Source organism: Cryptomeria japonica, chromosome 7, assembly GCF_030272615.1.
Source record: "Cryptomeria japonica chromosome 7, Sugi_1.0, whole genome shotgun sequence".
Lineage (NCBI taxonomy): Eukaryota > Viridiplantae > Streptophyta > Pinopsida > Cupressales > Cupressaceae > Cryptomeria > Cryptomeria japonica.
Window position 1 is genome coordinate 1,157,940 of NC_081411.1, and position 72,089 is coordinate 1,230,028.

A 72,089-nucleotide genomic window follows, 5' to 3' on the forward strand; every position below is an offset into this window, starting at 1 on the left:
TAGTAATGCTATGGCTTGTCCAAGGATATGGGGACACTATGGGTCTAGTGTGAACTAGGGCATTCCTTGTTTGTTATTGTCTGATCTCCATGTAAACAGGTACAATGACTTTCTAGGTCGAACACATATCTGGATTGTTATAACCTATTTGCCATAATAAAGCTCAATGATGATAATAGCACAAGAATTTATTTTAACTTCCATATCTTCTACCTACCATCCCCCTTTCCATGATTGACCTCCATTGTCCTTTCCTAAGTCCATGTAGCCCACAATCACATGATAGAGTATAATGACACAACAAAAAAATGTGTGTATTACATATAGCTTACACCAACATCAACACATGTTAGTACATCTCATCATATGCATACACATAGAAATCATAATAGCATCACATCATACACACATCACTTGTTAGTGTCCCATATATACATATGCATTCTCATATCATTTTTCATACATCCATTTTCATTTATTACATTAACATTTACATCATGCATAGCATATAAAAACATAAAAAGAACAAAAATATTGCATCTCATCATGTGCATATCAATAGAATCACAAATAGGTGCATACACAATAGAAGCATCATAGGAACATACAACATAAATTGCATCATCATATAGAAACATGCATCACATAAAATCATAACCACATAGTACACATGCATATAAATCACCGTAAGGATGGACCATCTCATATATATCAAGAAAATAATGTCATAATACAATGATGTCAAGATACATATGGCTACAAAATCACCCAAAGGTGTCTACATCATCATACAAAATTGATACAAAATTGGCATATAGGGATCCATCTAGAGCTATGATGAACTCCCTCCCTCAGAGACATCTAGCCTTGAAGGAATCTAAGCTTCAAAAGGTCCTGCTCCAGGATCATCTCTCCTATCCCCTGATGTAGAGTGGTTAAGCTCTCCTACTAGGTTTGCTTACTCTTGATGTCTCCTTAGGTTGTCACTGAAACCATCCAATTGTTCCACACTTGTCAACCTTCTAAAGGTTGTAGGGCCCACCCTTACTGACCTTCCTAAGGTCCTTAGACTAAGGTGACCACTTCTTGTTTTGTGAGTGTCCCACAATCCTTATTAGAGACCTTCCTACTCAACACCTTAACCAAGAGCCAACCCCCTCTACCATAGGATCTTCATTCACACATGACCAATATAGTTAGGGATGGTTTTCCTTAGTTATACAACCCTATCCCTTAATTTAGGACTTTGGTGTTTACTGGTTTCAAGCTTTAGGGTCGATCTTCTCTTTTAGGCCTACTAGGAGACCTAGTTCAATTAGCCCTACCTGCGAGGTATTTTGCAATTATTTGTCAGAAGTCCTGAACACCCCTATGAAATATTTGGATTTTTAGATACCCTTTTGAAATCTTCATACAATATCTCAAAATTGGATATGGTTTTTGTCTCTAACCATCCTAACCCTTTTTAGGCCTAATTCCTCCTTTTAAGCCTATAAAATAGGGATTTGCTTGAATGTCTTCACCAGTCCAATTGCTCAGGGATTTTGATGATTGTTTTGGGTCTTTATATCTATGAGGATGTCTAATAAAACCTTGCATCAATTACATCCATCCGATTTACCCATCTAGGGCCTGTTGTCCATAATCCCCAATGCTTGCCAACTCAATGTGCCAAGCCTAGGGTAAGGTGGCAAATCTAGAGTTTAGCCTCCCTTGTTTTAAAACCAAAATGAAAACATAATTTACAAGGCCTCATAACATTCCATAAGGTTTCAATATGGAGTTCCACCATGGAATGCTAGGAAAGGGCCATAGAGTCTTCAAAACCCTGGTTTTTAGGTCTTTAGGACCCGCCTACAACACAAATGACAAAAATTGCAAACTATAACACTTCAAAAACTCAGACTACCACAAAATGGAATATATGACTCTTCTCTAACAATTAATTCCTTTTTCTAGGCTTGGAAGTCCGTACAGACCGTACAAATCCAAATAAACTCCACTATACTCGCTGAAAACAAAATATTTGAAAGGCTAAACTTGCTCTTCTTGTTTTAATTCTTCAACCAACCATTCTCATAGATTTTCCCAAGCCTCATATCAACCTTGGGTTGGTTACAATTGCTCTTAACTAAAAATACAACCATCTAGCTGTTGGTGTTTGAAAGTGTAAATGTTGCAAAGTTGCTATGAGCAACTTTTGCAACTTTTTACAACTTTTTACAAAAGTGAGCAACTTTGCTCAAATCCAACCTTGGTCACTTCCTAATGATCCGAATGACCTTATACACCTCTAAACAACATCAAACCCACCTATTCTAATTCAATAGCAATTTATTCTACCAAGTTCTCTATCTGACACCCTTAAGAGCCCATATGCCAAAATAGGCCAATCAATAACTCATAGGGTCCTTACAAACATTTGAGCACTTATTCAAAGACCTATTGACCTTATTACAAACCAAAACAACATGATTCCAAACTCCTAGAATCAACACAACAAAATTGCCTTTGTGCCCCTGCACCATGTGTTGGTATTATGGATGTGTTGCATTGGTTTTGTCATTGATGTCAACACTTGTCAACACTTGTCAACCCTTGAGAACACTTGGAGATCTTTGGCTATGTTCACCAACATGTACAGTGACTTATGCATAGTCATCAGTATTTGGTTCACCAACACTGAGGATGATCTGTTATCATCTGGAGATTACTTGGTTATGTCGAAGACATTGTTTGGACACTTGATTTTGGTGACTTGGTCATTGATCAAATCAAGTTTGCATATTTGTTGTTGTAGACACCTAAAATTGTCATGTCTAATTAAATAAATATTTTATTGATTTAATTATCTAAGCCTAATTCTTCTATTAATTAAATAAATCTTTATTTATTTAATTAATTCATTTATCCTCTTCTAGCCTTATTTCTCATTTAAATAAATACATTTATTTATTTAAATTATCCCTTTTCTAAATTAAATAAATATCTTATTTATTTAATTATCCTACTTCTTCTATTAATTAAATAAATCTTTATTTATTTAATTAATTCATTATCTTTTTCTACACATGACACATGTCATTCATCTCTTATTTCCTACACTACCTACCTCTTTCATTATTTTGGTATTTCTTATACCTACCCTCTAATCCTAGCCGACCTATCTTTTTACACCTCTCAATCTTAACCCTTTATTTCTTATTGTGTCTTCTATTTAAAGAGATGCCTTCTTCGTTGTCAAACCCTAATGACATATCCTAATGGCTAATCACTCACCCTAATCAACAATTTTGGAGTACTTGGCTACACTACAATTCTACTTGCAACCACATTCCGTTCTTTGTTGAGCTCTTGTGCATACAAAAATCTGAGAGCAAATATATCAAGCAAGATCAATGGAGATAGGAAGAATGGAGATCAAAACCCTATTGGACATGTGATGGTATAATCTTTGTGATTTTGAGTTATTTGCATTGTCTTAGGTTATCTTCATATGTTATGGTGGATCTTTGTTCATTGTTAGGCTAGGGTTTAGTGGTTGAATCCATTTTAGTCTTTCAATATTATTGTTTATTGTTATCCATTTTCACCATATACATTTTGGCACGCCCGGTGGGACTCTTGTCCCTTTGCATTTAACATTTTTGTTGCAGATTTTGCATTTTTGAAGTTGCAGATCGGACGATTTCGACGACATTTTAGGTTTTTTCCGCGTCTGCGAGTGTTCGGATCGCGTTTTTGTATTTCAGAGGCGTCTGCGATATCTTGGATCGTGTCTGTGTTTCTGTCATTTTCTATTTTTGCATGTTTCCGAAAGACGCATCTGTGATTCCGAGTCGCGTCTGCGCATCATCTTATCACGTCTGTGGCAGAAAGAAGCGTCTGTGTTCTGTGGCCGCGTCTGTGAACTACAGAACCGCGTCTGTGTCGGACAGACGCGTCTGTGTCTGGTATAACAGCGTCTGTGCATTCTGTTTTGCAAATTTTTCAAGTTTTTCGATTCGGGTTTTCGGATTTTGTACTTAGGGTTTCAGATCTGGTTTATTTTTGGCTAACCTTTGCAGATCTAGCTAACCTGATTTGTGCAGCTTGCTTTGGAGACTAATACGTTTTTGTTGAAGGCCCCTTTTCACAAAGTCTTTTTGGGTTTTCTAAAAATTTACCTAACTTGTGTGCTTGCAGGAAGGGGTTATCATTTGAAACAACCCAAACTACTAACAATTTTGTTGCAGGGCCTTGGCTAGGGTTTTGTCATTTTTATTGTGTGCCTTGTTTTCATAGCTTAGCAAACACTTCAATTGGTGCACTAAAATTGAATCATTGTCTTTTGTGTCTTGAGCAATAGGCTCTTTTTGTTTACTCTTTAGAGGGCCTATCTTCCCGTGTGGTCATTAGGACTACTAGTGAGAAGAGAACAACCCAAGTGGTAGTGAGGAAAACCCACCTCATCCAAACCACTATAATCAAATGTATTCATGGTGAAAACTATGAATAACATGTGCTGATTAGTTCATACCGACACTATGTCTCCCCATAAACCCATTTGATCAAATTTATTTGATCAAATTTATTTGATCATTTGTAGGGCGTAACCCCTACCGGCTGGGAGCCTTCTGTATTTACAGAGCTGAAAGTGCCGCATGTATGGCCACACGAGCGGATGCCCTTACTAGCACCATTTTGTTTTAGAGGCCCAAATCCTTCTAGTTGTTGGGGTAGGAGGTCGGACCTCTGGTAGCGGCCCACACACATACGGTTCTTAGTAGAGATACAAAGTTCGCCATGGGGAGTTTTCATGGGGACTGATGCTTGGCTGACCCGAGAAGTGAGTGCCGAGGGTGGAGCCAGTGAGGTCAAGCATCTAAGTATCCGCTCTGAATAGTGTAGCCTCGGGGGTAAAACCCCATGTGGGATCAACAACTATTGTCTTGGCCAGCCATAAGAATTGTGCTTGACTTATGATAAACATTCAAACACTCAAAGACAAAACAACAAAACATTGTGTCTTTTGTGTCTTCAAGTGTATGCAAAAACTTTTTACATCAAACAACACACTTTCTTGGAGTCATTTTGGAGTCTAAACACTAGCAAACATTGAGTCATCAGCACTGTGTCCTCTTGTCATGAAAAACAGTCAAACAATTAGATTTGGTCACAACAAAACAATTTCACAGATAGGAAAGATTGCACGAAGGTTACAGAAACGCATCTGTGTCTGTTCAAACCACGTCTGTGTCAGATAAACGCGTCTGTGAAGTACAGAATAGCGTCTGTGTTTTTATCTACGTCTGTGTCGAACAGAGACACGTCTGTGTCTGGGAATCGCGTCTGTGAAGTATACAGGCGCGTCTGTGTCCACAATTGCAAAAAACTGTTACAGTCCCGGCAAACATCAACAGGAAAATCTCAAAATCACGTCTGCGTTAAACAAAGTAGCGTCTGTGTCTTAAAACCGCGTCTGTGAAGTATACAGAGGCGTCTGTGTCAGGATTTGAAAATTTTAACAGTCAAACAAACAAAAGAAATCAGTTTCGGCATACTTGAGCTTCCTAGGTTGTCTCTTCAGATTTCATCTAGCCTTCAACCTATCTTTGGGTCTCACATAGTCCATCATTGCTTCACATCTCATTTTGCATTCATACTTGTCTAAACTTGAGTCAAAAGGTCACTTGCTTGTCCTCATCATACTTTGTCAACACACTACATACAACAACACTTTGCTAAGTGGTCCCTCATCAAGGTTTCTTACCTTTGGGTCTCATTTGGTCTTACTTAGAGTCAAGGTCAGCTTACCTCATCAAGAGAAACTATCCTCTCTTTGGAAGTCACACCTACTCTACTACTTACATACTTGGTCTTATACTTTGGACATTGCAAGTACACCTCAAGATTCATTTACACTCCATACAACTCTTGGTCTTCCATACCTTGTCACATTTTCATCTAGTTTCTTACATATTGGTCAAACACCTAGTTCATGGTTGAAACCCGTCTTCAAAAATCTAGGAGAATAGTCAAAGAAGCTCAAGAATCTGTAAACATGAGTTCTTATGAGTATGACAATGATGTCTTCTACAATCCTGAGCACACTACATTACCAGACATGAATGTTTATAGACACAATCCAAATGTGGAAAGCGCAAACGCTATAAACAACAATACTACACACAATGACAATGTTGACAATTCTTCAATACTATCAGCAGACATACAAGAATCTATAATGGATCCTCAATTCAATAGATTGGTTGAAGAGATAATGAGGAGAGATCGTCAATATTTCCTAAACATGATGGCACAAAGTGGAGCTAAAATACCACATGATTTTGACTTATCTCAACTTATGGAAAGTAGACCTTCACAACAAACTCAACCTAATAGTGGAGGACCAAATAATATGATGCCGGAGTCACCATCAGTTCTGCTTCAAAAACCGGCAATCCCACATACACAAGCTCAAATGCATGATACTTACACTCAAAGACCATCATGGAGGCCTTATGCTCAAACACATGCTCAAGATATGGGTCAACCAAGACAAATGGATACTCAAGGACTTCCTCAAAATTTTGACACAAGGAGACCTCATGCCAAAATTGGGGGCAACACAATGGAAAATGAAAGGCCTATTGAATATGGTTTATATACACAAAATAGATATGGGGTCCCTCAACAAGAAGTTATGCCAAGTGCTCCATACATGTCGCAACAATATAGACCTCCATATGGACATGTTTATGATCAGTATCATCCATACATGCAACAAGCTCCTCCTCAAATGGGTGTTTCAAACATGGGGTATGCTACAAGAAATCAATCTCCTCCCAAAAATAATTTGGAGCAACAAATTAGAGATCTACAAAAGAAAGTGGAAGACATGGGCACATCAAAACCCACATATACTATGAGAGATATATGCCCTTATCCATTTGATAAGAGCATTCCAATGCCTCTGTTTCCTCCGCACTTTGTAACACCAAAATTCGACAAATATAGAGGGAGAGGAGACCCCAAGGCACACATAAGACAATTCTTCACAGCTTGCATTGAGGTAGCGGCAGAAGAAACATACTTGATGAGGTTGTTCCCACAGAGCTTAGGAGATCAAGCTATGGAATGGTTTTCTCAATTACCTCCTGGTATTAAGTCATGGGGCAACTTGGCAGAAGCATTCATTCAGCATTTTTCTTACAACATTGAAACAGATGTCTCAGTTACTACCTTGTGCAATACGAAACAAAAAGAAGGAGAATCTTTCGCGTCATTTTTACAAAGATGGAGAAACCTAGCTAGCAGATGCTCTTGTGAGATCCCGCAAAAACAAATGGTGGAGATGTTCACACAAAATGTTAACAAGGCTATTGGCTATGATCTCAGGAAAGCTTGTTTGTCCACATTCAAGGATGTCATTGAAAAGGGCCTAGCAACAGAAAAGGTCTTAATTGAACAAGGAGTTATCAAGCTATTCAAAGAAAACAAAAAGGACTTCAAAGGAAAGGACAAACCAAAATTTTGGAACAAGAACAAGAACACGGTTAATGATGGTGTTGTTGATGCCAACACAGTAAGACCAAAGTTCGTCTTTTCTGGATCAAGTTCTACCGACAATCAAGTGAACAATCAAACGGCTGCTAAACCACGAAGGAAGTACACTCCATTGGGAGAACCACTTGAATCAGTATTCAAAAAGCTTGTAGCAAACAAAGTGATCACAGTCCCAGATTTTCCTCCATATGAACCAAAGGTCAAACCAAATTGGTGGAATGATGATGAATTTTGCGAGTTTCATAAGAGCAAGGGTCACAAGACAAGTAATTGCCATCGATTGAAAAACATTGTACAAGATCTCATTGACAGAGGAGATATTGAGATTGAGGGACATTCATCTAATCAAGAGCATGAGGTGTTTAAGGAACCATTCCCAAAACATGACAAGGGAAAAGGCAAAGTCACAGATGATCAAGCCAATCACACCAGAACATCTTACAATTATGATTCCACTATTAATCACATCTCAATGGACAATCATATTTCTACCATTACTATCAAAAATAAAAATCCTGAGAATTCTTCTCCAAGGCCCAAAATTGTCCTAAAAGGTGTGGGATCTTCGTCCACATCTACCTCTGAATGTCATGTTACAACCCGTCGAGGTAAGATCACATTGCCAGGTACCTCTACTAAGAATACCAATCTTCCGTCAACTAAGCCTGAGTACGACCTTGTAGAGCAATTAGGGAAAACACCCGCACTCATCTCTATTCTTGAGCTCTTACGTATATCTCCTGCACATAAAGCTATCCTTGACAAAACCTTGAGAGATACTGCTGTCCCTACTGATCTAAACGTGGACCAGTTTCAAGCCATGGTGGGATATTTATCCGTTCCACACTCCCTCACATTCACAGAAGCCGATGACGCCTCCATAAGTCAGCCTCATAATGCACCTCTACATATTGAAGCCTTCATACATAAACACCGAATAAAGCGAGTCCTGATAGATGGAGGAGCAGGTCTTAATATTTGTACATTGAGCACCATCAAACAATTGGGATATTCTGACAAAGCTGTAAATTCTACAAACCAAATCACTATTAAGGCTTATGATGATGAAGAGCGTTCGTCCAAGGGCACGGTCATCTTACCACTAAGAATAGGGCCAGTCACAAAGGATGTGGTTTGTCAAGTCCTGGATCTAGACCTTACGTATAACATATTGCTAGGACGTCCGTGGATTCATGAAATGAGGGCAGTCCCATCAACATATCATCAGTGCATTAAGTTTCCTCATAATGGAGTCGAGGTAACGGTCAATGGTGATCCAAATCCATTCATATATTGCTATAACTTGAGATCACATACTGAGACTATCATTCCCAACAATCGTGAAGCTACTCCTTCTTCAGCATATATTGATCCTGAGTCATTAAAGCCCTCGACATCCAAACAAGGTGAACTTAGAGCCAAGTTTCAAGACAAAGGCATGGGAGAATATACTCTGAATCAAACAATGTTCTTACGACAAGTCATGACCTCTCCCAAGGAATATGGGAGGCCACATCCTAATAAGCAAATCTCCATCATGCTACTCAAATGGGATCCTACCGTCTTTCAAAAATGGGGCGAACTAGAGGAAGAAAATTTATATAAAATGCTATATAAGGACGCTAAAGAGGATACACATGATCAAATTATAATACCCTGTGAGAACTATGGCAAAGGTTTCAAAATTCTACAAAGATTTGGGTATGATGGAAAAAGCCCTCTCGGACTACGCAAAGAAGGTGTCATGGAGCCTTTACAACCTGAGCTAACTACAAGAAGGGAATGCTCCAAGGGGCTTGGTTTTCTAAATCCCAAGATTCACAATAAAAGAACAAAACAGATATGGCGAGTCAAAATGGCTGAAGTTCAACAAGAAGATCACTATTCTACAGATTCCAACGAATGGGAATGGGGTTCAGACAAATCCTCCAACGACTATGAGCTCAACGAGACATTTAGAGAGCCAGAGGAACCTACAGAGGAGGAGGAGTTTTACAAGAAATTCAGAGTTGGTCAAGAACCGACCCATAAGGATCCCGCACAAGCTTCGTTTCAAGGCCCTAGGTCAAGATCACATAGGATGAGGACACCTGTCCCTGAGGGTGCTACTAGTGATGATAATTTGGACTCACTCACGATCGAAACTGATGAGGAGAGTGCCATTGACGACCTCGATGACTATCTTGACATACCTGAATATAACCACATCTTCACTATTAGCCTTGTGAACTCTGAAAACACTAAAGACCTTCCCCTCATTCACCCCCAACTCATTGACTGGGATCAGGATGGACCAGCACAGCTTGATACATTTCAAAATGACGAAGCTATAGTCGATTATCTTGGCATTCGCGATGATCTTCCTCTTGGAGACCATAAAGCAGGATACGCCATAGAGCTTAATAACATGGCATACTTTGGTGAGGGTGTCGGGCCTTCTAGTCACAAAAATGTGAAAATAAAAACAAAACAAGGGTCTTATGGCGAAAACCACACTGTGGCGCTATCTGACTCTAAAAAAGTAAAAAGAAAGGACGTATCTGAGGGTGAAAACCTCTCTGAGGCGCCCGAAGATGGAAGGCTTGACATTCTCCCAGCATCATATGAGGAAAAATCATCCATGTTGGTGGAGGAGACTATAAAGACAAACATTGGTACAACAGAGGTTCCACATAACATATTTTTGGCTCAATCATTGACAGAGGCCGAGAAAGCAAGGTTCATAAGCTTCTTTAAGGAATGACAAGCCAACTTCGCATGGTCTTATGCTGATATGCCTGGACTAGACCCCGATTTAGTAATGCATCATTTAACAGTCAAACCGGGGGCAAAACCAGTAAAACAGAAATTGAGGAAAATGCATCCATAAGTGGCATTATTAGTCAAGGCAGAGCTGGAGAAATTACTGGATGTTGGATTCATACGCCCAATTGATTATCCCGAATGGATTTCCAACTTAGTACCTGTTAGCAAACCAGATCGCAGCATCCGAATATGTACAGACTTCAGGGATATCAATAAGGCTTGTCCGAAGGATGATTTCCCATTACCAAACATTGATTTAATTGTTGATCTCATAGCAGGCCATGAGATGTTATCTCTAATGGACGGATTCTCTGGATATAATCAGATCAGGATTACACCTGAAGATCAACATAAAACATCATTTACTTGTCCATGGGGAACCTTCTGCTGGAATGTCATGCCCTTTGGGCTGAAAAATGCAGGTACCACGTATCAACGAGCTATGACTACTATCTTCCATGATCTCATGCATGTAACGGTGGAAGATTATGTTGACGACCTTTTGGTTAAATCAATAGACAGAAATACACACTTGGAAATACTTTCAGTTGCTTTTGATAGGCTGAAAAAATACAAGGTAAGATTAAACCCAAAGAAATGTGTCTTTGGAGTAACCTCCGGGAAGCTCCTAGGATTCATTGTGTCTAAAAGAGGAATAGAAGCTGATCCAGCAAAAGTCAAGGCTATCTTGGACATGCTGCCACCCAAGAATATCAGTCAACTTCGGTCTTTACAAGGGAGACTCCAGTCCATACGAAGATTCATAGCACAACTTGCAGATAAGTGCAATCCTTTCCAGCACCTGCTACACAAAAACATCAAGTTCAAATGGGATGAGAACTGTCAACAGGCTTTTCAGGCACTCAAAGACTATCTTTTGAACCCGCCAGTTTTGATGCCACCAATTCTGGATCAACCATTGCTACTTTACATATCAGCTACTCCAACAGCACTGGGGGCACTCCTAGCACAACAAATACCTGACGGCAAGGAAAAAGCAGTCTACTATATCAGTCGCACGTTGGTGGGATATGAGCTGAACTACACACCTATTGAGCGTGCATGTCTCGCTGTGGTCTTTGCTTCGCAAAAATTACGACATTATATGCTCACTCACAAGACTAAGTTGATTGCCAGAATTGATCCACTAAAATATCTTCTCAACAAAGCTACACTTACTGGGCGACTGGCCAAGTGGGTAATGATTTTGAGTGAATTCGACATTGAATACGTGGACAGAAAAGCCATAAAAGGACAAGCCATCGCAGATCAACTGGCAGATGCTCCCATGATAGATGATGTTCCTCTACAGTCAGAATTTCCAGATGAGTCCATTCTAACAATATCACCTGCAAAGCCATGGCAACTATACTTTGATGGCTCATACACACAGCATGGGGCAGGAGCGGGTATACTCTTTATAACTCCCCAAGGCGATTCTATACCAAAGTCATACCGCTTATCATTTCCTTGCACCAACAATATAGCGGAATACGAGGCATTAACAACTGGGTTAAGAATTGGAGTTCAGTGGAAGATCCAAGAACTTCGTGTTTTTGGGGATTCTCAACTTGTCATCCGTCAAGCAACTGATGATTATCAAACAAAAGATGAAAAGTTAATGCCTTACAAACAACTGGTAGATGATCTGAAACAGCACTTTGCAAAGATAGAGTTTGAGCAAATACCAAGAGAACAGAATCGTGCTGCTGATGCCATGGCTACAATTGCTTCGCTCATTGATCTACCGCAAAATGAGACCTGCTATGAGTTCCTGGTTGACAACCTGCTGATTCCGTCATATGAGATCACTCCTACGGAAATGATATGTGTTGTTGGTCCTGAATCCCAGTTATATGGTTCCATATTCACATACCTTCGCGATAATATCTTACCTCCCGATCTATCGAACAACCAACGCCGCACTTTCATTCGCCGATCCTCCCGATATGTTATCCTAGCTGATATCCTATACCGACGAGGTCTAGATGGCACCCTTCTTAGATGTTTAGAGAGTGACGAAGCTCAGATTGCGTTACGAGAAGTGCATGAAGGGATATGTGGTCCGCATACTAGTGGTTTTACCTTGGCCAAGAAACTCATCAGGACTGGATACTACTGGCCTACTATGGAAAAAGATGCATATCAGTTTGTCAAGAAGTGTAAGCAGTGTCAAATTCATGGAGACCTTATACATGCACCAGCACAAGAACTACAGCCACTTGCATCTCCTTGGCCCTTTCGTCAGTGGGGACTCGATCTCATAGGCAAGATTCACCCTCCTTCTTCCAATGGACATAAATTCATTATCACAGCCACAGAGTATTTCACAAAGTGGATTGAAGCTGTGCCTCTCACACAAGTTACTGGGAAACAAATCGCTACTTTCATCCTGAACTACATCATTTGCCGATACGGGATTCCTACTTCCATTATCACCGATAATGGGCGTCCTTTCAAGAACCAGGATGTTCATGAACTCTGTGAGCGCTTCCATATCTCTCACCATTTCTCCACACCATACTACCCCCAAGGTAATGGCCAAGCTGAGGCGTCTAACAAAACAATTCTCAAAATACTTAAAAAGACAGTCGACGACGCTGGCCGTAACTGGCATGTCCAACTCAATCCCGCACTTTGGGCCTATCGTACCAATGTCCGCACACCTACAGGAGCTACACCCTACTCACTTGTCTACGGCACTGAAGCCATCTTGCCTATTGAGGTCGAGCTACCTTCTTTATGGGTCTCTTTGAGAAACATAATCAACGATGAAGACTACAGGGTCTCCCGCTTACAAGAACTAGAACTGCTGGAGGAACGACGACACACTGCTTTTAATCATCTCAAGGCTTACCAACAACGAATGAGTCGCAGTTACAATCACAAGGTCAAGCCTCGCACATTTGAGGTAGGTGACTTAGTCCTCAGAGAGAACCCCAAAAATCAGCAAGACAGAGATAAGAAGGGCAAGTTCGAACCAAATTGGCTTGGTCCTTACATCATCACAGCAGCATATGGATCTGGGGCATATCAGCTCTCTACTACAGAATGTGAACCTTTGGAGGATCCTATCAACAGCATGCACCTTCGCAGGTTCTACACATAGCTCTTCGGAATATCCTAATTTGAAAATACAAAAAAAATCAAAAATTTTCAAAAATACAAAAAAAACTATAAAACAAAAAAATCGTCACTTGGTGAAAACCTGGCAAACAGGCGCCTTGTGACAACAAAAAAATTGAAAAATCAAAAAAAGTAAAGAGAAATAATTTCGTCCAACGGTGAAAACCACTTCGGTGGCGCCCTGGGCAAGTACCATGGTGAAAACTGGGTCACCAGCGCCATGCGTAGGGACTTTGCTCCTCCCTCCTTCAGGATTCTCTTTCATCCTTTCACTTTGCACACACTCACAACCTATTCACTCACAATAAACTTACCCATTCCCATCATGGCTTGTTATTGATCTACCTAAGATTGGTTAGCCATCCATAACCCTCCCTTTTCACTCCCTTTTCCATCCATAATAAATCAGATCCTATCTGTGACTATGGCCAATTCCTACGTCTAGTAATGGGTGTGGAACTGAGAACATCACATGTTTCGAGGAGTACAGTTTCTTTCAGCTTTCTTCAGTCTGTCCGCGCACAATCCGCAATAAAGCAGCATTTTCATCGCCAGTCCGCAATAAAGTTTCATCTTCTCTGCAATAAGGTATCAGTTTCATGGATTCAGTCAGTTTCAAATGAGACACAGCAGCAACAATGGGCTTCAACAAAATCAAATCTTTCAACAGACTCAGACAACATATGGTTCAGTGCTATCTATCTTTTTTTTTGTGTGAAAGTGAACATTGTGACCACAATCGAATAAGACTTAAACAAGTGACAAGAGACACTAAACTTGAGGACTACAGTGGATGTTGGTGTCGAGTCTTGGTTTTCTTTTGATTTTATCTTTTGGTGACATGTCTTTTAGCTTTTCCGGGATGTCTTTGACTAGAGATTCTATCTCCAGGATGTCTTTGGCTAGAAAGGCGAGGATGGGGTATCGTCACCTATTTGCATTTGCTGTCTGTGGATTGTCTTTTAGTAATGCTATGACTTGTCCAAGGATATGAGGACACTGTGAGTCAAGTATGAACTGGGGCATTCCTTGTTTGTGATTGTCTTATCTCCATGCAAACAGGTACAATGACTTTCTGGGCCGAACAAATGCCTCGATTGTCATAACCTACCTGCCATAATAAGCTTAATGATGATAACGCACAAGAAGCTCTTTCACGTTCATATCTTCTGTCTTCCATCCCCCTTTCTTGATTGACTTCCATTGTCCTTCTCGAGTCCGCGTAGCCCGCTATCACATGACTGAGTATAATGACACACCAAAAACATTTGCATTTCATATAGCTACACCTACATCACCACATATAAGCATTTCACACATACATATAGATATCACAATTGCATCACATCCTGCATACAACACATGTTAGCACATCTCACATTTTCATTATGTAAATAATCATTTGCATTATCATGTTCATCTGCATTACATACATTCACATTTGCATCATGCATCACATATACAATATAAAAGAACAAAAATATATTGCATTGCATCATATAAGCATCTGTATCACATAAGAACATTTCATCACATAAGGTACACATGCATATAGCTGCCACAAAAAAATGGATCATCTCTCATATATACTCAAAATGTGTCATGATACAATGATGTCAAAAGAATCATATGGCTACAAAAGAATCACCCGCAGGTGTCTACAATACAACAATGGTACATCTACTGATATAATGGGAGCCCACTATAGCTATGAGGAACTCCCTCCCTCGGAGCCGCCTCGCCTCGACGGAGTCTGAGCTATAGATGGACCCGCCCCTGGATCCCCCTGTCTCTCTGGTGGTGGTGGAGGCCCCATGACCCCACCGCTGGATGCCTGTCTCCTGCGGCTCCCTCCCGTAGCCGTCGCTGTGCGCGACGATCTATGGAAGCTCCTAGCCCACTGATCTGCTGGCACGGCTGCATAGTATAGATCCCTCCAGTAGGCGATCTCCTCTCCGGCTCGCAAAACATATGCGTAGCCTGCCCCTGCATCCTTTGCTGCCCGCCTACCTACCCTCAGAGCTGTCTCGGCCTCTGTGTATCTCTGGATGGCCTGATCCCTCTCCTGCTCTGTGTCTCGGACCCTGATCCTGAGGTGGTTCCTCTCCCGCACCAAATCCTCAATCTCATCTGCCTGGCCCTGGCAGATCTCCCGCAGCCTCACCACCTCATCCTCCTTAGAGTCTCCGCTCTCCGCCTCCGCCTGTGGCTCCTCCCCTACAGGTGCCTGTCCCTCCACCTCTGCCTGCACCTGTCCCTGTGCCTATATAGGTACCTGTGGCTGTACCTGTCTCTGTCCCTCTGCCTGCACCTGTCTCGGTCCCTGTCTAGGACCCTGTGCTGCTGGCACCTGTAGGGGCAGTCCACCCTGTCCTCTCACCACCGGAGCTGCTCTCTCCTGTCCTCCCTCCCTCCGAGGTGCCACCCGCCTCTCTCCCACCACTCCCCTCCACCTCCACCGGCCCCTACCTCCATCTCCTCCTCCATCATCATCATCTCCTCCACCCTCTCCATCCAGTGGCTCTGCCAGATCTGTCAATCTGGGAAATGGATGCTCTGCCCAATACGCAGAGTACTCTGCGTCCATCCCTGCATCATCTACCTCTGGCCACATGTCCCATGGCATCAGTATCATCTCCGCTAGCTGCGTCACCGCCTGATCATATGATAGCAGTGGGCCAAACTGCACGTGATCTCTGACCGTACGGGCATACATGCCCGAGCCTCGTGGCATCCGCTGAATCCGCCCGAACTGCCTGCACACCCTATCAATAAGCTGCCTCTCTAGAATATAGGGCGTCCGCCCCATCAGATACCTGCTCCTAAACACATATGGTAGCTCCAAGGCATCATCCTCCCACTCCTCGCACCCCAGGTACGGCCTCCAAATCACCATGTCAATATCATCAATGACTCACCTCCAATGCTCCAATCTCCCAATCCGAGGCTGGGATGTGATCATGTCATACAGGTGCACAAAACTTTGTCCCTGTCCTCTGCCTCTGAAATGAATGGGCCATGTGATGGGAAGGTGCTCATAGGCCCACACCTGCAAGAGAGTCACGCCACAGCCCAAACCCACTGATCCGTGGTACACAAACTGATGCAGCTCATAATACAAATATGCCAGGACACATGGCCCCCATGCATACCTAGTGTGCTCTGCCATCAGCGTCTCCAATGCCCCTCCCCAGCCCACTACCAATCCTCATGTGGCCCTGTCTGGACACAAATACCCACTGATGACTCCCCCAACAACTGCAGGCAATGCTAAACCTGTGGTAGTCATGGTATCCCAGGCTACATGACCTGCTCGCATCTCCAAATCGGGATCCTGAAAAACCCGTCTCAATGCCTCCCTGTCACCGTCACGGTCGTAGGGAATCAACTCTCCATCAATAGGAACATGCAGAATCCTGTATACATCCTCTAATGTCACTGTCATCTCACCCATCGACAGGTGAAACGTGCATGTCTCTGAGTGCCATCTCTCGGCCAACGCAGTCAGCAACCCCATGTTTGCCCGAAACTCGGGCACATAGAGCATATGTGTGAGACCCATCTCCTCAATGGAAATCATGTCCTGGATCGACAACTCTGGTCGCAGTCTCTGAGTCGATGGGAATCTCTCCCGTGACTCTAACATCGACAAATACTCCTGCAGTCAAGCAACTCAATCATGTCAGTTATCGTGGCATTCACTGTTTATCACAAAATGCTACTTGCTACCTAAATGCATCTGGTTATCTATCCTAGTGACACTCACTGTTCATCACAAAGTGTTGCTATCTACCCTAAGTAGTGCTCCCTGTTCATCACAAAGTACTACGTGTATGACATTCCCTGTTCATCACAAAGTGTCACTCACATTCGCACTCCCTGTTCATCACAAAGTGCTGCCTATCTTGGTGCTCCCTATTTATCACAAAGTGCCTTGATCTATCCTAGTCTTCCTAGAGGACCTGCTTGAGTGTATCCTCTCAGCAGCTTATCCAATCGACAGCGTATGTTCATCACAGAACTGCCGATTTGACCTAAATGACTAAAACCATGCATTTAAACACACAAACGCACTTTTACAACACACGCGCTTTTAACTCATAAACGCGCTTATAGACTGCACAAACGCGCTTCTGAAACACAGACGCGTTTTATGAATACAAACGTGCCTATGCCAGACACAAACGCGACCAGGGAACACAGACGTCCCTACATGACATAAACGCTCCTATAAATCACAGACGCTGCTACATTTCACAAACGCGTCCGCATTCAACACAAACGCGGTTCCAGGCACAGACGCGCCTGGACCCGACACTGACGCGCCTGTTGGACACAGACGCGCCTGGCGCTGACACAGACGCGGTTGCGCGTTTTTGCACTTTTTAAATATCCTATTCCTAGCGCATTTATTGCTCCTAAACATGCATTTATGACAAAACTCGAAATGCGTGAAAGTACGAGGAGGTTTTTGGGTACTTACCGGCTCTCCTGCATCGGCTGGTCGCTGGAATCGGCGGACACGGTCGAATCTATGAATGAATGCCATCGCTGCTGACTACTGCTACTCTTTTCTCGCTCTGCACTGTGATCTTCTAAGGGTGTGGATGACAATGAGGATGTCTTTTGCCCGTGATCTATCTTATAGCCTACCCTAGCCCTGGCCTTCATTTCCCGAGTCAGTATTCTTCATCCTGTGACTTTGTCACTTTATCCAATCAGTCCATTCTATCTCATCTTTCTTATCGAGAGATTGTCTGCACTCTTTCCAGACTTTTTCATCCAATCTCTCGAGGGGGCATATAATTCCTTATTCTGGGGCAACTTTGTATCAGTTCATCTTATTTTCTTTGAAACAACGCGACAAGCCGCATTGTCTCAAAGAGGGGCAAAATGTAGACACCTAAAATTGTCATGTCTAATTAAATAAATATTTTATTGATTTAATTATCTAAGCCTAATTCTTCTATTAATTAAATAAATTTTTATTTATTTAATTAATTCATTTATCCTCTTCTAGCCTTATTTCTCATTTAAATAAATACATTTATTTATTTAAATTATCCCTTTTCTAAATTAAATAAATATCTTATTTATTTAATTATCCTACTTCTTCTATTAATTAAATAAATCTTTATTTATTTAATTAATTCATTATCTTTTTCTACACATGACACATGTCATTCATCTCTTATTTCCTACACTACCTACCTCTTTCATTATTTTGGTATTTCTTATACCTACCCTCTAATCCTAGCCGACCTCTCTTTTTACACCTCTCAATCTTAACCCTCCATTTCTTATTGTGTCTTCTATTTAAAGAGATGACTTCTTCATTGTCAAACCCTAATGACATATCCTAATGGCTAATCACTCACCCTAATCAACAATTTTGGAGTACTTGGCTACACTACAATTCTACTTGCAACCACATTCCATTCTTTGTTGAGCTCTTGTGCATACAAAAATCTGAGAGCAAATATATCAAGCAAGATCAATGGAGATAGGAAGAATGGAGATCAAAACCCTATTGGACATGTGATGGTATAATCTTTGTGATTTTGAGTTATTTGCATTGTCTTAGGTTATCTTCATATGTTATGGTGGATCTTTGTTCATTGTTAGGCTAGGGTTTAGTGGTTGAATCCATTTTAGTCTTTCAATATTATTGTTTATTGTTATCCATTTTCACCATATACAGTTGTTACCAACAAATAGGTCTAGGTTATGGATCGGCAAGCATTATCTATTCTAGATTAGCACGACACATTATGGAGATGATTTGTTATTGTTGCAAATGCATTGAGTTGACATCATGCATCACATATTGATTCATTTGTAATTGATGTTATTGTAATATCTTAGTAAGCCGACCTACACATTTGGTCTTAGGTTTTGGTATATATGTAAGATCTCATTTGTGAGATTAAGTAGTAGTAGAGTGACTGTGGAAAAAGGATTGTAATAAGGTATATGGGAATATTAGCAGAGCTATACATGTAGACATCATTTGAAGATTCAAGGAGGCTTTTTGAAGAAGTCAATCAGAGACTAACCGGTACTGAATCTAGCATATGAAGATGATATTTTGAGAAGTACATTATCATTGGATTTAACCATCCAATTGTAGTCAGTGTGACTCACATTTTGTGATTGAGTAGTGAGCTCTAGGTAGTTGGCCTTTCTGCATGTGCAGACCCCATTTGTACACACATACTATCTGTAGTAGTATCATCTGATTGTGGGTAAGGTTTCCCATCGTGGTTTTCCCCTTACAGGGTTTCCACGTACAAATAACTGTGTTATATGTTGTGTATGTTATTTGTCTTTTTGTTTCATGCATTAAACTTTACTGGTACTGTTATTATCTGCTAAACTGTCTATCAGCATTAAAGTTTGGTTTACCGGTATTATGCACTAAGTTTGGTGAAGTTAGTTTTGGTTTGAAATTAATAGATAATTGATTCACCCCCCCCTCTCAATTGCCTCCAGGACCTAACACCACGCTCTGAGGGTAAGAAGAACTCAAGTCTCTTGAGTGGATAAGGCTTGGACAATGGTACCATGTTGTAATATATCTCTTTATATCATCCATGTAGCCTCTGACTCTGGTAGCCCTATCCATTTGATCAGATAGTCTTTATAGACTCCTCTCCTAGTCTTTTTCACAACCTTAGAATCCAAAATGCATTCCAATGTGACCGGTTGGCTTGGAGGTAAATCTTGTAACCAGTCTACATCTTCAATAATAGTAGTCTCTTCTTAATTTGTAGCTATCTGAGACCTTTTGTATGGATACAAATCACATACATTGAAGATTGGGGATATGCCCAAGTTTGGAGGTAACTCTAACTCATAGGCATTGTTGCCAAACTTATGCATTACCCTAAGAGGTCCAATATTCTTCATGAATAGCTTAATATGTTGTCCCTTGGGTAGTCTCTCCTTCCTCAAGTAGGCTAACACTAGATCACCAACCTTATAGTGTACTTCTCTTCTCTTTTTATCTCTAGGGCCTTGTACTTCTCATTATGTTGTTGCAATATCTTCTTGACCTACTCATGTATCTCTTTTACATTCTTTGCAAATTTTTCCCCTTGTGCACTTCTATGGTCCATATAACTTAGATCTCTAAGCTCTAAGATGCCCCTAGGATGACATCCATATACTATCTCAAATGGACTTTGGCCTGTGCTTCTATTAACCAAGTCATTGTAGGCACACTCTGCTTGACCCAATACTAGATCCCAAGCTTGTCCATGTTGTTTGGTGAGACATCTCAACAAGTTGCCTAAGGATCTATTAACTAATTTAGTTTGGCTATCTGATTATGGATGGTATGTTGATGAAAATGAAATTTTTGTGCCTATTTTCTTCCATAAGGTTCACCAAAAGTGACTTACACACTTAGTGTCTCTGTCACTCACAATGCTAAGTGGTAATCCATGAATTATCATAACCTCTTTGAAGAATAACCCTGCTATGTAGGAGGCATCATTAGTGCATTTGCAAGGCGCAAAGTGTGCCATCTTGCTGAATTTATCCACTATGAAAAAAACACTGTCATACCCTCTTGGAGTCCTAGGCAAGCCAAGAACAAAGTCCATGCTCAAACATTCCCAAGGTCTGGTTGGTATGGCTGGTATAAACCTATATTGTTGGAGGTTCCTTTAGCTCTCTGACATATAGGGCATTGCTCCACAAACCTTCTAACATCTGACTAAAGTTTAGGCCAATGATAGAACCATCCAACCTGCTCTAAGGTCTTGTCAAGACCAAAATGTCCTCCTAAGCTACCTTGATGCTTCTCCTTGATGATCTTGTCTCTCATAGAGCATTGTGGTATGCAAAGTAAGTGTCCTTTAAACAAGGCCTTCCTACAATGTAAAATCAAAATATGCAACATGACCAACATTAGCAAACTTGGTGCAAACATCATATGCTTCACCAAAATCCTTGTCACCTTGGTATAGGTCTTTGAGATCACTTAACCCCACACTTTGGAGATACACTTCTTGGATGGTAAGAACTCTTCTACTTAAGGCATCTTCTACTTTATTCGTGCCTCCTTTCTTTTGTTTGATGGAAAAAATATAGGCGTGCAATTTCTCAACCCATTTGAGGTGTCTTTGGTGCAACTTGTCTTGTCCATTCAAGAAGCTAAGTGCATGGTTGTCAGTATAGACTATGAATTCCTTAGGGAGAAGATAATGCTGCTATTTCTTAAGTGCTTGTACCATGGCATACAACTCTATGTCATAGGTAGAATACTTTTGTTTTGCCTCATTGAGCTTCTCAGAGAAAAATGCTACTGGATGATCCTCTTGACTCAACACTTCTCCTATTTTCAACTTGCTAGCATCACACTCCACAGTAAAGAGTTGATTGAAATCAGAGAGCATAAGATAAGGTAGTTCTACTACTTTTTGTTTCAACAACTCAAACCCCTTGTCTGTTGCACTAGTCCATTTAAATTGACATTTCATTCCACCTTTGATGGTGTTCAATATAGGTACACATACATGGTTAAACCCTCTAATAAACTTCTTATAGAAAGAAGCTAATCCATGAAAACTTCTCACATCTCCTATTGACTTAGGAGTAGGCCAATTAACTATTGCATCTACCTTGTCTGGATCCATTTTCAAACAACCTTGAGAAACTACAAAACCAAGATATACTAGTTCAGTTTGGAAGAACTCACACTTGTCTAAGTTGATCATCAACTTTTCTTGATGTGGCTTCCTCAAGACCTGATCCAAATGTCTGATATGGTCCCCCCTTAACCTACTAAAAATTAGGATGTCATGAAAATAAACAATCACAAATTTACCAATAAACTCTGTAAGCACTTCATTCACGAGTCTCATGAAGGTGCTAGGTGCATTTGTGAGCCCAAAGGGAATCACCAACCATTTATAGAGCCCCTCATTGGTCTTAAAGGTTGTTTTCCAGCCATCTCCAGGTTTGATTCTTATTTGATGATAACCTAATTTCAAATCCATCTTTGTAAAGTAACAAGCTCCTCCTAGGTAGTCCATTAGGTCCTCAATTCTTGGCATTGGAAATCGATATTTGATTGTAATCTTGTTGATGGCTCTTGAGTCAGTGCACATTCTCCATTTGTCATCTTTCTTAGGTACCAAAATAGTAGGTACTGCACATGGGCTTAAGCTCTTCTTTATCAACCCCTTATCTAGCAACTCCTACACTTGTTTTGCTATTTCCTCATTTTGAGTAGGTGTCATTTTGTAAGAAGCATTGTTTGGCAAGGTAGCTCTGGGTATGAGGTCTATTTGATGGTTCACATCTCTATATGGGGGTAAATCATGTGGTATCTCATTTACAACAATGTCTTTGTACTGGTCCAACAGGGTCTTCACTTCTTGAGGTACCACCAGTTTGGGTTCAGTCTTTGCCTCTACTTTTTGTTTCACTATGATGGCACATCCTTGGTTCCCTTGATGCTTCAACTCCTTTAGGAACTATTTACCACTAAGAAACATAACACTTGATCCTACATGTCTTTCTTCTCCCTGAACAACCAAAGGATCCATTTGAAACTTCCTACCTTCCTTGGTGATAACATAATAATTCTTCTCCCCATCATGTATGGCTTTGACATCATATTGCCAAGGGTGTCCAAGTAACAAATGGCATGCATCCATGGGTAGTATATCACATAGTACTCTATCCTTATACTCTCCAATTTCAAAGTCTACCCAAGCTTTCTCATCAACTAACACATGATGTCCTTTACTCCACCATGATACCTTATAGGGATTGGTGTGTGGCAACCTTTTCAACTTCAGTTTGTCTACCATGTCAACTGCTACAATGTTCTCAGTAGACTCTGAATCCACTATGACCTTACAAATCTTACCATAGGATCTGCAAGTGGTTTTAAAAAGTGTCTTTCTTTGAGTAGGTTCTTTGGCCTGCGATACCTTCAACAAGATTCTTCTTAGCATTAGATTCTCTCCATCTAGGATTGGTTCAACTTTGCTGATTGGTGAGGTAACACTCTAACTATCTTCCTCCTAGACCAATTGAGTTCTCCTTTCACCCACATAAGAACTTGAAGTCTTTTTAGGACACCATTTCATTGTGTGGCCCACTTGATGACAATGAAAGCATTTACTGGTGAATATTATGGGTCATCTTCCTTGAGTGCCAAACCTGCCTCTAAAGTTATTTCTTCCTCTAGAGTTGCCTCTAAACTAACCACTCTTGCTAAAGTTATCGACACTATTTTTAGATTGATTGCCTTCTTCATTCTTGCAAGGGTTATGACCCCTTCCAAAGGTGCCTCTTCCTCTGAATCCTTTACCACATCTGCTTCTTTGATTGAACTCACTTTTCCTCTTGATCTTGTCCTCTTCTCTCAAAGACAACTAAAAACACTTATGGACTGTCTTAGGTGCCATCATGCTGATTTCATCCTAAATGTTTTGTCTAAGGCCATTTAGGTATCTTGCTACATTCTCCACTTCTTCCTCTTGCTTCCTTGCTCTTAGAGTTAGTTTGTTGAACTCCTCTGTGTAGGCACTCACATCCATTTCTCTTTTCTTCAAACTCATCAACTTTTTGTGTATCTGCACCTCATAATCTAGAGGTAGGAATTGAGTCTTGATTCTAATCTTTATTCTCTCCCAGGAGTTGATCTTCTTCCTTCTAGTTTGTTCCCTTTCTTTTGCATCATGTTCCATCACACTAGAGCTAATCCTTTCAACTTTGTCTTAGCCATATTGACCCTCTTTTCTTCTACAATCTCCTTGTATTCAAAATGATTTTTCAAGGCTTCTATCCAATCCAACAGCTCTTCTCCATTTAGGCTTCCACTATAGACTGGTAAACCATCTAGGCTATCTTTATTGAGTGATTTAAGAGCATCCAAGAATATTTTATGATCTTTCTCCAACTCTTTTTCTATCACCACTCCTATCACATGTGTATCTTCATCATTAGTTTCATCACCCCACTTTGTGATCTTACCCTTACCTTTCTTGGTGTCTTGCTCTCGAGCTTCACTAAGCATGTCTTGGACCAACTTCCTAATGGCCTCTTGACTCATTGGCTTAGGTGGCATGCTGCAGGCTTCTGACTCTACCTCTTGGTCTGACATACACCACTTTGTTCAATCAAGTGGCTCTAATACCAATCTGATGTAGAGTGGTTAAGCTCTCCTACTAGGTTTGCTTACTCTTGATGTCTCCTTAGGTTGTCAATGGAACCATCCAATGGTTCCACACTTTTCAACCTTCCAAAGGTTGTAGGGAAAACCCTTAATGATCTTCCTAAGGTCCTTATAATAAGGTGACCACTTCTTGTTTTGTGAGTGTCCCACACTCCTTATTAGAGACCTTCCTACTCAACACCTTAACCAAGAGCCAAACCCCTCTACCATAGGATCTTCATTCACACATGACCAACACACTTATGGATGGTTTTCCTTATTTATCCAACCCTATCCCTTTATTTATGACTTTGGTTTTTACCGGTTTCAAGCTTTAGGACCAATCTGCTCTTTTAGGCCTACTAGGAGACCTAGTTCAATTAGCCCTACCTGCAAGGTATTTTGCAATTATTTATCATAATTACTAAACACCCCTATGAAATATTTGGCTTTTTAGATACCCTTTTTTAAGATTCATACAATATCTCAAAATTGGATATGGGTTTTCTCTCTAACTATCCTAACCCTTTTTAGGCCTAATTCCTCTTTTTAAGCCTATAAAATAGGGATTTGCTTGAATGTCTTCACCAGTCCAATTGCTCAGGGATTATGATGGTTGTTTTAGATCTTTACATCCATTATGATGTCCAATACAACCTTGCATCAATTCCATCCATCAGATTTAACCTTCTAGGGCCTGCTGTCCATAATCCCCAATGCTTGCCAACTCAACGTGCCAGGCCTAGGGTATGGTGGAAAATCTTGAGTTTAGCCTCCCTTGTCTTAAAACCAAAATGAAAACATACTTTACAAGGCCTCCTAACATTCCATAAGATTTCAATATGGATTTTCACCATGGAATGCTAGGAAAGGGCCATAAAGTCTTCAAAACCTTGGTTTTTAGGTCTTTAGGACCCGCCTACAACAAAAATGACAAAAATTGCAAACTATAACACTTAAAAACCTTAGAATACCATAAAATGGAATATATTACTCTTATCTAACAATTCATGCCTTTTTCTGGGCTTGGAAGTCCGTACAAACCATACAAATCCAAATAAACTCCACTATACTCGCTAAAAACACAAAATTTGAAAGGCTAAACTTGCTCTTCTTGTTTCAATTCTTCAACAAGCCATTCTATCAATTTTACCAAGACTTATATTTGTCTTGGGTTGGTTACAATTAATCTTAACTGAAAAAGACAACCAACTAGCTATTGAAATGTGGCAACTGATCAGCAAAGTACTGTACACTTAGCATGTATCCTCGCCGGGGTCCAGGGCCAGGCCGGGCCCCTGGCAGGGGTTCGGGGGCGGCAGCCCATGAGAAATTTTTTTTTGCCATTTTTCGTTGATGAAAACCGACATTGTAATAAAACCCTAAAAAGGTCGACTTTGTTTGTTGCCCTAAAAACGCATGTTATAAGCGGCTGGGATGCTTAAGGCATTGTAAGGTTGATGTACTGTTTTTGCTGGATAATAAGAAAGATTGGACGGCTGTGTATGGTGGATGTAACCCATTCTGGGTGAACCACGTTAAATCTTTGTGTTATCTGTGTCTTGTTTTATTTCTTTATCTTTTGTATTTAAATCTGCATATAATTGTTAGTTCATATTTGCTTCGGATCTACTTGAAACCCTAACAATTGGTATCAGAGCGAGGTTTTTTGTAAATTGGTAGGACTTTTAGATTTGAGTGGGAGCAATGGAGGATTCGAAATTCAAGGTCGAAAAGTTTAATGGCCAGAATTATCAGTTATGGAAAATGCAGATGGAGGATTACTTGTATCAAAAGGATTTGTGGCAGCCATTGGAAGGAAAAGCAAAGAAACCGACCACAATATCAGATGAAGAGTGGGACATTTTAGATAGAAAGGCACTAGGATCCATTCAATTGTGCCTTGCGTCGTCTGTAGCATTCAATATAACAGAAGCAAAAATGACTATAGATTTGATGGCAACATTGGCTAAGTTGTATGAGAAACCCTCGGCTTCAAATAAGGTATTTCTTATGAAGCGTTTGTTTAATTTGAAAATGAGTGAGGGAGGATCTGTAGCGGAGCACTTAAATGAATTTAATACAATTACCAGTCAATTGTCTTTAGTAAAAATTACCTTTGCAAAAGAGGTTAGGGCTCTCTTGATTTTATGTTCTTTGCCAGAAAGCTGGAATAGCTTGGTTATGGCCGTAAGTAACTCTGTCTCTGGTAAAAATACATTGGTATTTGATGATATTGTTGGTGTTATCCTAAGCAAGGAAATGCGAAGGAAAAGCACAGGTGAGACTTCAACATCATCGGGTAGTGTTTTGAATGTGGAGAACAGAGGAAGATCAAAGGAAAGAGGAAAAGGCCCTGGGAATGAGAAGTCACGAGGGAAGTCAAAGAAAGGATGCTCTCAATCTAGAGGAAAGAAAGATTGCTGGTACTGCGGAAAGCCTGGTCATCTAAAGAAAGACTGTTGGTCTCGGAAAAACAAAGAAGGAGACAAAAATGAAAATGACAGTAAGGAAGCTAATATTGCAAGTAATACTTTACAAGATGCTTTAATCTTATGTTTGGATAATGTTAATGATTCCTGGGTAATAGATTCTGGGGCTTCATTTCATGCTACACCCCATAGAAAATATTTTCTAGATTATGTTCAAGGTGATTTTGGACAGGTATATTTGGGTGATGATGAGCCATGTCAAATTGTTGGAAAAGGAAAGATAAAGATCAAGTTGTAGAATGGTAATGACTGGTTTCTGCAGGAGGTAAGACATGTTCCTAATTTAAGAAGAAATTTAATTTCTGCAGGGCAACTAGGTAGTGAAGGTTGCATAGTTACCTTCTCAGACAGTATGTGGAAGGTCACTAAAGGATCATTAGTAGTAGCTAAAGGTGCAAAGATAGGCACATTATATCTGTGTACTGGTAACACTTACTCTACCTTAGCTGTTACAGATAAAGTTACTGTAGGGACAACAACAATAAATGTTGCAAGAACAGATTCGATAATGTGGCACCATAGGCTTGGGCACATGAGTGAGAAAGGGATGAAAATCCTTCACTCTAAAAATCTATTTCCAAGACTAAAGAAGATTGATTTAGAGTTCTGTGAAAACTGTGTTTACGGTAAACAGAAAAGAGTCAGATTTCTCAAGGTTGGGAAAGAGAAGAAGAGTGAGAAGTTAGAGCTTGTACATTCAGATGTATGGGGACTGGCTTAGGTATCATCTCTTGGTGGCTCTTGTTATTATGTTATTTTTATTAATGACTCAACCAGAAAAACATGGGTATATTTCCTAAAACAAAAATCAGATGTTTTTGAAACTTTTAAGAAATGGAAAACTTTGGTTGAGAATGAGACAGGAAAAAAGTTGAAGTGTCTCAGATCGGATAATGGAGGTGAGTATTGTAGCAAAGCATTTGAAGATTACTGTTCCTTAAATGGGATTCGAAAGCAGAAGACAGTTCCAGGAACTCCACAGGAAAATGGTGTGTTAGAGAGAATGAATAGGACCATCATGGAACATGCGAGGAGCATGAGATTGCATGCTGGATTGCCCTTACATTTTTGGGCAGATGCTGTACATACTGCTATCTATTTGATAAATAGAGGACCTTCAACCCCTTTGGATGGTGGTATTCCAGAGGAGGCATGGACTGGTAAAAAGGTAAATTATTCTTTTCTAAAAACTTTTGGTTGCGAAGCTTTTGTCCATGTTGCTAAAGAAAACAGAACCAAGCTTGATGCTAAATCTCAGAAATGTACCTTCATTGGATATGGGATAGATGAATATGGCTATCGGTTATGGGATTTTGAAAATAAGAAAATAATTAGAAGTAGAGATGTTATATTCAATGAGAAGTTTATGTATAAAGAACAGATGTAGGAAAACAAGCATGAACAGGAGAAACAAGAATATCTGGTGTTGGATGAGATTCCTGAAAATGAAATGCCACAGGTACCTGATGCTCAGCAACAACAGATTGTCCCACAAACTCCTGCAAGTGTTAGATGTTCTACGAGGACAAGTAGACCCCCTGAAAGATTTTCTCCTTCGTTGTATTCTATTTTATTAACGGATTCTGGTGAACCAGAAGAATATGAAGAAGCAATGCAGGTAGATGCCAAACAACAGTGGGAGCTAGGCATGAAAGAGGAGATGGACTCCTTGATGAAAAACAAGACTTGGGACTTAGTCCCTTTACCTGCAGAAAAAAGAGCCTTGCCTAACAAATGGGTTTATCGGCTGAAGGAGGAGGAAGGAGGTCAGAAAAGATATAAGGCCAGACTTGTAGTAAAAGGTTTTGCACAGAAAAAGGGTATAGATTATGATGAAATATTTTCTCCAGTTGTAAAAATGACTTCAATTAGAACTGTACTTGGTCTTATGGCTACAGATGATTTACATCTTGAACAATTAGATGTCAAAACAGCTTTTCTCCATGGAGATCTGGAGGAGGAAATTTACATGTTGCAACCACAAGGATATGAGGTCAAAGGTAAGGAGAACTTGGTGTGCAGGTTGAAGAAAAGTCTGTATGGCCTAAAGCAAGCACCCCGACAATGGTATTTAAAACTTGATAGTTTCATGGCTGAACACGGTTATCATAGATGTCATTCTGATCATTGTGTATATTTTAAGAGATTTGATAATGGCAGTTATATTATCCTGTTGCTTTATGTTGATGACATGCTTGTTGCTGGGTCTAACATGCAACATATAAATGATCTTAAACAGAAATTAGCCAAGTCATTTGCTATGAAGGATTTGGGTGCAGCTAAGAAAATTCTTGGTATGAGGATTACACAGGACAGGAAAAATAGAACCTTGAATTTGTCCCAATGTGAGTATATAAAGAAGGTGTTGAAAAGATTTAACATGCAGGATGCAAAAATAGTTAGTACACCTTTGGCTAGTCATTTCAAATTGACTAAGGAGATGTGCCCAAAGGCACAGGAAGAGGTTAATAAAATGTCTAACATCCCGTATTCATTAGCTATTAGTAGTCTGATGTATGCAATGGTATGCACAAGGCTAGATATTGCACATTCAGTGGGAGTTGTGAGCAGGTTTATGAGTAATCCGGGTATGGAACATTAGAATGTTGTGAAATGGATTCTTCGGTATTTGAAAGGAACTACTACGAAGGCATTATGTTTCAAAGGATCTAATGCTGCTCTAAGTGGATTTGTTGACTCTGATCTGGCTGGTGATATTGATTCACGGAGGAGTACTACAGGGTATGTTTTTACTATAGGGGGAACTGCAGTCAATTGGATTTCTAGGCTGCAAAAGGTTGTTGCACTTTCAACCACTGAAGCTGAGTATGTTGCTACTACAGAAGCCAGCAAAGAAATGATTTGGTTGCAATATTTTCTGAAGGAATTGGGTCAGACACAAGAGGATAGCCCATTATATACTGATAGCCAGAGTGTCATTCATCTTGCAAAGAACTCTGCTTTTCATTCAAGGACAAAGCACATTCAGCTCAGGTACCACTTCATCCGGACTATTTTGGAGGAGGGTCAGTTACGGCTTGAGAAGATTCACACAAGTGAGAATCTTGTCGATATGTTCACAAAGGCAGTTCCACAGGAGAAGTTGATTTCTTCATCAATTTTTGTTGGTCTTTTTGATTGATAATTGTGGAATTTATACCAGTCAAGTCCTAGTGTTTTATCCAGCGGATGTTGCATGTACAGTGGTGTCGTGTAGTATCAATCTCCAAGTGGGAGATTGTTTGGTGTGGAGCCTGATCAGTCTCCAAGTGGGAGATTGTTGAAATGTGGTGACTGATCAACAAAGTACTATACACTCAGCATGTATCCTCGCCGGGGTCCGGGGCTGGGCCGGGCCCGGGCAAGGGTTCGGGGGCAGCAGCCCCCGAGAAATTTTTTTTTGCCATTTTTCGTTGATGAAAACCGACATTGTAATAAAACCCTAAAAAGGTCAACTTTGTTTGTTGCCCTAAAAATGCATGTTATAAGCGGCTGGGATGCTTAAGGCATTGTAAGGTTGATGTACTATTTTTGCTGGATAATAAGAAAGATTGGACGACTGTGTATGGTGGACGTAACCCATTCTGGGTGAACCACGTTAAATCTTTGTGTTATCTATGTCTTGTTTTATTTCTTTATCTTTTGTATTTAAATCTGCATATAATTGTTAGTTCATATTTGCTTCGGATCTGCTTGAAACCCTAACACTAGCCCTTGGTGTGTGAAAGTGCAAATGTTGCAAAGTTGCTATGAGCAACTTTTGCAACTTTTTACAACTTTTTTTAAAAGTGAGCAACTTTGCTCAAATTCAACCTAGGTCACTTCCTAATGATCCAAACAATCTTATAAACCTCTAAAAAACATCAAACCCACCTATTATAATTCAATAGCAATTTATTCTACCAAGTGCTCTATCTGGCACCCTTAAGAGCCCATATGTCAGAATTGGCCAATCAGTAACTCCTATGGTCCTTACAAACATTTGAGCACTTATTCAAAGACCTATTCCTAAAAAAAAATGATTCCAATCTCTTGGAATCAACACAAAAAAAATTTCTTTGTGCCCCTGCACCATCTCCTCTGCCTAGTGGTGTGGGTGGACCTATGACCCCACCATTAGATGTCTATCATCTATCCCTACCTCTTGTCATAGTAGTCTGGGATGGTCTCCAGATGCTCCTATCTCTCTGGTCTAGAGTGACAACTCCATATTACAAGTCCCTCCAATATGAAATCTCCTCCCCAGCCCATAAGACATATGCATATCCTACCCCTGTGTCATCTGCTGACCTCCTTGCCACCCTCACAGCCTCCTCAACCTCAATATATCTCTAAATGGCTTGGTCCCTCTCCCACTCTGTCTCTATCAGCCTCCTCCTGAGCTGAGCCACCTCTCTCTCGAGGTCCTATATCTCATCATCTTGTCCCACAACTATCTCCCTCATAGAGATCAACTCATCCTCCTCATCCAACCCATGTCCTCCCTCCTTCCCACCCAGTACTTCTTGTTAACCCTATCCCATTCCTTGTCTTCTTGTTGGCACCTCTGCACCAAGCTATAATGGATACCCACCTCTACCCCTGGGATGCCTCACTAGTCTCTCCTCCTCAGCCTACTCCACCTCTCCTCCATCCCTCCCTCTATCATGCACAACTCTCCTACCTACTCCTCCTCTTTGTCTCCTCTATCTCCCTCTGCTTCCATCATCATCTCCACCATCTCCATCATCATCTCCCTCCAGTGGCTCAGTCGGATCCATCAACCTAGGAAATGGATGAGCTGCCCAATAAGCTGCATACTCAACATGCATCCTTGCATCTATCACATATGACATCAAATCCCACAACATAGGAACCATCTCCTGAAACTATGCTACTACCTAATCATATGATAATAGTGGCCCAAACTGTGGCTAATCCCACATTGTCTTGGCAATCTCACCTGATCTTCGTGGCATCCTCTGCTATCTGTCGAACTACCTACACACCCTATCCACCAAATTCTTGTCAATGATATATGGGGTTCATCCGATCAAATACCTACTCCTAAACACATAAGGAAGCTCAAAAAAATCCTCCTCCAACTCCTTACACTCTCTGTATGGTTGCCAAATCGCACTGCCAATATCATCAATAACATGCTGCCAGTATTCAACCTTCCTGATCCATGTCTAGGAAGTAATCATGTCATACAAATTTACAAATCTCCACCCATGTCCTCTACCTCTGAACTGGATAGGTCAAGTCACTACCATATGCTCATATGCCCATACCTACAATAGTGTAACCCTACATCCTAACCCGCAACTCTCATAGTACATGTTATCACAAAAGCTCACACCCTTGCTAAGCTATCAACTCAACAACCTTGTGAAACATGGAAAAAACCCCAAAGTGTGGGACCTTGTGCAAGGGTTGAATCTAAGGAGAAGGCCATCTTCCTTCCTCAAATAGGTGTAGGTGTTGAACCAACTCAACACTTTAAAACTAACTGCTAAGCCTATCCTAACAATTTGCAGAGGTAAAGGGAAAAGAGAATACTTGAAATGAAAGGAGGTGATGCACCAAGAAGAGATTTTTTCTCTCCCTACTAAAATGAAACAAGGAACCAAGTAAACAAAACCGAAGAGATGCAGAACTTCAATTGCATTAGTGACCCAAACACATGTATGGAGGTTAGAGTTTGCTAAGTGTCAAGAGGGGAGAAGGATTCCCATAAGTCACACTCAGAAAACAAGTTAACACAACATATATGGAGAGAAAAGCCACAAGACATACACCTATAATGAAGGTAAAAAAGAATACACAACATACATAGGTTAGAAGGAGGCAAGAATGAAGATTTTCAATTAATCATAAGGCCAAAAGCCAATCTTACAGTTGCAAAAATACAAAAATAATTACAAGTCTTTAAGAGAAGAGAAGAACATAGGAAATCTCAAACCAGCAGGGAAAGAACCCTTTACAATGAGGCTTAACAACCTTATATAGAGAAATGGGTTAAAATGGTGATCATGACCCCTGCATGTCAGTCTGGAAGTACAGGAAAGTGCGTGCACCTAACTTGTACATGTAAGCAACCTAGCCATACCTCCAAAGGCAATTATGAGGAAGATAGATTGATTGACCTTCCAAAGTCAGACATGACATAAGTCACCCAACATGGCCCCCGTACCTCCCTTGATGGAAATCCTACCAAAACATTTAATACACCCTTATAGCTCCACAAAAAGTCACCAAAATTGTCAAAGCATTAAAGGCCTTGAGTGTCGATCAGGCCATCTAGAAGTGTCGCCAGTCAGAAGGAAGCTCGGAGATTTCAGAAGCTCGGACTCCCGAAGTGGGGAAGACAAGAGAAGGAACTAGAGAGAGAAGGCAAAAGGGGAAGGAACTTCAAAACCTCGGGGTTCTGGAGTTTCAAGGAGAAGAAGGAAGAAGGGGAAGGAGGGAACCTTAGAACCTCAGGGTTTTGAGAAAGGCAAGTGAAGGGAGCTTCAGAACCTCAAGGTTTCGAAGTTCCAGGGAACTGTGCAAAGGAACTTCGAAACCTTGAGGTTCCAAAGTTTTACGATAGAGAGGGAAAGGGTTAAAGAGAGAAGGGGAACTTTAGAATATCAGGGTTCCAGAGTTCTAGGCAAAGGAGAAGCTTAAGAGAAGAGACGAAGGAAAGGAAGGCTAGGAACTTCAAAACCTTGGCATTCTGGAGTTCCAGGGGGAAAAGAGAGAAGGACTAAGGAGAGTAGGGGCTAAGCTAGGGAAAGAAATTCAGAACCTCGGGGTTTTAGAGTTTTAGAGAAGGAAAGAAAGTGGCTAAGGCAAATAACTTCAAAACCTCAGGGTTCTGGAGTTTTGAGGAAGAAAAAGGAGGCCTAGGAACTTCCGACAAGGCAACACTTCAAACCATAATTGCTTTTCTCCTTGATCAACTGGAGTAGCGCTGGTCCATGGAACATATCTCTGATTGATTCTCAGAACATTTTTTGGTGATTTCTATGGGATGCTTGCCTGCTAAGCGTGAAGTCCAAAAGCCTTGAGCATCCATTGGGCACTGAGTCATTGAAAAGACTCAAAACATGCATGTGCCATCACTTGGAGGAAAACTAGAAACTAGAGCACATACCCTCTTAAGGAGAATGCGGCATGTGCATAAGCACTTGTGAAAGAAAAATAACTCTTAGTCTAATATTTACAAGGTTATAAACACCCTCTTCAAAAGCAGGGCTTGAGATGAATCCCATTCACAGGGATTAGAAGAACTTTTCCATCAAGCCTGGAGAGATGAAATGCATTGGCCTCCTTGCAACTCTTGATGACATATGGACCACTCCAAATAGCATCAAACTTGGAGTATCGCCCAGCTTTAGCTCTATCTACATCCCACTTGAGAGCTAGATCTCCTTCTTTGAAGACCCTATTAGTCATGTTTTTGTCAAAAACCTTCTTGACTAGCTTTAGATGAGTCTCAAGTGTATGCATAGCCTTACTTCTAACCTCCTCTAGCTCCATCATCTCTACTAGCCTTACTGTCATGGCATCATTCTCTATTAATTCCAGCTGATGTGCTAGTTCAAGAGAGGGTAACTCCAGGGAAGTTGGGAGTCTTGCTTCCTTTCCATATACTAGCATGAAAGGGGAGTTACCAATTGCCCTCTTGGGTGTGATTTTGTCAGCCCATAAGGCTATCCTCAACTTAGTGTGCCATGCCCTCTGATTGTCTTCAATTGTCCTTTTAATTATCCTGATGAGGTTCTTGTTGGAAGATTCAGCTAAGTCGTTATCCTCAGGGTAATAGTTGGATAATGTCTTCAAATATATGCCATGCTTAACTGCCCAAGAACTGATTTGGGTTCCAACAAATTCCCTGGCATTGTCTAATATGATGGTGGAGGGGACGTCGAATCTTGTCACAATTCCCTCAAGGAATTCAAACACTAAGGCCTCAGTGGCATCCCTCAATACAACTGACTTTGTCCACCTAGTGAAGTAATCTGTTGCACCCAAGATCCACTTATGGCCAGCACTAGAAGGTGGGTTTATCACGCCAATAAAATCTAAACCCCATTGGGTGAATGTGTTGAACACTATATTTGAGAATAAAAATATATATAAAAATATATATATTTCCGTAAGCGTAAGGACTAAAAGATTTTTTGGCCAGCAAATTGTATCGAGCACTTCGAAAGAAGCTTCATCGAAAGAGTACTTTCATCGAAATAAAGTATGTAAAGCACCAAGCAAAAGTATTTCGGCAAAAGGTCACCTTTGATGAATACAGAAAACCGCTCATCGATACTCCAAGTTTCATCGAAAAAGTGCAAACAAAAGGCAAAAAGGCAAAAAGTGATTTCAAAGAAATATAACTACCGAAGAAACTCATAAAGCATTCATCGAAATGCAAGCTCTCATCGATGACATAATGTCGAGCAAAAGCAAAGGTGTTTCATCGATAAAGGAGGATATCGATGGAAAAGGATTGTCAATGAACATACATGAACCTTCACCGAAGAAAGGAACTCATCGAAAGAATGATTTCGATGAAACTTGCGAGTGACTTATCGAAAAAGAGGTCTATCGATGAAAGAATGATTTCGATGAGTCTTGAAGGTGGCTTCTCGACATGGGCTATTCACCGAAACAATAATATCGAAGAGAATGGGCTTTCGATGAAAGATTTAAACACTCGGTCGAAGACAAGGGTTTCATCGATAACTTGAATTACGATCATTTTGGTCGAACTGTACATCCCGTGAAAGAAGTAAAGGCCCAAGTGAAGAATGTCACATCTACCATTAAGTTTAAACACTTGAGTAGCCATTGTAGACGTAGAACATTAACTGTGCATAAGTTGCCCATACGATTACAGTTGAATTGATTGAATTTTCATAAGAGCCAGGTCATTGCTAAAAGACTGAAAATTGCGAAGAACTTGCAGAAACTTGTGAACGACAATCAGAAGAGCTAGACATTTCTTCAAGTAAGTATTGTCTCTCGTATTTGCAGTAATCATGGAACCTTCATCTTCTTCTTCTAAAAAGAGTAGGAAAGGAAAAGAACTAAACCCTGAAGAGAAGCCCAAAAGACAAAAGAAGGAAGGGAGAGCTCTGATTCAGGATTTGTTAGACCAGTGTCCCTCATCTAGTGTAAGGTCTAAAAAAATCAAAAGTGAAGAAGAAGGATTGGAGGATAGATTTGAAAATCTAGGAGACATTTGGATTGAAATCAGAGGACATGAATTATTCTTATTTAGCTACAAAAGAAGGGATGCTCCTGAGCCCATAAGTAATCTATGGAAGAAGAACTTAGGGAAATTGGTAGTCTCGAACGTGTTTGTAGATGTTGAGTTAATGAAAGCTCTGGTAGATTGTTATAACCCAAGAACCAAAACCATATGCGATTACAGAGGGAATCCATTAGTGGTGATTAACAAACAAACTATTGATATGGTATTTGATTTAGACTGGGAGGTGGAGGAGAGTATCGATATGAAGAAACTTTCACAAGAATTCTTTAGTTTGGAAAACATCTACAGGACTTGGAGACTACCTATTCACCGGCCAAAAGTGGGTGGGTCATTTGTTCCGTTTAGCAAAGATGACAAGGTGTCGTTTGATGTCAACCATTTCCATCCATATTTCAAATATACATATTATGCTGCAGCCCAAGTATTAGGCCTAGAGGCTCATCCACTCATGGATATTGGGGTTATGGTTCTGTGTGCTGATTTACAGTCAAAAGACCCTAGGTCATTTGATTTTGCCACTTATGTTGCAGATGCCTTAAATCATGGGTTGGAAAAATTGAAAGGCGACCTTGTGAATGTTCATTTTTCATTGTACTCCTTGTTAATGCATATCATTCTTTATTGTGGACAAGAGATTAACTTCTGGTCAGATGATTTCTGCATTAGATCTTATGATAAGAATGGTTTGAAGAAGCCAGTTCAGTTATGGGTTTTTGCATGGGACCAGAGGTTCATGAACAACCAGTACTGGCACTTTCAAGAATATTTTGTGAAACCTCTTAGTGCAGCTTTTGGGCAACACAGGGATTACACTTTGTCCCCTGAAATTAAGAGATTCCTCAGACCAAAGGACTTCTCTCCAGAGTCACAGATTGATCATAATTGGGGTGATTGGTATTGCCATGATAATCACACAGAAATCAGGGTATTTGGGTATGAAGGGAAACCCCACATGCTTCCAATTACAGTGCCAAACAGGGTGGCTAGCCTGGAGATTATAAGACAATTGTCTATTGTCAGTGCTAAACACCTTACAGATTTCGGTAAACAATCCATCGTTCCAGGTTTATTGGTTTTTTCTGATTTCATTGTTAAAAGTTCAAAAAGTTATCATTTACTGCAGAATAAGTTAGACTACTATGGCATGACTCTGGGTGAGCCTAGAGAGAACTTTGATCCCAAAGGGTATATAAGAGCTGCCAGAGCATCACAAAAACTCAAAGCTGGAATTCATGTAGCCAAAATGCCAGATGACCTGATTAAAAATCTTGAAAGAGAAGAGGCCAAAGCTTTGAGAGAAAAGAGTGAGTTAATTTGGGAGGCCTACAAATGGAAAAGGGTAAGGGGAATGATAGATGGAGATCTAATTGGAAATCTCCAAGATCCTTTGGAAGTGGCTAAAAGGCTGCTTCAACATGAAGCAGAGATCATGCATAGAGTGCCCTCGCAATTCCTTCATTTCATTAATACTGAGAAGGATAGTCAACCCTTAGCTCACATGTCACCAAAATCGATTGCTAGTAGTATCCCTGCTGATTCTCCTAGAGAAGATTATCCCCCTAGTTTCGAAGCAGAGATAAATATGGACACTGGTGAGATTAATATTAAGGATGTTGTCGATATAAGGATGACTGAACATGAAGATTTTGTTGCTGATGATGGATTCGCCTCTTCTAGGGAATTCCTCTCATTTTTGTACCAGTACAAAGGAGCGCATGTTAAACGAAGCATGGCTGGAAGACCAAAAAAAGAATAGATGAAGAAATTGTTGGATGAGATTGATGTCCTAATGAAAGATATGACCCCTGAGAAAGGGAGAAAATCACTAAAAGAGGTCGGTGTAATCATCTTTTCTGGTTGGGATATAAACTCAGCACTTCTATTTGACGGGTTCCTAAAAAAACAAGATTTGAATCAATAGGTGTTGCCTCAGGAGATAGACAAATTATTCCTAGGCTTTGGATATGATCCTGACAAGAAGGCTCTCCTACAATGGGCATTATATCCAAAGGGGAAGAGGCCTATCATTGTGGATATTGAAGAAACCTTTGGACACCTCATGGTTCATCAGGTTGGAAAAACTGACCCTAGGGTCACTGCTAAACTAAACTTGGATGTTGCTAGATTAAACCTGGACCAGACAGAATTTTTGGTCAGAGAGAACGTCACATATAAGGGGTTGTATGAAAAATCTAAAGAGGAGAATCAAAAGTTGCAAGCAAAAATATTGCAACTAGAGACAGGGACTCCTATAAGCGAATACACTTCATACCCCACGGGACGTAGCTTGGATGATGTCTCTGATGCTCTGTACTGGAAGTATCAAGCAGAAAAAGCCACTAAACGAGCAGAAGGTATCCAACAAAAGATGGATAAACTGGTCAATGATATCATTGGACATCAATTTAACACCATGCTCTTGCATGTTGAACCATATTGGAAGGTATATAATGGAACGATAAAGGCATTGATAGAGCATTAGAGATTAAAAGCATGACTACATGAAGTACTGAATAATGTCGATACCATGATGCCAGAAGAAAGAACTGAGGGGACTGCGTATATGGAGAATCATGTTAAGCTTGAAAATACGCTGAGAAGAGATCTGAAGGAACTGGATGATGGGAAACCTGTTGGAATGCCCTCTATTTACAAAGAAGGAGAAGTGATATCCCTGGAAGATTTGCGAAATGAGCTCATCGGCGTTAAGGACTGGGCTTTGTCAGAAATAGATCGAAGTAAGGATATGGCCCCTACCGTCAACCAGATGATATTCAAATATCTGTCGCAGGGAGATGAATTGAAGAAACAGAGTGCTAGAATCAAAACCTTCAAGGACTATGATTACATTCATCATTTAGGACTTCTAAATCTCTTTTTGCTTAAGTTTGTTAGAAACATTCAAACTAGCGATTAGTGTTTCGAAAAGTTGTGTCTTTTCATGAAAAGCCTTCGTTCTCATATATATGTGAGAATAATTTTTGTAAAATAAGGGGATAAGATTTAGAAAAAAGAAAGATAGCGAGGTATAACAGCCTATAAGTCTTCTATGTACGAACCATAATAGAATACAAATTCTGATCAATTGTTTTTCTCTGCATATGTGTTGTGGATCATTTCACTTTCTTTTGGCAATCATCTATGATATTATCTAATAGGATAAGGTTATTCATGTTCTTGGGATTAAATTCATGCTTTGTATTATAATGTTGAAACAAAAGTTTTGCTTGCGGATTGTAATTGTTCCTTGCAGAGCTTAATTGACTGGTCCCTTAAGGGTAGGGTTAAATTCACTCAATCAACATACGATATAAGCATTTATTTGGTTTCAAAAGAAATAATAACTGACAGGTCCATAAAGGGATGGATTAAAAAACTGTCTCACAGGTTCGCACCATAAGTCCTGAAGAAAGTACAATGACTCTGTAGCCCAAACAGCAAAGAAGGCACTGGCTAATTACAGACTATACTCATCATTTTATGCATCATTAATTATTTTTAAAGCAACAGAAGTAATTAGGAAACATAGAACGAATAGTTATTATAACAACAACCTTGAACTCATCTGCTATATCTCCATTCAAGGAACTTATGCCATTTCAAGATCAGGAGATATCAGATTAAGATAATAAATCTGCTATAAAAAGCACTGGTTATTGGAGACAGTCAGTGAATAGGTATACCCGCCTAGGTCCTGCAGAGCCTGAAGTGAGAGAGTAAAAATCTGAATTAGTTTGCTCTATATGTTGGCCAAGTCAATTGGAGGGTTTGATCATAGGAGTTTGCATTTCCTTAGAACCTATCCAATCTCTTGATTTGAGACCCAACAGATTGGCGACTCTGCTGGGGAGAATTATTAAGACTCTATTGTGGGAGAGAACTCAGAAAAAATAAATAACTTATATCCTCTAGGAAAGAGGTGGCGACTCTAAAATAAGAATATCAATGCACGGAACAAGATCGGTTGCAAAAGGATAATCTTTATCCCAATTAGATTTCTCTCAATGAAAGAACAAAAACAAAGAACCCATGAATGATTCCATGAGAGAAAGATACAACCAGTATAAACATGAAAGTAACCAACATTCACCCTTAAGAGAACAGGATAGAACAACAACTTGAAGCCCGGTGAATGAAGATCTGGTTGCAGCATATAAAGCCCAGAAGGGGCGATATCAAACTCCCCTTGGATTTGAAAATCACGAAGCACGGTCCAGACAATACACACCACCTCCATCAGGATCAAGTATGGCAGATCCTGCAGATAGATTTACAAATTTAACTAGACAAATGATGGAGGCAGCTGCTGAGATGAGAGATTCAGGAAGGACTCAGGAATGTTTGGAACTGTGTGCTAAATTAGGCATAAATGTTGGTGAGGATGACTTTAATAAAGATGTAAACAACTACAAGAAAAAATATGCTTAGGGAGTGGGTAAAACAAAGGGTAATGATTTCAAAGCTTATGAGAATCCCTTGTTTGGTAACAAAAGGGATGATCATGTGCAATCAAGTGCACCACCAGTCCAGCAAAATTCACATACAAGCTTCAATACTCATAATCAGTACCCACCCCCTGGTCAATTTTATAACCAACATCCACCCCCCAATCAGTTTCAATATCAACACCACAATCAATACCCTCTTCCTTATCAAAATCAAATTCCTTTATATGGTAATATGAACCAAAACTTTGTGAATCCTCATGGAGGGCATGGACTAATAAACATAGAACAAATGAGGCAGTTTGATTTTTCAGGAATGATGGTGTACCCATATCCTATCCCAAATGAAATCAGGTCAGCAATACCAAGATTCACAGGAAGTAATGCAGTTTCAGGTGAGGCTCATTGTAAAGCCTTTGATGCAGTAATTGAGGATTTTGGTTTGCCATATGAAGATGTCAAGATCAGGTTGTTTATGCAGTCATTAATATAAGATGCGAGAGATTGGTTTAGAACGTTGCCTGATGCATCCATTAGAAATCTTGCAAAATTCAAAGAATTGTTCCTTGAGCAGTATGGAGACCATAACAGCCCTGAGTTTGCTTTGCATGAAATCATTAGTATAAAGAAGGAGCAAAATGAATCAGTGATAGATTTTAACAAAAGATTTAACAAGGTTCTAAACAAAATCCCCAATAGGATGAAACCAGTACCTGAGGTGAGCATTCTGTATTATATCAATGCTTATGACAGTAAAACAAACTATGAGCTGAGAACCAGAAATCCTAGAGACCTCTGGGATGTTATGAAAGATGCCATTGTTATAGAAAACAACAGAAAGGCTACTGGTAAAGTGGGAAAAAGAGAGGATGCAAGATTGTACAATCCTAAAGCACCCAAGGCTAATAGAGATGAAGATAAGCTTGACAAAGTTTTAAATGCCCTAAAAGATTTATCTGTAAGGGTAAACAAAATAGAGAAACAGCAATACTACCATCCTGAGAGACCCAGACTACATGACATGCCTTATAACACTACATGGAAGGATGGAAAACCAGTAGACAGGAACCACAGAGATAATCAACAAATTCCAGATCCTTTAAAAAGAACAGTAAATTATACTCAAGATGATGACATGTGGTGTTATGCCTGCAATATGCCACATGCTTCTTCTTTGTGTGCAGTAGCAAAAGGATTGCAAGAGGAGGAGGATAGTTATGATGAACATATGGCTGATTCAACTGTTAACATGATATCCTTTGCTCAGGAAGGAAGGTTAGATTCCATGAACATTGATCAATGCTCTGTCTTACCTGTGACCACCAGCAAAAATGAAAGTGTTAAGCTCAGAATCCCTACTGAAGAAGAGAAAAGGAAAATCACAGCTTATGTCGTTGCACAAGCAAAAAGGACTTATGATTTAAGGAATAGAGTGGTGAATCCAGAGCAGGGTAAACCTACTAGTCTTTTTATGAAAGAAACTGATGAGACACTCAAGCAAATAAACAAGGCAACTAAGACTAAGGAGGTTGTATCAAAGGATAATAAAAAGGGTCCTGATGTTCAAAAGAGAGAAATAATGAAATTTCCTTCATCACAACACTCTACCTCATTTGATATCTCAGCTGCATTAACACAATTAAAAGTTTATGTTCCATTGATGGAAATAATGAGGTTTCCTAAATACAGAGAAAAAACTTTGGAGATGATTTCAGGTATCCAAGAAGAAAAGGTTAATGAACAGAAACAAGAGGTCCCAACAGGTGACAATAATGAACCAATGGCCCCAGTTATATATTTAGGGTCCACTATAACTAAAAACCCAACACAGGTAGACCCATTTTATCTCACTTTGGTGATAAACAACAAAAAAATAAAGAATTGTATGATCGATTCAGGAGCAGCCATAAATGTCATGCCTGTTGGGGTAATGAAAGAACTTGGATTGGAAGTTGATACTACCTTTGGGAAATGCTATGCCATGGACAATAGATCAGTCCCAGTGGTTGGTATCATGAAGGATGTAGAGTTCAGATTAGCAGCCTGTCCGGAAGCGTCATATAAAACAGATATTACAGTGGTAGATGTTCCTCCAAACTATGGAATGTTGTTGTCCAGACAATGGTCGAATATGATTGGTGGATATGTGCAGTTGGATTTGTCATATGCTACGATTCCAATTAATGGACAGGAAATAAAAATTGACAGGGAACCCCGGTCCACATATATCATAGAAGACATGGAAGAAACAGTGAACCAAATATGTTTTTTACAAACTGACATGGACAACTTCCAAGTACAATTGACAAAACCTAAATTTAAAGAGTGGATCCCTATTGAGTCATGTCTAACTGAAAAGGATGGTCAAATATGGAAAATGTTTTTTGATGGGTCCTGTAGCAAGGAAGGAAGTGGGGCTGGAATCCTTTTTATTTCACCCACAGGGAAAACTTATAAATATTCTTTCAAGTTGTTATTTGAATGTACAAATAACATTGCCGAATATGAAGCTCTACTCACTGGTCTTAAAATAGCAGTCAAACATGGAATCAAATTGCTAAGTGTCTTTGGTGATTCAGAATTGATAGTCTCACAAGTAAAGGAAAAATATGCCTCAAAACACTTAAGACTGAAGCAATACAGGAATGTTGTATGGGATACCATGGAGCTTTTTGATGCTTTTCAGATAAATTGGATAGATAGGTCGAAGAACATCATGGCAGATTTTTTAACAAATATTGCATTAAAAGGCAATGATATAACGCTAACTAGGATATCTGAAGTAGAGATGAAAATAAGACCATCTGTTCCCAATAACTTGTATAATTGGCAAGTGTTTCAAGATGATGCAGATCTGCTGAACTTCTTACAGTGTGTTGATCATTATCAGACTCAAGCTATAAATTTTAATGACTTTGTGGAGAAAACTGAAGGTAAGGAAACTTTATTTGGACATGAAATTATACAACTAAAGTCAAATAAATTACCAAGAGGTCTAGTAGCATTAGAAAGAACTTTTAATGCTCAAGATGTGATTGAAACCAAAGGGTCAGCTGTTAAAGAGAGTGATGTTGAACAAATCAATCTAGGAAGCAAAGAAGCCCCTAGAAATGTCTTTATTGGAAAAAAATTAACTCCTACTATGAGGCAACAACTAATAATGTTGCTAAAAAGATACAAACATGTGTTTGCATGGTCTTATGAAGATCTCAAAGCTTACAGGGAAGATCTCTTTCAACATGAGATACCACTTAAACCAGAAGCTAAACCATTCAGACAAAAGTAGAGACCTATTAATCCAACATTGTTACCAAAAATGAGGGAAGAGATTATAAAGATGAAAGACGCGGGAATAATTGAACCATGCAGATATTCCACATGGGTTTCTAACTTGGTACCAGTCAGGAAGAAAAATGGGGATATTAGATAATGTGTAGACTTTAGGAATTTAAACATATCATCTCTAAAGGATAACTATCCATTGCCAAATATGGATAACATGCTGCAGAGGGTAACAGGGTGTGAGTTGTTGTCTATGATGGATGGATTTTTAGGTTACAATCAGGTGAAAGTTAGAGAAACTGAAAAATATAAGACAACCTTCACAACTCCATGGGGCACTTATGTCTATGCACGAATGCCATTTGGATTGACCAATGCTGGAGCTACTTTTCAAAGGGCAATGGATGTGGCTTTTGCAGAATTGATTGATGTAATCATGGTAGTATACCAAGACGATCTGACTGCATACTCAAAGAAGGCTAATGATCATTGTGAACACCTTGAAAAGATATTTAAAAGGGCCTTAGAATATGGGATTTCCTTGAATCCTAAGAAATGCCACTTTGGTGTTGAAGAGGGAAAATTACTTGGACACATAGTATCCAAGGAGGGGGTAAGAATTGACCCTGAAAGGGTAGCAGCTATCAATGAGGTTCCCATCCCTCGAACTGTCAAAGCCATTCAATCATTCTTGGGACAAATTAATTTTGTGAGAAGGTTCATTTTGAATTTTGCAGACATAGTAAAACCTATAGTAAGAATGTTGAAGAAAGAGGCCCGAATTGATTGGACTGAAGAAGCAATTGATTCCTTTGTGGTGATCAAGAGGGCAATTTCTGAGGCACCAGTACTAATTTCCCCAGATTTTGGCAAACCTTTTATAATATTCTCATTTGCCTCTTGTCACACTATAGCAGCAATGTTGTTACAGAAAAATTCAGAAGGGTATGAGCAACCCATTGCATACTTTAGCAAGTCTTTGAGCCCTTCAGAAGTAAAATATGAACTAAATGAAAAGCAAGCTTATGCTTTGGTCAAAGCAGTGAAACAATTTAGACCATACTTAGTAGGGGCTGAAGTTATAGCTTATGTCCCCAATGCAGCAGTAAAAGATATCTTCAGACAGACTGAGGTCACGGGCAAAAGATGCAAATGGATCAATCAGATGCAAGAATTTAACATTGAGATCAAAATTTCACAGGTTATCAAAGGACAAGGGTTGGCCAAACTCATGACAGGAACTGAAATTGAGGAATCTAGTGTGAATCAAGTTGGATGGGAAAAAGCTAACTTCAGTATTGAGAGAACAGCATGGTACACTGATATCATACACTACCTTAAGCATTTGAAATGTCCAGATGGTATGACTGATAATCAGAAGAGAGCTTTGAAGTTAAAGTCAGCAAGATATGTAATTATCAATGGGGACTTATATTGGAAAAATAGAGATGGGATATTATTGTTATGTCTAGACAACTACCATGCAGACAAGGTTCTTCATGAAATGCATGATGGGGTTTGTGGTGGTCATTTCTCGGCCAAGACTACAGCACATAAAATATTGAGAGCTGGATATTATTGGTCGTATGTCTTCAATGATTCTTATAGATATGTCAGAAAGTGTGAAGCTTGTCAAAAGTTTTCAAACAAAACAAAGTATCAAGGATCACTCCCATTGAGACCAATGTTGGTTGAGGAACCATTTCAACAATGGGGAATAGACTTTATAGGGGAAATATCAGAAAAATCCAGTGGAGGACACAGATGGATATTAGTTGCTACAGACTATTTTACCAAATGGGTGGAGGCAATACCTACCAGACAGGCCACTAGCAAGGTGGTGATAAAATTCATAATGGAGAACATTATTACTAGATTCGGTGTTCCTGCAAGGATCATCTCAGACAATGGCATGTCCTTTAGATCAGAGGAATTCAACACTTTTTGTGGAGAATATGGCATTAAGATATCACACTCTTCGCCTTACCACCCTCAGGGGAATGGGCAAGCTGAATCAAGCAACAAGAATATCCTAAAGATCATTAAAAAGATGTTGGGACAAAACAAAAAAGCATGGGATTCGAAGTTGAATCTTGCACTGTGGGCAGATAGGATAACTGTGAAGAAATCTATGGGAAAGTCTCCATTTGAATTGGTTTATGGCAAAAGGGCTAGACTACCTTTGGATAATCTCTTGCCTGTACATAGATTCATGATTCAAGAAGAGATAGATGTTGAAGATCCATCACAAGAAAGGATAATATAGTTAGTAGAACTTGATGAAGTCAGGGCAGAAGCTCAAAAGTAGAATATTAGGATTCAAAATCAAATAAAGAGGTTGTATGACAAGAGGACATCAAATAGAAAATTTTGTGTAGGAGATTGGGTTTTAATGTGGAATGCCAGGAGACAAGACAAAGGCAAGCATGGTAAATTTGAAGCCTTGTGGATTGGCCCATATGTGATCATAGATAAAAAGGGGGAGGATTCCTATTTACTTCAAAACTCAATAGGGGAGGTCCAAGAATTGCTAGTACATGGGCAATTCTTAAAAAACTTCTTTTCTTGAACATACTATATCACATGTACAGTAGATTAGGATCCATTTCCATTGTAAATACCATCATATATCTATGCTAACCAGAGATTCTGAATTCTTGAAGGCATACTCAATATGCCTCCATCCTCAGTCAGAGCCGCTATTGAACACTATATTTGAGAATAAAAATATATATAAAAATATATATATTTCCGTAAGCGTAAGGACTAAAAGATTTTTCGGCCAGCAAATTGTACCGAGCACTTCGAAAGAAGCTTCATCAAAAGAGTACTTTCATCGAAATAAAGTATGTAAAGCACCAAGCGAAAGTATTTCGGCAAAAGGTCACCTTCGATGAATACAGAAAACCGCTCATCGATACTCCAAGTTTCATCGAAAAAGTGAAAACAAAAGGCAAAAAGGCAAAAAGTGATTTCGAAGAAATATAACTACCGAAGAAACTCATAAAGCATTCATCGAAATGCAAGATCTCATCGATGACATAATGTCAAGCAAAAGCAAAGGTGTTTCATCGATAAAGGAGGATATCGATGGAAAAGGATTGTCGATGAACATACATGAACCTTCACCGAAGAAAGGAACTCATCGAAAGAATGATTTCGATGAAACTTGCGAGTGACTTATCGAAAAAGAGGTCTATCGATGAAAGAATGATTTCGATGAGTCTTGAAGGTGGCTTCTCGACATGGGCTATTCACCAAAACAATAATATCGAAGAGAATGGGCTTTCGATGAAAGATTTAAACACTCGGTCGAAGACAAGGGTTTCATCGATAACTTGAATTACGATCATTTTGGTCGAACTGTACTTCCCGTGAAAGAAGTAAAGGCCCAAGTGAAGAATGTCACATCTACCATTAAGTTTAAACACTTGAGTAGCCATTGTAGACGCAGAACATTAACTGTGCACAAGTTGCCCATACGATTACAGTTGAATTGATTGAATTTTCATAAGAGCCAGGTCATTGCTAAAAGACTGAAAATTGCGAAGAACTTGCGGAAACTTGTGAACGACAATCAGAAGAGCTGGACATTTCTTCAAGTAAGTATTGTCTCTCGTATTTGCAGTAATCATGGAACCTTCGTCTTCTTCTTCTAAAAAGAGTAGGAAAGGAAAAGAACTAAACCCTGAAGAGAAGCCCAAAAGACAAAAGAAGGAAGGGAGAGCTCTGACTCAGGATTTGTTAGACCAGTGTCCCTCATCTAGTGTAAGGTCTAAAAAAATCAAAAGTGAAGAAGAAGGATTGGAGGATAGATTTGAAAGTCTAGGAGACATTTGGACTGAAATCAGAGGACATGAATTATTCTTATTTAGCTACAAAAGAAAGGATGCTCCTGAGCCCATAAGTAATCTATGGAAGAAGAACTTAGGGAAATTGGTAGTCCCGAACGTGTTTGTAGATGTTGAGTTAATGAAAGCTCTGGTAGATTGTTATAACCCAAGAACCAAAACCATATGCAATTACAGAGGGGATCCATTAGTGGTGATTAACAAACAAACTATTGATATGGTATTTGATTTAGACTAGGAGGTGGAGGAGAGTATCGATATGAAGAAACTTTCACAAGAATTCTTTAGTTTGGAAAACATCTACAGGACTTAGAGACTACCTATTCACCGGCCAAAAGTGGGTGGGTCATTTGTTCTGTTCAGCAAAGATGACAAGGTGCCGTTTGATGTCAACCATTTCCATCCATATTTCAAATATACATATTATGTTGTAGCCCAAGTATTAGGCCTAGAGGCTCATCCACTCATGGATATTGGGGTTATGGTTCTGTGTGCTGATTTACAGTCAAAAGACCCTAGGTCATTTGATTTTGCCACTTATGTTGCAGATGCCTTAAATCATGGGTTGGAAAAATTGAAAGGGGACCTTGTGAATGTTCATTTTTCATTGTACTCCTTGTTAATGCATATCATTCTTTATTGTGGACAAGAGATTAACTTCTGGTCAGATGATTTCTGCATTAGATCTTATGATAAGAATGGTTTGAAGAAGCCAGTTCAGTTATGGGTTTTTGCATGGGACCAGAGGTTCATGAACAACCAGTACTGGCACTTTCAAGAATATTTTGTGAAACCTCTTAGTGCAGCTTTTGGGCAACACAGGGATTACACTTTGTCCCCTGAAATTAAGAGATTCCTCAGACCAAAGGACTTCTCTCCAGAGTCACAGATTGATCATAATTGGGGTGATTGGTATTGCCATGATAATCACACAGAAATCAGGGTATTTGGGTATGAAGGGAAACCCCACATGCTTCCAATTACAGTGCCAAACAGGGTGGCTAGCCTGGAGATTATAAGACAATTGTCTATTGTCAGTGCTAAACACCTTATAGATTTCGGTAAACAATCCATCGTTCCAGGTTTATTGGTTTTTTCTGATTTCATTGTTAAAAGTTCAAAAAGTTATCATTTACTGCAGAATAAGTTAGACTACTATGGCATGACTCTGGGTGAGCCTAGAGAGAACTTTGATCCCAAAGGGTATATAAGAGCTGCCAGAGCGTCACAAAAACTCAAAGCTGGAATTCATGTAGCCAAAATGCCAGATGACCTGATTAAAAATCTTGAAAGAGAAGAGGCCAAAGCTTTGAGAGAAAAGAGTGAGTTAATTTGGGAGGCCTACAAATGGAAAAGGGTAAGGGGAATGATAGATGGAGATCTAATTGGAAATCTCCAAGATCCTTTGGAAGTGGCTAAAAGGCTGCTTCAACATGAAGCAGAGATCATGCATAGAGTGCCCTCGCAATTCCTTCATTTCATTAATACTGAGAAGGATAGTCAACCCTTAGCTCACATGTCACCAAAATCGACTGCTAGTAGTATCCCTGCTGATTCTCCTAGAGAAGATTATCCTCTTGGTTTCGAAGCAGAGATGAATATGGACACTGGTGAGATTAATATTAAGGATGTCGTCGATATAAGGATGACTGAACATGAAGATTTTGTTGCTGATTATCGATTCGCCTCTTCTAGGGAATTCCTCTCATTTTTGTACCAGTATAAAGGAGTGCATGTTAAACGAAGCATGGCTGGAAGACCAGAAGAAGAACAGATGAAGAAATTGCAGGATGAGATTGATGTCCTCATGAAAGATATGACCCCTGAGAAAGGGAGAAAATTACTAAAAGAGGCTGGTGTAATCATCTTTTCTGGTTGGGATATAAACTCAGCACTTCTATTTGACGGGTTCCTGAAAAAACAAGATTTGAATCAATAGGTGTTGCCTCAGGAGATAGACAAATTATTCCTAGGCTCTGGATATGATCCTGACAAGAAGGCTCTCCTACAATGGGCATTATATCCAAAGGGGAAGAGGCCTATCATTGTGGATATTGAAGAAACCTTTGGACACCTCATGGTTCATCAGGTTGGAAAAACTGACCCTAGGGTCACTGCTAAACTAAACTTGGATGTTGCTAGATTAAACCTAGACCAAACAGAATTTTTGGTCAGAGAGAACGTCACATATAAGGGGTTGTATGAAAAATCTAGAGAGGAGAATCAAAAGTTGCAAGCAAAAATATTGCAACTAGAGATAGGGACTCCTATAAGCGAATACACTTCATACCCCACGGGACGTAGCTTGGATGATGTCTCTGATGCTCTGTACTGGAAGTATCAAGCAGAAAAAGCCACTAAACAAGCAGAAGGTATCCAACAAAAGATGGATAAACTGGTCAATGATATCATTGGACATCGGTTTAACACCATGCTCTTGCATTTTGAGCCATATTGGAAGGTATATAATGGAACAATAAAGGCATTGATAGAGCATGAGAGATTAAAAGCACGACTACATGAAGTACTGAATAATGTCGATACCATGATGCCAGAAGAAAGAACTGAGGGGACTGCGTATATGGAGAATCATGTTAATATTGAAAATACGCTGAGAAGAGATCTGAAGGAACTGGATGATGGGAAACCTGTTGGAATGCCCTCTGTTTACAAAGAAGGAGAAGTGATATCCCTAGAAGATTTGCAAAATGAGCTCATCAGCGTTAAGGACTGGGCTTTGTCAGAAATAGATCGAAGTAAGGATATGGCCCCTACCGTCAACCAGATGATATTCAAATATCTATCGCAGGGAGATGAATTGAAGAAACAGAGTGCTAGAATCAAAACGTTTAAGGACGATGATTACATTCATCATTTAGGACTTCTAAATCTCTTTTTGCTTAAGTTTGTTAGAAACATTCAAACTAGCGATTAGTGTTTCGAAAAGTTGTGTCTTTTCATGAAAAGCCTTCGTTCTCATATATATGTGAGAATGATTTTTGTAAAATAAGGGGATAAGATTTAGAAAAAAGAAAGATAGCGAGGTATAACAGCCTGTAAGTCTTCTATGTACGAACCATAATAGAATACAAATTCTGATCAATTGTTTTTCTCTGCATATGTGTTGTGGATCATTTCACTTTCTTTTGGCAATCATCTGTGATATTATCTAATAGGATAAGGTTATTCATGTTCTTGGGATTAAATTCATGCTTTGTATTATAATGTTGAAACAAAAGTTTTGCTTGCGGATTGTAATTGTTCCTTGCAGAGCTTAATTGACTAGTCCCTTAAGGGTAGGGTTAAATTCACTCAATCAACATACGATATAAGCATTTATTTGGTTTCAAAAGAAATAATAACTGACAAGTCCATAAAGGGATGGATTAAAAAACTGTCTCACAGGTTCGCACCATAAGCCCTGAAGAAAGTACAATGACTCTGTAGCCCAAACAGCAAAGAAGGCACTGGCTAATTACGGACTATACTCATCATTTTATGCATCATTAATTATTTTTAAAGCAACAGAAGTAATTAGGAAACATAGAACGAATAGTTATTATAACACCAACCTTGAACTCATCTTCTATATCTCCATTCAAGGAACTTATGCCATTTCAAGATCAGGAGATATCAGATTAAGATAATAAATCTGCTATAAAAAGCACTGGTTATTGGAGACAGTCGGTGAATAGGTATACCCACCTAGGTCCTGCAGAGCCTGAAGTGAGAGAGTAAAAATCTGAATCAATTTGCTCTATATGTTGGCCAAGTCAATTGGAGGGTTTGATCATAGGAGTTGGCATTTCCTTAGAACCTATCCAATCTGTTGATTTGAGACCCAACAGAATGATTGATCTACTTGGATGGGATGAAGAGGTAGGGAAGATAATCTTTTCTTCCCAGAGAAGAGAGCACATTTCTCGCAATTCTTCACAAATCTATGTGAGTCACTGAATAAGGATGGCCAGTAATAACCAACCCTCATTATTTTGATAATCATAGTCCTTTTAGAGAAGTGGCCCCCTACAAAGCCATCATGAAATTCCTCTAACAGTCTGCTGACTTGGTTTTGCTTGATGCATCTTAGTAAGACTCCATAAGAGTCTTTTCATAAAAGAGTGTCATTCACTAAGACATAGGGAATGGACTGCAACCTGAAATGCCTTCTTTTGGTCTTGTCTAGACCTTGGGGGTATCTACCTTCTATTAAGAATGTGGTCATGTCACTTACCCACCTGAAATGAGTGTTTTTGCCAGTTGGTTGATCCTCTTGTAATACAAGGGCAACCTATGAAGTAGTCTTGAAAGATGAGACAAGTTGTTCACATATGCCCCCACCTCTCACAAGCTTGGTGATCTTGATGTTGATGTCATACTCCATGACCTTGGTTATCCACCCAACCCTCTTCTCATTGATATCCTTGTTTAGAAGGAAATATTTGATGCTTCCATGCAGAACTAAGAGTTGGATCCTATTGTTGGACAACATGTGTCTAAATTCTTTTAATGCCCTTACAACACTAAGGACCTACTTCTCTACATAGCTATACTTAATATCATAGTCCTTTAGCCCTCACTAAAGAAAGCAATAGGTTGCTCCAACTTGTCATTGTTCGGTTGCATTAGGACAGTTGAGATACAAGACTCTCCTCTGAAGGTATAGAGGATAAAATCCCTTTCATAATTAGGATTGAAAAGGGTAGGGGCCTGAGAAATTTCTTGTTTGATCTCTTCAAAACTGGCCCTTCCCTCCTTGGTCCAACTGAAAGCCAAGTTTTTCATCAACATGGAAGTGAGGGGTTTTACCATGGTGGCAAGGTTGGGAATGAACCTTTTCACAAAGTTGATCATACCAAGGAAACTTTGTAATCCTTTCTTGTGACTAGGGAGTGGAAGAGAAGGAATAGCCTCCACTCACTCTGGATCAATGGTCAAACCCTCCTTGGATACGATGTGTCCTAGCAATCTTCCTTGATCAATAGCAAATATTAACTTGCTAGGGCTCAAGGACACACCATACTCCCTGCATTTCATGAACATCTGCTCAAGGTGACCAAGATGGTCAGTTGCGTGCTTTGAATAAATTGTTATGTCATCAAGGTATACAAGCACAAACTTTGCTAATACACCCTTGAAAGCCATGTCCATTGCTTTTTGGAACGTAGCACTTGCATTGGTTAGCCCAAAGGGCATTTTACAATAAGCATAGGTACCCCACTTAGTAGTAAATGCAGTCTTGTATTGGTCTAATTCTTGGACCAATATCTGATTGTAGCTTGAATACCCATCCAAGATTGAAAAAATTTATGAGCCACTGACCCTTTGGAGAATCTGCTCCATAGAGGGAAGGGGATAGTGATCCTTGAGGGAGGATTTATTGAGATCCCTAAAGTCTACACATAGCCCGATTTCCCTATTCTTCTTCCTTACAAGGACGAGATTGGGCACCCAGGAGGAGTGCTTGATAGGGAAGATGATATTGGCTTCTATGAGCTTGGTTAGCTCCTTCCTCATTAGTGGCTCAATTTTGGGGTTTATTGGCCTTTGCTTTTGTCTAACTAGCTTTGCATCCAGGTTTAGCTCTATGGTATGTTGGGCTAAGCTAGGGTCAAAACCATTCAAGTCTTCATAGGTCAAAGCAACTATGTCATCATATTGTTGGAAAAGCTCAACAAAGGCCTCTTGCTCGATTGAGGACCACACCTTGCCCAAGCTCAAGGACCTACCTTCAACAACGACAACTGGCTTGCAATCACCCCTCTTCACAACCAAGATCATTTTCTTCTTCAACTGATCATCTGAGTTGAAAATTCCTTTCAAGGTAACTAGACCTTTAGGTAGCTTGTTAGAGTTGAGTTGCATAATTTGATCTACATAATAGTCTTGCAGCTTAGACTGATTTTTAGCAGAAAATTCTGCTTCGTCTTGCAAGAAGTTGACCATCTATTGATCGCTTTCAAACACTTGCTAATTCACTTGATCGTCTAGGACAACAGACCTCACAATAAGTCAGATGTGTTTCTCCTTCTCACTTGCAAGATGTGTTGGTATTTTGAACTGAGTACCAACCGCTACAAGCCTATCAACATGCTTGTTTTGACCCCTAGGAATGCTCTAGAAGTGGATGTGGTTAACAACCAACTCACTATCTCCAAATACTTGTAGAGATATGATCTTTCTGCTTTGTGCAAGTTGGAGACCTTGGATCAAGGCTTCATACTCAATGACATTGTTAGTGCAACCAAATTGAATCCTAAAGGAAAAGAAATATTTCTCCTGCTCAGGAGAAATAAGAATCACCCTGATACCTACACCATTCTTGTTTCTTGAACCATCAAAAAACATTTTCCATAACCCCTCTAAATCTCCTTGTGTCTTGATGAGGTTAGAAATAGTAGTATCCTCTTCATGGATACAATAGGTGTCAATCCCAGTCTCTTTAGTCTCAGCTAATGGATCAAACTGAAAAGCATTGGCCCATTCATTGATCCATTCATCCAACAAGCAATCAGGAACCTCTTGTAAGAGAGTAGCAGGCTCACAGACAACACACTCCTCCCCTTCTTCATGCAAAGTACAATTCATGTTTATAGGGCTAGGGGTGTAGGGCTCAATGTGGTTTTGGGCAATGGGCTCTACCCTTATGGTGACCTTGGTACCATACCTTGTTTGAAATAGCATATGGGACCAGTTAGAAGATAGGTACCCACCTATCTTAGCTGTGAAGTCTCTAGACAAGCAAATGGCAAAGAAGGTAGGGAGGTCGATGATTGATATGTCTTGCAAAATAGTGCAACTAGGGCATGGATGCAAGGTTAACGTCAATTTTTTTATGACCCCTACTGTCTTAATATAAGTGCCATCTATTTGGACCACCCCTTTGGTCACAGGTTCATATTTTATGCAAGAAGGTCAGCTATTTTCTTAGGCATGATTGAGCTACTAGCTCTCAAATATATCATGCAATTGTGAACCAAGTTATCTCCTATGATTAGGGAGAGATAGAAGGGGGGAGGCTTGTTGATTTTTCTTGAATTTTCTTCCTCCTTGGGTTACACCAAATTGGTGGAGGTTGCCTTTTCATTGACTGTTGCCTCATCACCCAACTTATTGACTTCCTTCAGGGTCTCTTTAAGCAAATCCCTTTGGGATGGGATTGAAAGGGCCTCCCACATAGTGACGTTGAGGTTGGCCATCTGATCAACTATGATGAAAGGAACACCAGCTGACCTTACATGACCCTTTGAGGCTAGAAGGTTTGCTTTTTCTCTTTGGATGACTTGGACCTCTTCCTTCCTCTTGTTCCCTTGCATGGTGCTTTGGCTTGTATCATGGATGACTATATTGGGTGTTGGAGCTTGGGTTGATGTTGAAGGTGAGGCACCCTCCATGGCTCTCTTCTTTGACCTTGCATACTGCAGCATGGACTCGCCATTTGTTTGGTTCAAACCACAAAATTCTACCTCCTACCAATTGACAAAGGTAGAATCCCCTTGTAAGTGAGCCTGAGTGCCAACACTAGGCTAGTTTGGGTCATATTGCTGGCCAAAGGTGGATGGATCATCTTGCACCACCAAGGTTTGGACAAACCCTCCATTTTGGCATACACCTTGGTTGTGTGGCTGATTACATGGTTGACACCAATCTTTCTCTTGGGTGAGGTTATTTTGCATTGGAACTATTGCCTTTGAGTTACTTGTGGTTTTGGGGTTCATGCTATTCAATGGTCTAGCATTGCTCCATTGGTTTTTCCCTTGGAAGGGTGGCCTATTTTGATGATAATTCTAACCTTATGACTGATAAGGTCTACTATACTGAGTTTGTTGCCTCTTCAGTGCCACCAATTCATTGCCAAAGTTTTGCAGTAGAGCCTTGACCTCATGGAGCTCATTAGAGGATGTAGAGGGTGTGGATGGTTGACTTGTCAGTGCCATGGGAATAGGAGCCAAGGTGGGTTGTTGAGTAGGAGCCTCTGGGAAGAGAGGCATTGGAGTCCTTGGAGCTATCTTCCCAGCCTAAATCAAATAATTTTCTTCTCTTATGGCTATGTCATATGCACCCAGTAGAGAGGATCCACCCATTGATTGGATCATGGCAGCTATATCGTTGTTGAGAGCTCTAAGATAATACAAGAATGCATGATTTGGAGATGGCTTCACTAGAGAAGGAATCCTATTCCATGTCTTATGGAATATGAAGTTGAAGTCTCCCATGAACTCATGGGGTTCCCTCTTGATTGTAGTTAACTGCTCCACAAGTAATAGGTGATCACTTTTGTCTTCGAAATGGTTGCACAACCTTTCCCCCAATTCGTCCCAATTGTGAATGGAACTAGACGTCAACCCTCTATACCACTGCAAAGCTTTGCCTTTCAAAGATGTGGCTAAGAGACTGACAACAACATCATCTTGAGTGATATTATGAATGGAGTAGATGTTTGCAATGTCTTGAATGTACTCAATGGGGGTAGTAGTTGTTTCACCAATAAAGTATGGTATACTCTTCAATGCAGCCACTGGTATGTCATTCTATTGAGTCAAAATAAGGGGACTTCCTCCATTGAAGGTAACAAAGACTTGATTTCTTGTCATGTGAAACAATTCTCTATTGATATGAGTGGTGGGAGCCCTTGATAACAATGGCCTTGTAAATGGAGGAGTAGAACAAGACCTTGGAGATGGAGTGTTAACAACCTTAACACCCCTGATTGGTGACAATGAAGGTCTACCTTTCCGCCTTCTAGAACTTGCAAATGGGAGGTCTACGAACTGGAAACTACCTCTAGAAGATGCCCTTGTATGAATTATGAGCATGAAATCTGCAACCAACCTCAGAAGTTCAGAGGTTCGAAGTTGCGGAGTATGACCACTTTGGCACCTCAAGAGCTCGGAGGTCTGGAATGAGGAAGTGAGGAAGTTCAAAACTTGGGGGTTCTGGGTGTTCGGGTCTAAGCACTTTGGAACTTGGGGGTTTCGAGGTTACAACGCGAACTGGTTTACTAACCTCAGAACCTAGGGGTTTCGGATTTTTGGGGTAAGCAAAGTTATGATGACTTGGGAACCTAGGGGTTTTGGGGTCCCAGAGTTATGAACTTTGTGTGTGAGAGACTAGTCTTGTGAGAAGAGTTGCCAAGTGCTTGAAGATGACTGCCTCTAAAGGCTGGGATGCCAAGAACAACATTGAATCCTTAGCATGTCAATTGAATGATGTCCCACTGGGCATGCCAAAAACTGTTATCACAAAAGCTCACACCCTTACTGAGCTATCAACTTAGCAACCTTGTGAAACATGGAAAAAACCTCACAGTGTGGCACCTTGCGCAAGGGGTTGAATCTTCGGAGAAGGCCGAATTCCTTCCTCAAATAGGTGCATGTGTTGAACCAAGTCAACACTTTAAAGCTAACTCCTAAGCCTATCCTAACAATTTGCAAAGGTAAAGGGAAGAGAGAATGCTTGAAATGAAAGGAGGTGATGCACAAAGAAGAGATTGCTTCTCTCCCTACCGAAATGGCACAAGGAACCAACTAAAAAAAACCCAAGAGATGCACAACTTCAATTGCATAAGTGACCCAAACGCATGTATGGATGTTAGAGTTTGCTAAGTGTCAAGAGGGGAGAAGGATTCCCACAAGTCACACTCAGAAAAAAAATTTAACACAGCATATATGGAGAGAAAAGCCACAAGACATACACCTATAATGAAGGTAAGAAAGCATAAACAACATACATAGGTTAAAAGGAGGCAAGAATGGAGATTTTCAACTAATCATAAGGCCAAAATCCAATCTTACAATTGTATAAATACCAAAATAATTACAAGTCTTCAAGAGAAGAAAAGAGCATAGGAAAGATCAAGCCAGTAGGGAGAGAACCCTTTACAATGAGGCTTAATAGCCTTATATAGAGAAATGGGTTACAATGGTGATCATGACCCTTGCATGTCAGTCTGGAAGTGCAGGGAAGTGCATGCACTTGACTTGTACATTCAAGAATCCTAGTTGTACCTCCAAATGAAATTATGAGGAAGATAGATTGACTGACCTTCCAAAGTCAGACATGACATAAGTCACCCAGCATGGCCCCTGTACCTCCCTTGATGGAAATCTAATCAAAACATTTAATACACCCTTGTGGCTCCACAAAAAGTCACCAAAATTTTTGGAGCATTAAAGGCCTTGATTGTAGATCACACCATCCAGAAGTGTCGCCAGTCAGAAGGAAGCTCAGACTCCTAAAGTGAGGAAGACAAGGGAAGAACTTTGGAACATCGGGGTTTCAGATTTTTGGGATAGAGAGAAGAAGAGAATGAAAAGGCCTTCGGAACCTTGGGGTTCCGGAGTTCCGAAGGAACTAGAGAGAAGGAAAAAGGGGAAGGAACTTTGAAACCTCGGGGTTCTAGAGTTCTAGGGAGAAGAAGGAAGAAGGGGGAGGAGGGAACCTCGAAACGTTGAGGTTCCGGAGTTCCAGGAAAAGGAGAGGCTTAAGAGAAGAGGCAAAGGAAAGGAAGGCTAGGAACTTTGGAACCTCGAGGTTCCAGAGTTTTTTTAGAGGGAAAGAGAAAAGGGACAAGGAACTTTGGAACCTCAGGGTTCCAGAATTCCGGGGGGAAAAGAGAGCAGGGGCTAATCTAGGGAAACAACTTCAAAAAGTCGGGGTTCTAAAGTTCCAGAGAAGGAAAGAAAGCAGCTAAGGCAAAGAACTTCGGAACCTTGGGGTTCTGGAGTTTTGGGAAATAAAAAGGGGGCCTAGGAACTTCCAACAAGGCAACACTTCAAACCATGATTGCTTTTCTCCTTGATCAACTGGGGCAACGCTGGTCCACGGAACATATCTCTGATCGATTTTTACTGATGGACCAAGGGTGTCATAAAATGAAAACAACACACAAACTAATGCAACTCATGATATAGATGTGCCAACAAGAACGGTCCCCATGCATACCTCGTGTGCTCAGTATCCAATATCTCTAGTGTCCTCCCCCAACCCACTACCAGTCCCTGTGTTTCCCTATCTAGACATAGGAATCCGCTGATAACCCTTGCAATCATTGTCGATAGTGCTATCCCTGTCATTGTCATCACATTTTAGATGATGTGACCAGTCCTCATCTCTAGGTCTGGGTCTTTGAACAACTATCTCAATGCCTCTCTATCCCCCTCTCGATCATATGAAACCAACTCGCAATGGATCGATATCTTGAGTATCTTGTAAACATCCTTAAGTGTGATAGTCATCTCTCCCATCAGTAGATGAAATGTGCATGTCTCTGAGTGCCATCTCTTCGCTAGTGTAGTCAGCAAACTTGTGTTTTCCCAAAATTCTGGCATATACATAATGTGTCTCAACCCCATGGGCTCTATAGCCACCCGATCCTCAGTGCTCAACTATGGTCTCAATATCTGTGTGGATGGGAATCTCTCCCATGACTCTACTTGGGGTAGGTACTCTTGCAACAAATCGAAACCAATCATGTCAATCCTAGTGGTACTCATGTTCATCACATAGTGCTACTCTTATCCTACTGCTTATGTTTATCCCATGGTGCTATATCCTAGTGTATATATTCATCACATTACACTTGATCCTTTTTAGGGCACCTACTTGAGTGTATCCTCTCGAGTAGTTTATCCAATTGGCAATGTATATTCAATCATAGAATTGCTAATTCTAGCCTATCCTTGATCTTATCTTAGGGCATCTTCTTGAGTAGTTTACTTGATTGGCAACATATGTTCTATCACATAGTTGTCAGTCCTATTCATACCTTTTCAGTTTGTCTTTCCTAGAGGACTTGTTTGAGTGTATCTTCTTGACAACTTATCCAATCAACAACGTATGTCTATCACATAACTGTCAATTTCACTTTGAAGACATAGACGCGTTTTCACAATATAAATGCTCTTTTACCTTGCACAAACATGGTTTCTTACCACAGATGCGCCTGATCTACACAGACATGATGCTACTCAATACAGATGCGATTGTGACACATAAATGCCCCTTTGCTACCCAGTCACGCTTGAACTACACAGATGCGGTTGTAACAAGCATATACATGGTTTTAAACATAGACATGTCTAGACCATACCTAGATGTGTCAGGACGTCATAGACGCGACTAGCACTAATATAGACACGTCTAAGCATCTTTTCCCTAATTTTGTGTTTTTTTCCTATCTACCCTAAGTGCATTAATGAAAAGAATTAAATGTAAAACATACAAGGAGGCTTCAAGGTACTCACTGGCTCTCCTACCTTTGCAGGTCTCTGATATCATTGGACTCAATCAAATCTATGAATCATCACCACGTCTATTAACTGCTCTTTGTGCTGTCTCTGAACTTCGATCTCCTAAGTGTGTGGATGCAAATAAGGATGTTTTTCCCTGTGTCTTGTCTTATAGGCTATCTAAACCTAGTCACCCATGTTAGTCTTTCCTTCCCAAGTCAGTCTTCCTTATCCCATGACCTTGTCATCTTGTCCTCTCCCATTTTTCTAGGCCTTTTTCTCTTTTTCGAGAGATTGTTTGCAACCCTTTCAGTTTTTCAATCCAATCTCTTGAGGGGGAATATCCTTCCTATCTTGGGGCATGTATCAATTGATCTTATCTTCTTAGAGCCAATGCAACAAGTTGCATTGTCTCAAAGAGGGGCAAAATGTAGACACCTAAAATTGTCCTTCCCTAATTAAATAAATATTTTATTTATTTAATTATTTTATGCCAAGCCTTCTATTAATTAAATAAATCTTTATTTATTTAATTAATTCATTTAGCCTCTTTTATCCTATTTCTCATTAAATAAATATATTTATTTATTTAAATTATCCCTTTCCTAATTAAATAAATATTTTATTTATTTAAATACCCCATTTTTTTATTAATTAAATAGATCTTTATTTATTTAATTAATTCATTAGCTTTTTATAATCCACATGTCATTCATCTCTTAATTCTTACACCACATACCCTCTCCTTATTTTATTATTTCTTCTGCCTACCCTTTTAATCCCAGTTGACCATTTACCTTTGCACCTCTTAATCTTAACCCTCCATTTCCTACAGTGTTCTCTATATAAGAGGATACCCTCTTCCTTTCAAGCCCCTCGATACTTTATGCTATCTTGTGATCAAGCCTAATTGCAACCACATTTCCATTCTTTGTTGAGCTCTTGTGCAAAATACAAAATTTGAGAGCAAAATCATCAAGCAAGATCAATGGAGATTCAAACCCTAGTGGACATGTGATAGTATAATCTTTGTGATTTTGTTTGTCATTTGCATGATCTTAGGTAATCTTCATTGTGTATGGTGGATCTTTGTTATTGTTAGACTAGGGTTTTGTGGTTGGTCTTTATTAGTCTTTCAATTGTTGTTTTCATCATCCATTTTAACCGTATACACTTATCATATATGATTAATAAGCCATAATTTTATAATAGTTCTACTAGGTGGTATGAAATGTCAACATTTTGGCAACCTTTGCAGGATGTCTACCTGTTAAACATGGAATACAGGGGCCTTATCCATTCATGTGGCATAGAGTCACAAGGAGAAGTACAACAACGATAAATACAAGAAAGAACGACATGTGCAAGCCTGCACTTAAAATAAAACACAAAGAAACTAGATCATATATCTCCTTAAGGAGAATGCAAGGTGTGTAGAAGCAATTCTTTGAAACCACAACTGCTAAGAAATATTTAAAATACTTTTAACAAACCTGCCTCAAGAAAAAGGTTTGGGATGAATCCTATTGACTGAGATCAGAAAGGCTTCACCATATAGCATAGAGAGATGGAATGCATTGGCCTCCTTACAACTAATGATGACAAATGGAGCATTGCAAATAGCATCAAACTTTGTGTGTCTTCTATTTTTGGTTGTTTACATCCCATTTTAACACCAAATATCCTTCATAGAACACCTTGCTAATAGATTTCTTGTAAAAATTTCTCTTCAAATGTGCTTAGAGAATCTCAAAGGTATGCATAGCCTTGTTCCTAATCTCTTCTAACTCCATTAGCTCAAGTAATCTCACTATCATGGCATAATTTTTAATCAATTCTAGTTGATATACTAATTCAAGTGAAGGAAACTCTTATGTTAATTAAAGCCTTGCTTCTCTTCCCAAGACCTTGACATGAAAGGTGAATTAACAATAGCTCTCTTATGACTGATTCTGTCAACTCAAATGGCTATCTTCAACTTACTATGCCAAGACTTCTGATTGTCTTCTATGGTCCTTTTGATTATTCTAATGATATTTTTGTTAGAAGACTCAGTTAAGCCATTATTTTAAGGGTAATAATTTTATTGGGTATTTAGGTTTATACCATGATTAACTTATCAATTGTTAATTGGGTTTTTTTCCAACATTCTGCTGACCTAATCTTGTTCAAATATTTTGCCATGGCTTTCTCCTACAAGGGTTTCAACGTGAATCATTTGTTCATTTTTGTTCTTACTCGCTAGATCTTGCATGTGTGGTTGAATAGGCTTTTTGAAGTATTGCTATTGCATCTAATCAAGCTTTGAAAAGTAAAAGTTTTGTATTATTTTGATTCACCTCTCTCATTATAATTTTGTGTTTTTCAATTAATATCAAAACAAGTTCCTTCGAATATAGCCTAACTGCTTGAAGGTATATCTATCAGTGCACTAATGGTCAGACAAGAAGGATACAAATTCTCATTAAACAAAGCACCATTCTTTGATGGGACAAATTATGCCTTTTTGAGCATAAGGATGGAGACCTACTTGAATGCCCTAGGGTATGATGTTGGCAATCGGTGGTAAAAGGCTACACACCTCCATCAACTCCCCCAATGGATCGAGCCAGAAAGAAGGCAAATGAGAAAAATGCAAATGCCAAACATGAGATTTTGTGTAGGTTATTTGATTTGAGTTCGCAAAGGTTATGCATTGCAAATCAACTAAGGAATTATGGGATAAGTTAAAGAAAATCTATGAAGGAGATGTTAAAGTAAAGAAGGCAAAGCTTCAAACCCATCGAAAGAAATTTGAAAGTCTCAAGATGAAAAAGAGGAGAACACAACCTCTTATTTTGGTTCGTGTTGATGAGATTGTAAATAAATCAAAGGACTTGGTGAAGAAGTTGAGGAAGCCACAATTGTTTAAAATATTCCAAGATCTTTGCCCTTAAGGTTTGACTCAATGTCTTGTCAATTGAAGAAATGAAGGATCTAAATACCATGACTACGTACAAGTTGCATGCTATCCTCACTGCCTATGAAATGAAGATTGAAGACAAGCCATCACAAAAGGGGGAAACCTTTAAAGTGTCAAGAAAGAGAAAGAAAAAAGTATGAAAATTGAGCAAGATTTCATGCCAAGAAACGGATGATGGAGAAGCTCTTTTCTTGAAAAAGCTAAAGAAAGGATCCCAAAAACATTAAGGTAAGTTACCAATTTAAATGCTTTAATTGTGGTAAAATTGGATAGTTTGCTTCTAAATATCCATGGGGTAAAAGTGAAAGAAGAAAGGATGAAGAGGACCATCACATAAAGAAAGGGAAAAAGCATCATCAAAAGAAGAGCCACAAGCATAGTCAATATCAAAAGAAGTCGAAAATACAAGAATTTCAAAAGAAAACCATCAGCTCATTGAAAGAAAGAGTGAATGTTCAATCACTGATGGAGAAGAAATACTCTTCATGGAGAGGGAAGTGGAAAATGATAGAAATGAAGAGGAAGGAGAAAAGGAGACATGCAATGAAGAAGAGGAGGTAGATCTTGATGAAGAACTTCACTATGCTTACAGTGAAAATGAGAAGCTCAATAAAAGGATTTCATAATAAAAGATACAAATTCAATAAGTCTATGAAGCTCAAGAAAAATTGGATAAAATAATTGAAGATATAAAAGTCCAATTAGAAGAGGTAAAATGGATTGAGGAGGTTATAAGAGATCAGCTTAAGGCCAAGGAATCAGATTGTGAAAAAATGGAGCTTGAAGTTGCCTCCTTATTAAAGGAATTGGAGAAATTTATTGAACAATTGAATTGAAGCTTAAAGTTTGACAAAAGCACCTATAGATTGGATGAAATCATCAATACGCAAATATCACCATGTATTAAGATTGTTCTTGGTTTTGTTGAAGATCAAAAGAAATCAAAAGAGGCACAAGTTCAAAAGTTGTAGATTTGTCATAGAAGGAAGATGAAGAAGAGCCAAAAAGCTACATCAAGGTTCTCAATAATTCCACCAAGGACAAAAACAAAAAAGAGGAGATCAAGATGGAGGAGATCAAATAAAAGGCCCTTTTGTCAAAGATAGACATATATAACCAATTTCCATAACTTCTTTAATGGCTAGAGTTTTTTATGCAATCATTTTGGTTGCAAAGTAGTAAAATATAGAATTTGTGCAAGGGATAATTCTTCTTTCACCAAAATAAATTACAACTCATTTGCTCCTCTAATGGATCATAACATTATATGTTACAAGTGTGTTGTCCTCGATTTCATTAATTTCTCAATATAGCTATGAGTGAATCATATATTTTATCATTGGTACGCTAGTGACAAATATTCACCCAACAAAGTGCAACAATTTTGGGAATACTACACATTTTTGCAAAACTATTTTTGTTGAGCTTCCAAGACAATATAAAAAGAATGTTCCTGAAAAAATTAAGGATGGATCAACTAAGGTTTGGAAGTAGTAGGAGAAAGAAGGGAAAGAATAGTCCATGTTTGTTCAAACATCTCTACATGCACGAAACAAAAGAGATAGATGGTATGTTGATAGCAGTTGCTCAAGGCACATGATAGGTGACAAAAGTAAATTCATTGCTTTTGAAAAAGAAAACGAAGAGACTATGAAATTTGGAGACAACACAAACAAAGATATAAAAGGAAAGGGACTCTTAGTCTAGACAATATAAAAACAAAAACTGAGAATGTCCTTTATGTTAAAGGGTTGAAGCAAAATCTCCTATGTGTAAGTCAGCTATGTGATGCATATTGTTATATTTATTATTAAAGGATGTGAAATAAAGAAAGATGGAAAATTGATAACAGATGCTTACAAAACATCCAATAATCTTTACATCTTCAAGGAAGTCAATAGCCAAATATGTTACACAAGAGTTGGTTATGGCATAGAAGATTGAGGCGCTTAAACTTTGATAATCTTGTCAAGATGAGCCATAAGGTAGCAGTGAGAGACATGCCAAATTTTTTAAAGAGCACAAATATTACTCACAAGAAATGTCAACTTGGGAAGCAAACTAGAGTGAGTTTTAAATTAAGGGAACACTCAATATCGAAACTATTGGAGATTATACATATAGATCTTTGTAATCCAACCAGAACAAGAAGTGTAGTCAGAAAAACTGTCGCTAGTAAATAAATAATGGTTTATTTTGTTAGTATAATTGGCAATAATTGGGTTGTTCTCGAGAGTGTGGTAGTTTCCAAACAATTAGCAATCTTAACCAACCACCAAGAATCATATATACTCTTGTTGTATCGACAAACAGGTAATATGGATGATTGTACATGTTACATTAGATAAAAAAGGCATAAATCTTTCTGCCATGTGTTTTAAACATTTTTGCACTATTGTTGGTTCGAACCTAGAGATCTGAGAGTGACCAAAAATGGAAATAGGTAGGATGGTGAAGTAATGGGCCAATTCTTTGAACAAGTACTAGTAGCAAAAAGTGATGAGGAAGAAACACGAGAAGATGGATTGACGCATGACCTAGTACATTTGTGAGATGTCTCAATCAATCAGTGTGTTCAAAAGGCAACTCTTGAGAGTAGTCTATGAGAGTAAACAAGAAGCATGCAAGGAGAGTTATTTTATAATATTAATTGATGATTACTTTAGAATGACTTGGATTACCTTTTTGAAAGAAAAATTTGAAGCTCTTGATAAGTTTAAAGCATTTAAAATATTAGTAGAGAGAATGAATTAGGCTTGAAGATCAAATTTCTTAGATCAGGCAAAGGAGGAGAATTTAACTCAAATGAATTTGAATAATACTATGAAAAACATGGAATAAAGAGACTATATTCAACTACGAGAACTCAAGAACAAAATGGAGTAGTTGAGAGAAAGAATAGAATAGTCCAACAAATGGCTAGAGCTATATTAAGTAAATCAAAGTTAGTTGACACTTTTTGGAGAGATGTGGTTCACACAACAATGTACATCTTGAATCATGCACAAATCAAAGTAAACAATACCAAAATGCCATACAAGTTATGGAAAGAGAGACTTGCAACAATTAAGTATTTCAAAGTTTTTGGAAGCACATGTTACATAAGGAGAGATGAAGAAGATCTAAGCAAATTTGATGCTAGGGTTGATGAAGGAATATTCCTTAGCTACTCCACAAGAAGTAAAGCTTACAAATGCTACAACGAGAGGTTACGCAAGATCATTGTAAGTGAAAATCTAAAAGTTGATGGAAGACATCATGAAGAAGTCCTAGAAGTTGTTCCTCAAACCAAGGAAGTCTGCAAAGAAGAAACATAGGAGGAAATTGAGAAAGAGAGGGTTGAACAATAAAATCCTAAGACACTATGAAAAGAACCATCTAAGAATCCATTAAAATTTGTCCAAAAGAATCATCTAGAAGACTTGATCATTGGGGATAAAGATATAGAGATTCAGACAAGGAGATTTGCTAACAAATCCATACATGCACATTTTTGCTTGCTTTCCAAAAACCAAATATTTTTTTCTGGAGCAAGTGAAAGCAAGCACTGAATCAAGGCTATGGAGGCAATCAATTATAGACTAATAAAACTTGGGAGCTTGTCCCAAGACTCAAGGACAAGAACGTCGTTGGAACCAAGTGGGTTTTTTGAAACAAGCTAAATGAAAATGGGTAAGTCACAAGGAACAAGGCAAGACTTGCAAGCAAAGGTTATGCAAAAGTTGAAGGAATAGACTTTGAAGAAACATTTTCCCTTGTTGCACAATTAGAGGCTATCAGAATGTTCTTAGCTCTTACAAGTTTCAAGAATTTCAAAGTTTATGAAATGGATGCCAAATCAGCTTTTCTAAATGGAAATTTGAAAGAGGAAGTGTATATTGAACAACCTAAAGGGTTCATCCCATAAAAAAAAAAGGATTATGTATGTAAACTAAAGAAGGCTCTTTAAAGACTAAAGCAATCCTTGAGGGCTTGGTATTCAAGATTAGACAAGCATCTTCAAGAGCAAAGGTTCAAAAGAAGAATTGTAGACAACAATTTATATATCAAGAATGAAGGAGATAATTTGTTGATTGTTGTCGTCTATGCAAATGACATCATTTTTGGAGGAGACTATGAGGGAATGTGTCAAGACTTTTCTTCTAATATGCAAAAGGGATTCAAGATGTTAATGCTTGGTGAGTTATCTTTCTTTCTTGGTTCACAAGCCTCTTAGACAAATAAAGGGATCTTTATTTCTCAAACCAAGTATGCTAAAGTTATGTTAAATAAGGTTAGAATAGAAGATTGTAATCTTGTAAGTAGTCTTATGGTCTTTTTCTATAAATTGAGCAAATATGATGAATCTGCCATAGAAAATCATTCTATGTATAGATCCATGATTGGAAGCTTGTTATACTCGATAGCTACAAGGTCTGAAATTATGCAAGCAATTGGTTTGGTGGCACAGTTTCAAGCAACTTCAAAGGAAATACATGTCAATGCAATCAAAAAGATATTGAAATATTAAAGGGGGCTATGTATTTTGAGTTGTGGCATCCAAGAGGTGAAGATTTCACCCTTACAACATACATGGATGTGGATTAAGCAGGTAGTATTGATGTCAAGAAAAGAACCAATGGAGGTGCATTCTTCCTTGTCAATTGTCTTGTATCTTGGTTAAGCAAGAAACAAACATTAATGTCGCTATCCACAAAAAAGAAAGAATATATTGCTGCAAAATCTTGTTGTGCACATGTTCTATAGATGAAATAGGCATTGAAAGATACCAAGGTTGAGTATGAGATTCTCATCCCCATACTCTATGATAATATGTGTGCCATCAACACATCAAAAAATCTTGTTATGCACTCAAAGACAAAACATATTTTGATTAAGTTTTATTTCTTGAGGGAGCAAGTACTTGAGTAGCAAGTAAAGTTGGAGTATGTTGCTACAAAGGAATAGATTGTAGACATTTTCACAAAGCCTCTTCCAAAAGAGATTTTTGAGCACCTGAGGGAGAAATTGGGAGTGATGTCACTCTCATCCATTTGCTAAGTTTTCAAGAGAAGTATATATGTTGATGGGGAGATATTCATTGTCTTATTTAGTTAGCTTTGAATACCCTTTACCATTGATGTCAAAGGAGGAGAATTTGAGTAAGGGGGAGGATTATAGTCAGGAGAAGTATTTTTGCCATCCTGTTACATTCAAGGGATTATTCTTGGAGGACTTCCATCAATGACAAAGGGGGAGATTGTTGGATTATTTTGTCATTGATATCAAGCAGTTGTCATTAATAAAAGTAGAAACAAAGGTAGAGATGAAGGCATTTCTGGAGCAGATATTATTGCTTCCTAAGAGTAGAATTAAATAATAAATATTTATTTGTTGATGGTCGATCTTGGTGAAGTGAATTAAATGACCATGTTGGCCAACATGGTTAAAGAGGTATGACCATTGGCTTGAAGAGGAATTTACTGGTACAGACAGAGGAAGTTTAGAGGTCATTTTACCATTAATTCTATCGCAAAATGAGTCTGCTTTAGAGCATATTTATTGGTGTATGAAAGGGAAAAAGAAAGAGTTATTGAATTTATCTGTCAAATATTTGAGTTGGTTTATGAAGTAACATTGGAGGGAAGATCATTGAAGATTCATGTGAAGTTAGTGCAGGTGAGCATATTTTGAATATCATATTGTAGATCTGAGTGGAGATTTGATAGCAGAAATTCAAGACAGATTTGTGTGGAGAGGGCAGATTTTGTTGAAGAGCTTGAAGGGATCTAGGGCAGATCCAACAACATTATAATTACTTTGCATTTTGAATGTTGGTGCCTTCTACTTTGTGAGATCTAGAGGTTGGAGCCTCTCAGTCAAAGAGATTGGTATCTCTTGTTGAGTTGGTGCTTAGTGTTGAAGATGTAGCTTTAGTCGGAATCCTAGATACCAACTATGCAGATCAAATGTGTAAGTGATATATTGGCCTTACACATTTGATAAATCAATCAACCTTATTTAATCTATTAATCATATCGAATTTCCCATCATGCCATATTGAGTTATTTGATTATTGATTGATTATATTCGAATCGGTTCATGTACAATTAATTAACTATGATTTGCTTATATCGATTATGAAACCGATTGCATTAATTATCAATTATTATTTCATAATCGATTTAGTTTAGTATCGATTCTACATAACCGATAGTACTTGTCTTCGGTTTGCTTTTAAAATAATTTGTGTTGTGAATCAGTTTGTAACCGATTAAGGCTATAGAAAGACACCTATTGTTTTCGCATAGAGTCACGAACTTTATGAAATGCTATCGGTTGTTGTATATTACTAATATACATTCCCTTTGAGAGTCAATAGGAGACAACGATACTATAGGGAATTAATATACAATAGTCTATGTATATAACAGTCCGTAATTTTCACGAACTTGGAGAAATTCGATAACATTCAACAATCTGTCATCATCAAAAGATCGCGGATATATATATAACTCTGCAGATCGGATTATCTATATATATTGTGGCATATTGAATTACATACCAACAGTGACTTATACACACAGCAGTTCATTATATTCACTCATGGCGAATTCAACATATATTGCGGATATATATATTTTGTTAACCTCCATTATTGTCTTCAAGTTCAACTACTTCTACCAACGTCGTGAAGGAGCATCAAACTTCATATCTTGGAAGTTTAGAATGATGCTTGCCTTGGGAAAATGAGTTAGATGAATTCGTGAAGAAAGCCATAGAAGAGCCAATCGAAAAGGAGGAGAAGCTTCAATGGAAGAGAAAGAATCATAAAGCAATGAAGATGTTGGTTGATTTAGTGAAAGATAATATTGTGCCAATTATCTTCAAGTTGGAAACAGCATATTGCATGTTCAAAGCATTAGAGGAGATGTATGAGATAAACAACATAAGCCTATCCCATGCATTAAAGCAACAACTTCACCACATCAAAATGACAAAAGGCGAATCCATCACCTCATACTTCATGAGGATTAAAAAATTGAGAGATCAACTCTCTACCATTGCACACACTATAGAGAACAAAGAGTTAACCATGTTGGCACTCAATGGTCTTCCTTCTTCATGAGAATCATTCATTCAAGGGATAAGCGCAAGATCAAAACTTCCTAAGTTTGATTTATTGAAGACAGACTGCATTCAAAAAGAGTCAAGATTGGTTACAAGAGGCATTGGTCAAAGTTCTACAAATGAAGATATTCATGTTCTTGCCTCACACTCCTCAAAGAAGAAGGGTAAGAAAAGACACTTCAAAAGGAAGAAAGATAAGGAATCAAATGGTGCTTCTACATTCAAAAGAAGGAAGGATATTTCAAAAATTCAATGCTTTAGATGTGACAAATATGGTCACTATGCAATGAAATGTCCAACTAAGACTATGCCTCAAGCTTCCATTGTAGATGTTGGAGAAACTCTTCCACAAAAGGATTCAGATGGATTCATATTCTATTCATCCCTTTCAAGTAATGTGCCTACTGATCACAATACTTGGATAATTGACAGTAGTGCATCTCACCACATTACGGGATATAGAGAACATCTAAATGACTTGGTGGAGAGAACTTCAAATGGACAAGTGACCATTGGAGATGATACTAGTTACTTTGTGGAAGGAGTTGGGACCTCCTCTCTTCACCTAAATTCAGGCATTTCCTTGAAATTGAATGATATACTATTCGTTCTGGGAATTAAGCAAAATATTGTCTCCATATCAGCTTTTGAAGACAAAGGATATCTAATAGCACTCATAGATGGCAAAGTCCTTGCATGGCCAAAGAAATCAAAAATTAAGACAGCTCAAGTCATTGGAGTTCGTCATGGATATCTTTATAGACTTTGCACTCTCCCTCCTCAAGCCTTACTTCATGATTCATCAAGTACTTGTGAGATTTGACATAAAAGATTGGGTCACCTTCACTTTCGTGCATTACCTACAATGGAGAAGATGGTTACAGGCCTTCCAAAACTCAACTAAGATTCCAAGTCAAAAATTGATTAAGTAGGGATGTGACATTTGAAGAGGATGTTGATCTAAAATACATTTGGATCTACTTTCACTACTATAAAATGTACCTTTAGTGATTTTACCCAATGCGCAACCTTTGCAAGGCCTGTAACCATATTCCAGGTCAAAAATTGATTAAGTAGGGATGTGACATTTGAAGAGGATGTTGCATTTAGAAAATCCAAGGACACTCATGAGATGGAGATGGATAGTGAAGATCAAGAGCCTCCACAAAATATGGAAGAAGACCATACTCCTAAGATTCAAAGGGAGACTCATGAACCTAAAGAAGGTGATAATCCAAATGAGCCCTTGGATCCTAGTGATCGGCCTAGAGATATTGTTGTAAATTGGAGAAGACCTCTTTGGGCAAGGAAAATGATGCAAGAGGCTGAAAGTTTTGCAACCCCAAAAGGTTTAGAGAAAGTAAGAGACCTCATAAGTTCTCTAGTTATGTTGCATTGATGAGTCAAATCATTGAAGCATAACCTACCAGTGTTGAGGAAGCTACTAGTCAACAGGTTTGGAAAAATGTCATGACAAAAGAGTATCAATCAATTCTAAAGAATGATGTTTGGGACATTGTACCTAGACCTGAAGGTAAATCTGTTGTTTCTTCTAAATGGCTCTTTAAGATCAAACATGCTACTGATGGTAGTATTGACAAATACAAGGCCAAATTTGTAGCTAGAGGATTCTCTTAGAAGGAGGGAATTGATTATGAGGAAACCTTTGCTCCAGTTGCCTAATATACCTCAGTCAAAACCATCATTGCTATTGCAACATCTAAAGGATGGAAGATTCATCAAATGGATTCAAAGACAACTTTTCTAAATGGTGTAATTGAGGAAGAATTATATATTGAGAAACCTGAAGGATTTGTGGTA